At 43.7% G+C, this 72,089-nt stretch overlaps 1 protein-coding gene and 2 long non-coding RNA genes across 6 annotated transcripts; 1 reads left to right on the top strand and 2 right to left on the bottom strand.

Moving 5' to 3' along the window:
- The first annotated feature begins 38,501 nt into the window (after nucleotides 1-38,501).
- Nucleotides 38,502-64,877, top strand: ARSL (arylsulfatase L). Of its 2 annotated transcripts, XM_059909855.1 has the most exons (11): nucleotides 38,502-38,730; nucleotides 43,458-43,502; nucleotides 44,085-44,246; nucleotides 45,803-45,924; nucleotides 48,759-48,881; nucleotides 51,014-51,437; nucleotides 52,926-53,062; nucleotides 56,307-56,441; nucleotides 56,816-56,978; nucleotides 59,205-59,326; nucleotides 64,443-64,877. In XM_059909855.1, exons 2-11 carry the CDS (start codon nucleotides 43,480-43,482, stop codon nucleotides 64,796-64,798), a joined length of 1,767 nt encoding a protein of 588 aa, XP_059765838.1. In that variant the 5' UTR covers nucleotides 38,502-38,730; nucleotides 43,458-43,479; the 3' UTR covers nucleotides 64,799-64,877. The 2 variants fall into 2 exon arrangements, with proteins under 2 accessions (XP_059765838.1, XP_059765839.1); XM_059909856.1 differs by lacking the exon at nucleotides 44,085-44,246.
- On the bottom strand, nucleotides 56,695-70,666 carry LOC132356811 (uncharacterized). Its single transcript, XR_009500085.1, has 3 exons — nucleotides 70,329-70,666; nucleotides 59,009-59,446; nucleotides 56,695-57,627 (listed from the first exon to the last, which is right to left on the bottom strand). It is a non-coding gene; the product is annotated as an uncharacterized LOC132356811 (long non-coding RNA).
- LOC132356810 (uncharacterized) lies at nucleotides 66,915-70,132 on the bottom strand. Of its 3 annotated transcripts, XR_009500082.1 has the most exons (3): nucleotides 70,066-70,128; nucleotides 69,130-69,537; nucleotides 66,915-68,985 (listed from the first exon to the last, which is right to left on the bottom strand). It is a non-coding gene; the product is annotated as an uncharacterized LOC132356810 (long non-coding RNA). The 3 variants fall into 3 exon arrangements; XR_009500084.1 differs by lacking the exon at nucleotides 69,130-69,537 and having other exon boundaries at nucleotides 70,066-70,132; XR_009500081.1 differs by lacking the exon at nucleotides 70,066-70,128 and having other exon boundaries at nucleotides 69,130-69,652.
- Nucleotides 70,667-72,089: the final 1,423 nt, after the last annotated feature.

Here is a 72,089-nt window from a genome sequence, read left to right as displayed (position 1 = left end):
CTCTGATTCACCCTGGAGGCAGCAGCTGGTTGAGTTTTCTCAGCCTCCCTCCTTGATAAGACCTCCGCGGATGAAAAGAAGACATACAGACGGCCAACAGGTACCTGAAAAGATGCTCAACGTCACTCATCATCAGGGAAACGCAAATCATCTCCTGAGAGAAGAGAGAAAAATACATCCATATTTGAAAAATTCACCCACATGGGGCCATCTTTATTAGGGCTCCGTCCTCCATTGCAAGCTAAGATGAGGTCATACTGATGTTAGGTGGGCCCTAGACCCACCTAACGTGGGCTGGTGTCTTTATCAAAAGAGGAGAGGACACAGATGGAAGTAGAGGAGAAGGCCATACAAAGACAGAGGCAGAGATTGGAGTGATGCTTCTACAAGCCAAGTATAGGGAAGGGGAAAAAAAAATCTCTTTCCTCTAGTCTCTTAGGTTCTATACCAGGGGCCTGCAAATTAAACTCAGAAAAGTTAATGTGCGAATAGCTAGCTTTAATCATGTACTCACATATGCACAGGAGTTCACAAAGAAAAATATGGGTCAAGGAGGTGACCCGATAATTAGGGTTTATATAGCATCTTAGACTAAAACAAGGAAAAGGGGTTTGGGCTTCTGTGTGTGGGAGGCCAGTTGTGGGAAGGGGAGGGGAGGAAATGTATGGTAAATAATGGTTGTTCTACAGATGAGAGAATCTCTCAGATGATAAGAATTGTGTCTGGGAGTAGCTCTCTTTCCGGTACAAAGACATTTTTACAAATGGAAATTATCTTTATAAATGTCAAGTTCCTTTACAAGAGGGGAAATTTGTACTCCACTTTTAGGCAGTGAGGGGGAGGTAAAGCGCTTTTCCTACATCTGCAGGTTCTCAATCACCGTTAGTTCAAAATAATCCATATACCCCAAAAAAGGTATATTTTAGGCTGGCAGGCTCTGGTCCCCTTCCTGGGGAAAACCAAAGATTGTCAGAAGCATGGAACTTACACTACCTCAGAGCGTCCAGAATGAACCACCCCTGCCCACACCTTGATTTCAGAACTCTGCCTCCAAAACTGTGAGGGAATCAATTTCTGTTCGCTTAAGCCCCACCCCAAGCTTGCGGTCATCTGTTACGGCCGCCCCAAGAAACTCATACACATGCCAACCCGGGGTTATTCCCACTGTGGTCTCCCCGTAAGCAGTGTGATGGGCAGAGGTCTGGCTTTACCTAGAAACAACAAAACAAAACAAATGTTCTTGCCCTTTCCCCCAACCCTGCCCCGAGAGAAAAAGTGAGAATAGTATCTCTACTAATATGGAACAAATTAAAATAAGCCAGTAAACAGTAGAATCAGAATTTTATATACGGGTTGGTTTACAGTTTCAAGGGTGGTGGACGCATGAAATGCAGCAATAAAAAGCAATAAAAAGCACCGGCATTCACAAAGTCAAAGGCACGTGAAAAGCACGTCCTCCACAGGACAAATGTAAGATATTGGACATCACATTTTTGGTTCTGGATGATTTTTTCTGAAACTCTCCACAAGACGTGTGAAAGCAGCTCTTTTGCCCCTTTCCTCTTCCTTCTCCTCCCATTTCTATCCCCTCTAACCTTAGAAGAACCTAATTATAGAAATGAGATAACTAAGCAATTGAAACTGAGTCCTGGCTTGTGCTCTCCTGAAGGCACACCATGCCTTGCCTAACCCGTTGATTCTTTTCCTAGATAAAGAGAAGTAAGAATGAAGAATGAAGCAATTTATAAACACGACTAGCTCTCAACCCCCAAGAGGCCCTTAGCAATCCTGCAGGCAGATCACGTGGGCAGGAGGACGTCTGAAGGAAAAGTCAGCCAGTCTGCACGCAATGGAGGATATGATACGGAGCCCAACCTCTTGTCTTGATGATTCGCTGAGATTCTTCCCCCTTTTTTCCCTTTAAAAACGATCCTGGCTGAGCAGAAGCTTCAGAGTTGGTCTTGGGACACGAGTCCAGCTTCTCCACAGACTGCTGGCTTTTCTAAATAAAGCAACTTTCCTTTCTACCAATGCTTGCCGCCCTCCACCCGCTGATTATTGCCTTTTGAGCAGCGACCAGCCGAACCTGAGTTTGGTAACATGTGCACACTTCTGTTTCCTAATCAGCTTTCAGGAGGATCGTTGAATTCCCCTGGTCCGAAATAGGAAGAAGAACTGACTTCACATTATTCTCCCCCTTCATCCTCCTCTTGTTCCAAATTGTCGGTGATTATCTGTTTTACGTTCAATTCTCTTAGTCATACCCACTGAACTTGAAAACATTGCTGATAGTTATTTTTCTTCCTCTGCAAGGTTTAGATGGTTCTCAGCAGGACGGCACTGGGAGAAATGTTAAATTTAAAAAAATCTCAAATCAAGGTGGAAGCCACCTGATGCCACCAATGACCCTGTTTGCATGTTCTCACCTGGCCTGTTCTGTGTTTTCTATTGTATACATTCCCTTTACTTGTATTCCAGCGGCACTAACACAATCCAAGCGTTTTCATGCCCAGTGGTTTCAAGGAGGCTTGAAAACTGGTTCAGTTGAATCACTCAGGCTGATCACACCCAACATCAAGTCCCTTCCTTATGTCTCAAATCTCTATGCTCGCAAAACACTCAAAGAAATGTCGACCCTCTCCCCTAAAAAACACCCATTCTGTTTAACCTTTCACAGAAAAAAAAAAAAAAGAAATAAAATAAAAAGCTACACCCAAAAATCACAGGGTTGGACTAAGACTCAATGTTCTTCAAGTTCTGTCTTATGTCCTTCTCCAGCCCCTTTGGAAGATTTAAGGAAAATAAATCAGAAATCTGCACCACGCCCTCTGGTTTTTAGAGAAACAGCCTCTACTTTATAGCTTTGAGGCCACTATTGCTACTGGGAAGATACAAGTGAAACCAAGAGGGGGAAAAGGAGAAAAAAAGTCTCTTCCAGAATAAATATTGAATGTCTGTGTGTGTGGTGTGTCTGTGTGTGTGTGTGCGTGAGAGTGTGTCTGTGTCTGTGTGTGTTTTCACCAGGGTCTCCAGCCGCTTGGCCCTGGTGGGAGGTGTGAACAGAATCTCTCCCCGCACCCTTCTCTGTATGACAACGGCCTCAGAACTTGGATTGAGAAGACTAAGCGCCCAAGCATCTCTGCAAACAGACTCGTCTGTTATTTTTACCATAATGACAGGAATATTGCATCACACTCTGGTGTTGCAAAGCCTTCCCAGAGGTCAGAAGCAATGAATTACAGGGGTGAACCCTCAGGGAACAGTGAATGGCCAGACGGGGCAGGAAGGGGTGGAAAAGACAAGGGTCGCTAATCCCCATAAAACTACTCACATAACCCCCGGTAACTATAAAGACTTGTGATACGCCTTGATCTCGTGTCCTAGAAGCTTCTACAACTTGGGAGCACCCACCCTTCCAAAAGGAAACAGCCATTCCAACCATCACGGGGTGAAAGAGAAGTCCCCCTCCAGCTTCAAGAGGCTGATTCTCAACAAAACTAAAATCCTTAGATCAATAAATTCTCTATCCTCGGAAAGTCCCAGGAGCGCTCACACAGCTGCCACAACTACCATGTGTGTCCGAAGATGCCGACTTGCCCCGCTTGCACAAGAAGGCATCCAGTGATCCTGAGGACAAGACCACAATTGTGAGAAAGGGACCTATGGTCATTTCTTTGGGAAGAGGAAAGAGGACGCCCCCTCTGAGCCTGGTGACACGCTCCTAGAAGTCTGGGCACCCCCATCCCTGGGGACCAGGGTCCCCTCTGTTGTTTTCCTGAGAACAAGAAAAGGAGGCGTGAGGCATTGTATACAGAGGGCAGAGGGACATGGGCAGTATTTGCTTCCTGCTGGGCCCTGTTTCCCATCTTTACATCTTTCCCTATTTATTTTCTATCTATCTATCATCTATCTATCAATCTATCTATCAATCTATCTATCTATCTACAATGTCCAATGAGATTCTTCCTAGGCTGTGAAGACAAGAAATCAGCATTTCAGCCCCCTTCTTCCTCTTGAGGCAGGAGATAGATGGGCTCCAAGCGAGACATTTACAACTGGTCTCCTGTTCACACTTCCTGGGGTGAGAAGAAGACGGGCTCCAGGCCGGACATTCATTACCAGCCTCCTGTTTACATTTCCTGAAGCAAGAGACAAACGGGCTCCAGAACTACATATTTATGACCGGACTCCTGTCTATATTTCGAGATCTGCACCTCGATATAAAAACCAGCAACAGAAATAAGGTAAATAACCAGACATTGGACTTTTTTATGGCAGGGACAGAGTGGGACTAAACCCTGTTAAAAGATCAAGAGGTCATACATTTCCCATCCTGGGGGCAAGGGAGACATTGCACATGTACAGAAAGGCTCCTTGGGGGTCAAAAAAGGAGGGGGCACCACCCCATAACAGGTGATGCTAAAGCCGTCCCATAGGCCTCTGGGCTGGAATCCATCTTAGAAAAAAGTTGCGCACGTGTGTTGAGGAGGGTCCTAGGGCAGGGCAGGTGTGGAAAAATAAACCGGATAATTGGCCAAAGGTAAGCAAAGACCGGGAAAAACTGCCCTATATGAATGAACTAACCGCCTCTTTCCTGGGCTTCTCCTCGTTAGGGAGGGACGCCCACACCCTTTCTCTCCGGGTGGGCATCTCTGCCCTGCTTCTGTCTTAACTAAGCAAACCGTTTCTCTGTGTGCTCTCCCATTTGTTGTTGTGCTATGTCTCTAGTCATAAACTTTGTACCTGTTTTTACAGTTTCACCTCTGTGAGAAATGCATTTTTCACTGGGGGCAAGAGCCAGGGGGTGTGGTGGCTGGGATTCTTGGTTTTCATCCAGGCTCCCCGGGTTCAACTCCGGGGCAGGGAATCAAGATCTCGCTTCTCGCCACCGCTCCCTGCTGCCTCTCCGGGATCACTGCTGTGGTCTTTCCCCCAGGGGTGGCGCATGACGCTTGGGGTTTGGGTCAGGGGCCTTTGTCTTCCATCCCTGACAGCTGGCCTCGGTCTAACAGAGATGCTTGGGAAGCCTTGAACTCCTGGATGCCATCACTCTTGGGAAACCCTGGGATCCTTGTATAAATGCATCCACACCTTCCACTGGGCTTCCATGGGGTGGAGGGAGATTTGGCTCAGCTCCACCATGTGCACGGCCCCAAATGGGAAGTACAGTTGATTTACAATGTTGTGTTACTTTCAGGTGTACAGCAAAATGATTCAGTTATATGTATACGTATATACATATTCTGTTTCAAATTCTTTTCCCTTGTAGGTTATCATAAAATACTAAGTAGACTTCCCTGTGCTGTATATACAGTAGGTATAGCACAGGGAACTCAACTCAGTATTTTATAATGGAAAAGAATCTGAAGAAGAATATATATGTTTATCTATTTTATTTATAGTAATGTGTATCTGCTAATCCCAGACTCTCAAATTTATCCCTCCCACCTCCTTTTCCCTTTGGTAACCATAAGTTTGTTCTCATGTCTGGGAGTCTGCTTCTGTTTTGTAAATAAATTCATTTGTATCATTTGTTTAGATTCCACATATTAGTGAAATCATATGATATTTTATCTTTCTCTGTCTGACTTACTTCACTTAGTATGATCATCTCTAGGTCCATCATCTTTTTTATGGCTGAGTAATATTCCATTGTATACATGTACCACACCTTCTTCATACATTCATCTGTCGATGGACACTTAGGTTGCTTCCATGTCTTGGTTATTGTAAATAGTGCTGCTATGAACAGTGGGGTGCATGTATTTTTTCGAATTAGACTTTTTGTCTTTTCCAGATATATGCCCACGAGCAGGATTGCTGGATCATATGGTAGCTCTATTTTTAGTTTTTGGAGAAAGCTCTATACTGTTTTCCACAGTGGCTGCGGAAATTTACATTCCATACACTCTTTTATTTTAATTTTGATACTTGTACACATTCTGAGTCTACAAGGAGTCCTTTCTGAATGCCTTCCACCCTCTTCCCTCTCCTCAACAGTCTTCAGAGCGCTGGTTCTCAAGAGGGGTGGCATGAGGTCCCCCTGAGGATGATCTGGAAATCTGGGGGGGGCCTCTTGCTGTTCTCAGAATGACTTAGCACCTGACTGTCATCTGTGGGGAGTGTCCTTTAGACGAGGTACAGCGGGCTAATCACATGCTGAGGAACCTCCCACCGCTTACCACACAACAGCTAGGTGGCACATCAGATGCTTGTGTAGAAAAACCTTTCAGAATGATCGGAGGCTAGGACCCCGCTCGGGTTTTACACGTGAAGCAAATTCTCGTACAAATAGTGGAGGATTTACTGAGAACATATGTGAGGTTCATGAGTAATAAAAGAGTCAAAGAGGAAAGGTCACATTAAAAATTGTTGACAAGAGAGACAAAGGGTTGCCAATATTTAAAACTCTTGAAGTTACTTAAAGGCAATAAAATATTTTTCCCCCACGTAATCATCCGAGAAACAGATGGACCGTTAGCCAGCTTTCAAAAAGTTCTGCTGGGCATGTGAGCAACCGATGGCCTGACTCAAATGGATGGGACATGATGGCCAAGAAATCTTAGGAAAAGACTACAAATCAAAGAGTGTTCTTGTCACAGTTAGTGATGAAGTTAAGAGAGTTCTGATGAAGGAGAGATTCTCATACACCACGGAACAAGACAGCTCTCTAATTGAAATAGTTTTCAGACATTTTGTTCACTATTTGGCATGTTTGTATAAATCTTGATTCAATTAAATAGTAAAATTGAATTATTAAGAAATAAAGTAACTTCGTATGCATCTAACTGTCTAGCATCTGTTTATCTATCATCTATATATCTATTTATCTATCTATGCATCAATCATCTATCCATCTAGGCATCAATCATCTATTTATTTTCTATCTATCATCTATCTATCTATCAATCTATCTATCTATCTACAATGTCCAATGAGATCCTTCCTAAGCTGTGAAGCCAAGAAATCATTTTTGTTAAAGTTAAGGGGATTATCATAGGATTTACCGTCATGCTTACATTATGTATAAATAACCTTGCTGGTTACTTCTGTCTTTACAAGAGTTAGATGCAGATAGGCTCAAAAAAGAAAAAAAGAAAAAACCTGACAGAAGTAAATTTCTCTCTTTTGGATGTTTAAAAACATTTTGGATGTCAATCTTTATGGATGATTTAACAACATCACGTTGATTGGTTTCAAAGATCAATTAGATCCTACCACCGTACTGGGTAAGGAATCCATTTGCAGTGAATACAGAACATTAGCTGTATTTACTTTAGGATGAGCTTTAAAAATAACTTTGAAGCCAAAGCACAATCGAATCAATCTAATGAGAAAGGTTCTGAGACAAGCTGAGACTTCTTTCCCCTCTTTGGAGAGGAGCTGCCTTGTTTTTATCACTCAGCATTTGGCAGTGCGCCAGTGATGGAATCTGCGCGCTGGAAAAAACAGGGCGGACATCACAGATGCACGTTGACACCTTTATTTCCCGCAAACACCTGAGCGCTAGAGTGTGGGACTGCAAGGCAGGGGAGGCTGTTGGTTCCTGCTGATCTCGTCATCCCTGCTTCCACGATCAAGACACGGGAACCTACCTGGATTCTACACGTAGAACCATGACCACTTCCAGGGTGAAAACAGTCTCTGCTTTATTTTACATCTCTTCACCATCTGTGCTTTTTCTTGGCCGCCTATGGCCATTTCCATCTGATGTTCCTTTTGACTATCCTACACAAATATTTGTCATCTGTATTTATTTCTCCTACCCCTTGATTATATTCGTGTGTCCATCCCTCCAACTGTTTGTTTCATGTGTGCACCATCTTATATAAATGGCTTTTTCCCTTCCTATGTCTCTTAAACTCAGATATATTCAGTAGGAGCTAACCCAAGCACGTGGTTACTTTAACATAAGCTTGGTGAAATCACTCGCCCAAGCATTTACACGGACATACAAATGACAACAGAGCTCATTCACCTTTAATTCTCCTTTATTGCAGGTAGACATTGCATTTCCTTCTTTATTTGCATGCAATGAGGTTATAGGGACTTCAGTTGAAGGGCAGAAAGGGACTTGCAAGCTACTAATTATGAGAAGGGGCCCCAGAGAACTGAAGGGAAAAGGCATCTGAAGAAAGAGGAAGCTCTGGGATTCCCATACAAATTCACACACTCAGGACAGACCCAATGAGTCCCCCAGAGCCCCTCAGAAATTTCTGAATCGCTCTCCTGTTTAATTTAGGCAGGATATGACAAGACTCATAACCTTTTTGTGTTTTATTTGATTGCCCAAAACTGTAAGGTAGGGTAAAATCCACATACAATGTCCAAGAGAGAGGAAAGAATTCTTTCCAATTATGCTGCCAAATGAAAATTCAAGACTTCTCCAGTGTGTGCATAGAACCAGGCGGAACATTTTGCTTATTAAATTAGGCCCTGCCTCCTTTGATTTTTCTAATAGCTCTGTCTGCACTAGGCATTTGTCCAAAATTCTTTTGGTCTTCCCCACTTGTATGTAGGAAATGCAATCAAGCAGAAGAGCAGAGATAATAAAACATGAATTGTATACTCAAGTAGCCTTGTTCTTATTTCCTAAATAAGACCACTCACCTTAGGACATTTAACTTCTATGAAATCTCAGCTCCGAGGAGATTTTAATGTGTCTCAGAACACATGATTGGCTAGGGATAGAGTGAGTGTAAGGTCACTGACCCTAAAAGTCAACAGCAGACGCTGGGGTCTCCTTAAGCAACGATGGAGTGAATGACAAAGGGGTTGCAATTCAGGACTCTCCCTCCCTCATATCCTGCCTGAACTTGGAATCTCTGAGCTACGCTGATGTTAAGACCTAATTCACGAGGATGTTGGAATAATTAAATGAGGTAATGTCAATAAAACGTCGGACACATGGCAGCGGTTCAAGCATTGCTTTGATCAAAGAAAGAAACGTTTCCTTTCCAAGAAAAGAATTTGGTATATTACTTCAAAAATTGATTATCAGCCATGTACTGTAGGATTCCAACTCTATGACATTCTGCGAAAGGCAAAACTATGGAGACAGTAAAATTATCAGTGGTTGCCAGGGGTTAAGAAGCGAAGAGGGATGAATAGGTGGACCACAGGGGAATTTTAGGGCAGTGAAAATACTCTGATACTGTAATGTCATTACACATCTGTCCAAACCCATAGAATGTACAACACCAAGAGTGAACCTTAAGGTAAACTATGGCCTCTGGGTGATCATGACATATCCGTGTAGGTCCATCACTCATAAAGAATGTACCATCTGGTGGGGATGTTGATAGTGGGGGAGATTGTGCATGTGTGCTGGGGTGTAAGGGATGTAGGGAAAATCTCTGTACCTTCTGCTCAATTTTTTAAAAATTTCTGGTCACGCTGCACGCGGCATGTGGGATCCTAGCTCCCCGACCAGGGCTCGAACCCACACCACCCCTGCATTGGAAGGCGGAGTCTTAACCACTGGACCGCCAGGGAAGTCCCTTTTCTGCTCAATTTTTCTGTGAACTTAAAACTGCTCGAAAAAGTAAAGTCTACTAACAATAATAATCATACAGTTTATTATCTGTGGAAACTTTGACGTATATTGGAAAACGTTGTGTTGTACCCAATGCCAAGCAAGATCCGGGACCAGACAATTTTGCATATTTGTTGATTCATTTGACAAACTCGACCAAGGTGCTTACTATGGGATACGAACTCTGTGTGCAAGGCACGCAAGACAGAAAGCCCTAAGGACCTACCCTATAACACAGGGAACTCTGCTCAGTGCTATGTAACAACCTAAATGGGAAAGGAATTTGAAACAGCATAGATGCATGTATATGTATAACTGAGTCACTTTGCTGTTCCCCTGAAACTAACACAGCTTTGTAAATCAACTCTACTCCAATATAAAATAAAAAGTTAAGAAAAAGAAAGTCCTCCGTGTTTTCCTACATCTATGTGTAAAACAAACGCTAAATAAAATCACATATATTTTTTAAAACGGCTTAACTTTTTGACTGTATGACTCTTTTTTTCCCTCACCGTTAACTGGTTCAATGACGCAATTCTGCTTCACCAGAAGGGATTTCTGTGTTCGACAGGCTTAGTATATTCAAATGTGTTCACTTCAATCTGACTGACTTGTGAATGAATGATGTTACTGAATACCATGTCGGTTACTTACGGGATGTTCTATGAATTTCCTTGTGGGTCCCCGTGAAGCATAGAGAACAGGGGCCCATGTACAGCTGAGTCAGGGGGCCTGCCTGGCCGAGGGCTGAGGTCACGCAGGGCAGAGACGCAGCCAGGACAGTTGCTACGGTAGCTGAAACCCAATCCCATTGCCCTCCGTCTGCCGTAAGGCAGCTTCTGCATTTACTTTTATGGTCCCATCGTAACTGCTGGTATTCCTGGTGTAAATATGCACCTCACTGCAGAGAATGGCCAGGTGTGAGGGCTCTGGGCGTGAAAAGTCTGAGACTACCCCTTGTGCCTGAGAAAGAGGATGGTCAGCAAATGCAGGGGTATGTGGAAAGTTTAGGTTCAGTATACTTATTCTGTCCTTTATCTTGTTGGCCAGACGTTTTGTGTTATCTATTTATATCTATCTATCTATCTATCTATCTATCCATCATCTAATATCATTAAGTTATTTGTCATTTGTCATCTACCTATTATCCGTCTTCTAGCTATATATCATCCATCTATCTATCTATCTACCTATCTGTCATCTCTCTATCGCCCATCTACCTATCTACCTATCTGTCATCTCTCTATCTCCCATCTATCTATCTACCTATCTGTCATCTCTCTATCTCCCATCTATTTATCTATTCAACCATCCATCCTTCCATCCCACTTGTCCAGCCATTTATCTATCCTATCTATCTGTCTATCTATCTATCACCTATCTCTATCTATGTCTATCCCTATCTCTAACTATCCATCTCTCTATAGCCCTCTATCTATCTCTCATCTAACTATTTATCTGTAGAAATTCATCACATTTCCAAGTGACCACATGGACACAAACATGAACAATCGAATAGCCACTGCATTTCCAAGAGAATGTGCGGTGTAGGATGCTTTTGCAAAGAGTTCACATTCTTTTCCCTTCAGGAAGTGATCAGAGCCCTTCAGCATGGAAGCCAGCTAAGCTGTAATTCCATTTGGACTCCATAAACAATTCCATGTAACTCTGCAAAAACAGCAAGTGAGTCTAGATTTCATGTACAACGTCACAAGTTCTGGGATATGCGTTAACTAGGGGCAATGATTAACTTAACATTTGTCTGATATAAATAAAATTTGCCATAGATCTTTTAAAAAAATCTAGGTGTAGTTTCATCATCAAATTTTAAAATGACTCTCACCTGCTTTTGGTAAAGGTCATGGACGTCTTATGGTTTATGGTATATCCATCTGTTCAGAGTTTTTCCAACATTTTAGCAATTTCCGTTAATATTTCAACTCTACAGCTGATGATTAGAGAACTAAAGAGTTTAGATTCTGAGTTGATCCCGCTGTTTCAAAAGCACCAGTTGGGCTTATACTATTTGAAATGGATGAATTTTTTTTCATGGGAGTGGAATTTCCGCTTGGTTTTTGAAAATCTGCTCTGATCCATGATGTGAGAGATAATATACATCCTCTAGAATTGGAGTTGGGTGTATACCAAGCATTGGCAAACCCAGAAAGGCATGACGACCAAGAATGTTTATTTAATTTTACCAATAACCTGTATTGATAGACACATTTCTTTATACACAGAATCCCACATGGATGTGTAAAGCATGGGTCTCTATGGGTTTCCTGTGCTCTGATATTGCATAGATCAATCAGATTAGCATAGGATATAAGAGGAGTTTCAAAGAACCATTGCAGAGTCACCTTGAACTAAGATGGCACTTTTATACTTCCAGCCACACTTTTCCTTCCAATATCAAGCAGTTTACTCCAAACCTTAGAATTCTTTCCTTTACCAAAAAAAAAAAAAAAAAAAAAAAAAAAAATGCACTTTACTTTCCTTTATCTCTGAACCAGCAAGCTTTGTTTTTACTGAAAGGAAATCTTGAAAATTACTCTCTGTTCATTTTCCTAGCCGTGTCTACCCAGCTACGTTTTCCATTGACGTAGATGTCTACGTGGAATTCTGCTTGCTCTCCCTCTTGGAAATTATATTTCTTTTGCTGTTTCTGAAGCATGAAAGGTGTCTGGTGAGCCATCAGGAGGTAGTGAGATTTTTAATGACTTTTAAGATTTGCCTTTACTGCATCCAAGACTCAAATCAAACATGGAACAGTCTATTCCTTGCTGTTTATTGTAAAGATTCATTAAGCAAATCTAGGGAAATTTTATTGTGCTAAAATACCAAGCGGTATGTCAGGAATAACATTATTATTATTGCTGCCTTTTCAACCTTTAAAAACACACAGAAACCCACCTTAATCCACTGGCCGCCAGGCAAATACCTAATATGGAAACTGTAGTGGTTTGAATGGTGACTCCTAAAAAAATATGCCCAGGTTCTAAGCCCAGAACTTTTGAAAGTGACTTTATTTGGAAAAAAGATTTTTGCAGACGGAATAAAGTGAAGGATTTTGAAATGAGGTCATCTGGATGAGGGTGGCCCTACATCCAATGACAGGGTCCTTCTAAGACACAGAAGAGGAGAGACACAGACACAGAGGAGAAGCCACGGGAAGACAGAGGCAGAGACGGGAGGGAGGCGGCCACAAGCCCAGGGACGCCTGGAGCCCCCAGAAGCTGGAAGAGGCAGGCAGGACCCTCCCCTGGAGCCTCTGGAGGGAGCGCGGGCCTAGGACACCTTGACTTCAGACGTCTGGTCCCCAGGATGGGGGAGGATGGATGTCTGTGGTTTTAAGCCCCCAGTTTGTGGTCACTTTTGTTACAGCCACCACAGGAAACTCATACAAACACTTTCTTGGAACTCCTGCCTTTTAAGTTTTTAGCTACACCCGTCTCCTTGGTCCCTTGGTGCAGAAACCTCTCCTGGAAAAGAGGAAGGCTGTGTGGCTGTTTTGAAGTGATACTGTGTATGTCTGGGCTTTGTCAGCACTTTCAGACTCTACTGCCTCCCAAAGAAGGTGTGTGGGGACTGCCAGCTGAGTCTTGCTTTCCTGACGTAATAAAAATTGTCCCCCCTATGCTCTCCTCTCTGCTACATCTACCACTCATAGAATTGCACACAGAAAAGAATGGAGACAATACATCTGTCTACCAACTTCCAATAGTCAGAGATGCTTCCTGTAGGAAATTAACCAGACAGGGTAGAATGCATTCCCTTTAACAGAAAGTAGGAAAAGCAGATGCGCATGGGAAAACACATCAGGTTTAGAATGAATAAGTATGATGTGTTTAGTGTATGAGTTTTTCCCAACGGATTGTGGTTTTTGGAAACTTATAGATCCAAAGCGCTGTCATCCTAATAATGAGAAGGTGTGCCTTCGATCCAGGAGCAAAAGTCTGATTTTGAAATCATTGCAGTGACACTGGCGCTCTCAATATTTTTTGGATCCATCTCCTAAAGTAAAGGAAATAAAAGCAAAAGAAAACAAATGGGACCTAATCAAACGTAAACGCTTTTGCACAGCAAAGGAAACCATGGACAAAATGAAAAGACAGCCTACGGAATGGGAGAAAATATCTGCAAATGAGGTGACCAATAAGGATTTAACATCCAACATATATAAACAGTTCATACAACGCAACATCAAAAAGACAAACAACCTGATTGAAAAATGGGCAAAAGAACTGAATAGACATTCTTTCAAAGAGGAAATGCAGACGGCCAACAGGCACACGAAAAGATGCTCAACATCGCTAATCATCAGGAAAATGCAAGTGAAAACCACAATCAGGTATCATCTCGCCCCTGTCAGAATGGCCGTCATCAAAAAAAAGAACACAAATAACAAATGCTGCAGAGGGTGTGGAGAAAAGGGAACCCTCTTGCACTGTCGGTGGGAATGTAGACTGGTGCAGCCACTATGGAGAACAGTATGGAGGTTCCTTAAAAAACTAAAAATAGAGCTACCATATGACCCAGCAATTCCACTCCTGGGTGTATATCTGAAAAAACACTGGCACTCCCTCTTCTATTCTTGTGTCCCCTGGCTCTTGTGGGATAACACAAGCATTCTGCAAATTCTTCTTCAGCTTTGAGAAGGGCCCCCAAGTGGTGTCTCCTGGGCTCACGTACAAAGCAGACAAATGGATTTAAGGTACAACATGATAAATATAATGAACACTGCTGTGTGTTATATATGAAAGTTTGTTAAGACAGTAAATTCTAAGAGTTCTCACCCCAAGGAAAATATCTATTTTTTCCACTTAATTTTATATCTATGAGATGTCTGATGTTCACTAAACTTATTGTGATAATCATTTCATAACGTATGTAAATCATTACACAAAACGTATACAGTGCTGTATATCAATTATATCTCAATAGAGCTGGAAGGAAAAAAAGAAAGCGATAAGCAGTGAGATCTGTAGAAATGTTCCCACCGACCACTTTCGTGAACTTGCCTCAAGCCATAAAATCAGTGAGAGACAGCGCCAGGAGTGGAGTTCACAATCCCCCAGAGGCCAGTGAGCCATGCGTTACAGGAAACCATGGCACTTCTTGACTTAATTTTTGGAAAAGAAATATGGTCCGGATTATACTTACTACCTGTCCAAGCCAGAAGTTTTGTCCCTATCACCCTAAGGAAATGCCCTGTGAAAGGACAACCCCCAGATCTGGAAGTTATTTCTCTGCAATTTGGTGGGTGACCACAGGCTTCACCTGATCAGACTACTTTCCTACAGCAGCCCCATAAAATTCCCCCAGATACCGAGGTGGGGATTAGCTCCTTACTCAGGCTTGATGTGTCTCCATTATGGCCCTTTATTAATGGACCAAAAGCTCAAAGAAGACCCTTCATGAGAGTACAGCTTCTTTCTCAAAGATGGTGCAGAACAAGGAAGAAAGGAAAATATTGAGGTAGATTCATCCGAGGGTGTGGTTCTAATCTACTCTCTCTGTCTTGTTGCTTTAACCTAAATATCTCCCCAGACCAGCCTAAACCCTTCCAGCTCTGATGCCTGGGGCCAGATTGAAGGTTTTATCATCTCTTACTTTCCTGACTGCATTGTCTTTCTCATTGGCATCTCCTCAAGACCCACTCTTGTTTAGTCCAAAACCCACTTGACAGCCAGGAGGGTGTAACTATATATCCGTCCATCTTGCATCCTATGGAAACTCACTTCTCCCAGCATTCGTTAGGTAGGAACTGTTCAAGTCCTTAGCACACTCTCCTAAGTGTTTGTTGAATGAATATATAAAACAGGTGAAAAATCGGCTTCAAAGCTGCCTTGAATTCATGAGTTAAAATAATGACATCAAAACAGATGTGGTCATAAGTCGTGTAAATAAGAATTCTTTCATCATCTTGAGCGCTGGAATCACGCATAAGAAATGGTTCTCTGCATCTGGTTACTTTCTACTCCTCTGGAATCTCAATTCCATGCAATGAAGTTGGGTTTGGAGGTCTTTGTCTGTTTTGAATTGTATTTACTTGCCTCTTTCACGAGGGTTTTTTTCTGGTAGCACCAACAGGACCTCTTTATCATGAATATGGAGAGTTCTTTGAAGTACCTGAAAAAGAAAAAAAATGTCATATTGCCAATCGGAAAAAAAAAAAGAGGTGTGGTCATATTCTAAGAGTTGAAATGTAGAAAGAGCTTCTGATTTTTTCTCCTAAAATGCCACCAGGATCCACCACTTTACTACCCTCCTAGAAAACTATTTTATCTAAGATCACCATAAAGCTCAGTTCCATGTCACAATGCCATTTCATGATCTAGCTACAGACAGCTCTGCTAATGTAACAAAAATTGCTCTACAGAAACACTTTTATGAGATTTTGTCCATAGTGCAGTAACACTAAGGAAGGAGTCCTTTGGGCAACATATTTGGGTACCATGACTATATTTGTTTACCCCAAATATTCAATATTCTTAATTAAATTGGCAATGATTTTCCGGGGGGAAAAAAGAGAGATGGTCAGTTCCCGATTTTACCTGGTCACGCATCATTCCCTCGTAGGTAATAACTTTATCGGCACAGACGGCAAATGATGTTGAACTTACTCTGTTCTTAAAAGGAGCATCGGTTGGCATTCTTGGAGCCTCAGAGGAGAAATAAAGAGTGAACTTGTTGAATTCATGTCCTCAGAAGGCAAGAGCCAATTTGAACTAGCACAGGACATGATCAAGGACACCAACAGGTGCGGCTGGAAACAGTCTCCCCAACTGCTTCTTCGTCATCTCCAGACCAATGGGGTCCTCACATCCAGCCTTCCCTTGGTATTTCCACTTGGGTCTCTTGGTGATAGCATCTCGAACTCAGAGCTTGCCGTGTGTAGGGTTTTCCCTTGAGCACCATCTTTGCAAATGGCACCAGCATCCCTCCAGTGGCTCAAACAAGAAAACAAGAAGTCATCAGTGATAAGCATCTTGTCCATTCTTCTGCACCCCAGCCCACCATCCATGACCAGCAAGTCTGGTTACTCCTATTGCCAATATGGGTCTCAAATATATGGGAGACTGGCTCTACCCGCACCAGCTGGTTTCCTTGGTCATGGCGTTCTTTGCCATTTCTAGTGCTGTTACTCCGGGCAGGTCTACCATCCTCGCCCACCTAGCCTACTGCTGCCAGCATGTCCCCTACAGTCCCCGATTTACTTGGTATTACTTCCCACCACCCACTCTCTGCATCTCCCCACATGGCAGCTAGAATGAGTGTCAGGAAAGCCATGCTTTCCTTATAACCCACCAAGGTCTTCCTTTCCCATTTTTTTTTTTTTTTTTAGGAAGAGCCATTATTATTATTTTTTTCTTTTTTTTTTTTAATTTATTTTATTTATTTATTTATTTATTTTTGGCTGTGTTGGGTCTTCGTTGCTGCGCGCGGGCTTTCTCTAGTTGCGGCGAGCGGGGGCTACTCTTCGTTGCGGTGCACGGGCTTCTCATTGCAGTGGCTTCTCTCATTGTGGAGCATGGGCTCTAGGCGCGCGGGCTTCAGTAGTTGCGGCACACGGGCTCAGTATTTGTGGCTCACGGGCTCTAGAGCACAGGCTCAGTAGTTGTGGCGCACGGGCTTAGTTGCTCCGCGGCATGTGGGATCTTCCCGGACCAGGGATCGAACCCGTGTCCCCTGCATTGGCAGGCGGATTCTCAACCACTGCGCCACCGGGAAAGCCCTTCCCTTCCCATTTAGAACATCCTATAAGCTGCTCATCATGATCTTCGGGACCTCAGCCATCATTCTCCCATTTTACAAAGACCAGCACAGAGTTCCTGGAAGCCACACTGCTTTGGCCATAAACCCTAGTTCCACGTCTTTTCCTCCCCATCCGGCTCTTTGCAAGGCTGGCTCTGTCCCGTCTTTCAGTGCTCAGCCAAAATAAAGCTCTTACCTTAAACATGAAAAGTCTAGGAACATGTCTGTGCTTGTCCAGCCCCACGTAAAATTTCAGAGATGCTTTTGATAAGGACCGAAGCTTGTCCAAGAAGGCCACTTCAGATTCTAGGAGAGATTCAGAGGGCTGACACCCACCAGCAGGGCAGGCTTTGTGATGTGTGCCGTAAAGTGTCCTACACGGTCCCCCTCTTAGAAGGGCCTCCTTGCACTTGGCTTAATACTCTGCTATCACCATCCCAAAATTATTAAGCCTTTTTAAAGAAGGAGCCTGGCGTTTCCATTCTGCACTGGACCCTGAAAATTATACAGCCAGTCCTGACCACACATCAGGGCACACAAGGATTGAACTTGCCTGGGGCATAATCATTCAGACTGAGAACCAGCGTGGGTTTAAAGATATGAAACAATGCCCTCAAATGTGTGTGTTGCTTGTGTCTAGATTTTTGGAACATTCCTTCAACAGGGACCTAAATTTTGCTCTCCGGGTGAAAGTCAGGAAGTTTGAATCACTGATTAAAATTCTGCCAAAAAGCAGGGGTTTCTTGGCGGTTTCAAGAAAGGATACAGGCGACAGAGATGTAGGGGCAGGGGGTTGTTTTGCATTTTTTGAGTGGAAGTTTGCTTGCCTGTTGTCTAAAGGCAATGGAAAATTGAGTAGGACATTTTTGGGGCAGCAGCAAGAAGCCTTCTGAATCCGAAATCCGTATCTTCCATTCTGCCACAACCTGCTGGCCATCCTGGAAAATGCGGCTGGAAAATGTCCATTGCTCCATCCAGAGATGGTTGGACTACTGCCCCTCAGCCAAGAACCTTCACCTCAAGGATTCCAGGCAACCCACGCAGATTGTACTTTTCGGAGATGCGGGCTCTTCTGTATCTCCCCCTGTTTTCTGGAACAGTGTTAAGGAAGCTCCTCCTGGCCAGAGGCTGGACTTTCCAAAGCCATTTGCTCCGAGTTAACAGGGATCACATCATCCCAGCCCTGGGAGTCTTTACTGTCTGGAAGTCCATCCTGGAGTTAGAATTTTCTCCTGAAACCCAGAAGCGTCCAAAGTCACGTTTCATCAAGGGGGTCTAATGGTTGCATTCACTCATCAGTAACACACCTACAAATGCCTTGAGTGAGAACGTAAGCTCCACTCGTGTAGAGACCTCCTTAACCACAATAGACACAAATACTGTGTCTGTGACAGTTTGAATGGATAAAGAAATGGTTCGGGGGAATAAGGAATAAGGACCAAGTTTGGACCAGGGAAGGCAAAGCACAAGAATTAAAAAGAAGCAAGAACTCAGAATCAGAAATGAGCATGGGAATGTAAATTGTCAGGAACTCACAGAAATATTGGGGGAGATACTGGACTTCCCACAGGACATGGGATGGGAGAGAAAGTTTTTTCTTCAGGTTTCAAATGTTAGAATGACTTCATCTAACATTGAGATTTTTCTTTCTCTGCTTATATATAATTTTACAAAAACTGTGTAATGGTCATCATGCTATGCCATAACTATTGGAACATGGTCTTTTCACTTAGAAGTAAATACGGATTTACGTTTTAAAAAGTCAAGTTTCATTAAAAAAAAAATTTGGATTTTCAAATGCCATTCCAGGTAGAGGCACTGTTTCCTTAGATAATTTGTATCCAAGACCAGAAGAAGGGGTATTTATGCCAGCAAAGCATATTGGAATTACTTGTGTGCAAATCTCACCTCCAATTCTTGTTTTTTGTTTTTTTGTTTTTTTCATTCCTGGAACAAGAGGGTCTCAAGACAGAAGAAAGGATGCATCTTTGTTCTACACTTAGCTCAGTGCCCGGATTCATCTAAGTGCTCAATTAATGCTCTCCAGCGACGGGATGAATGAGTAAAATACATTGTAATCAATATATTATTACTCAGAAAAATCCAGATATTAAATCATGCACTTTGATTATTCCCTCTCTGTTTTTCTATAACTTTTGCTTTCTGCTATTCTTATCAGAACATTTTCATCATACATCCTATCCCACCAAAGTTATTACCGGTTTGAGGGGCGTCTATAAATTATATTCTTTAAGATGCACGAGGCAGGTGGGGGTGAACTTCTTGATCCAGTTGAAGGTGAAAAGTTGAAAAGTGTGTCTGTCCCTTGCAAATTCCTTTTTTAGGAATGAAGTTTAAACTGACTTGTTCATGGTCAGCTGTGTGACCCCAGCAAGCCCTTGGTAGTCCCAGAATCCATGTCAAGATCCATAAAAAGAAAAAAAAAACTTATGCTACCTTTATAGAAGTGAAAGAAATGTATACATTTAAAAAATTGTTTCAGGATTTTGAGTCAGGCAAGTTCGCAGCTATATGAGTGTGCCCCCTAGTGGTTAAATAATCTAATGATTAAAAACACCTATTGCCCAGTAAGTCGTTTGATTATTGGCTATTGGGGATGGGAGAAAATAATTTTTTTATATGTATATAAATACCTTTTCAAGAGAAGTTTTAGGCTCACAGCAATATTGAGAGGAAGATACAGAAAACAAGGAGGAAGATACAGAAAAAATTTTAAAGTAACTATATTTGCAGCCAGAATTTTATAATTTATACCTTCATTTTGGGACAATGGGGAATTAGTGATCCAGTTTAGAGTGTTTTGACAAACGGCAAAGGTTTGTATCATTTTGATATGCGATATACCTTCCATTTAAATTTTTAAAAATTTTTATTGGAGTATAGTTGATTTACAATGTTGTGTTAGTTTCAGGTGTACAGAAAAGTACAGTTATACATATACATATATCCACTCTTCTTTTAGATTCTTTTCCCATAGAGGTCATTACAGAGTATTGAGTAGAGTTCCCTGTGCTATACGGTAGGTCCTTATTAATTATTTATTTTATATACAGTACTGTGTATATGTCAATCCCAATCTCCCAATTTATCCCTCCCCGCCCTTTCCCCCTTGGTAACCATAAGTTTGTTTTCTACATCTGTGAGTCTATTTCTGTTTTAACGTATCTTCAAAGCAGCTATTTATCTAGTGCTCTGTACGAGGCTGCATGCTAAGTCTTTCCTAGGAGTCATCTCTGTGAATCTTCCCAACAATCCCCTGATGTGGGCACTGTTTTTACTGGCATTTTACGAATGCAGTTGAAGCAGAAATTTGCCCCAAGTCACTTGGCTGACAAGAAGCACGGCTGCTATTGAATCCAGCCTGTCAAACGTTTTAGACCTTTTTTTTTTTTTCACATCTCTATAGATACCACTATGCAGAAAAGAGAACGTTTCCTCATCTCTAGAAGGCTTGTTTTTCTTTTGTTGTATGATTTCATTTATTAAAGAATAAAACTAGAATTTCCTTCCAGTATATTCTGTCCAACTATGAAATTCATTTAGATTCTTTTAGAAAGAGCAATTCCAACTTAAAAAACCAAAAAACAAAAAACTGCTGGGCAGCTAACATACTTTGGTTCTCAGAGTTTTTAAAAAAAACAAGGCAAGATTATACAGTGAGAGTAGGGAAAGCAAGAGGAAGTGAAATCACTCATGACAATCTGTCATATTAGCCATTATGCATTTCAACATCTGCAACCGAAAAGTCAAGTCAAAAAATAAAAACAAAAAAGACTCCCAAGGACTGCCTGAGAACGTTGCTAGAATATTTAGCCCTCTGTTCATTTCACGGAAAAAATAAAGTATAAATAAGGAGGTGAAGGGGCTGGTGTGTAGTCAGGTGCGTTCACAGGTATGTACTCAGACCCAAATCATCAATGGCATCAAGAATCTTGCCTGAAATTATAAAAAAGGGGACACATAAAACTAAGGACATTATGAGACTTGGGCATTAATGAGTCCCAGTTGGGACTCATTGCAAAAATCTCATCTAAGATGTACCATTTTCTTTTCTTTTTTCTTTTTTACTAATAATATATGTATATGTTACATTACATAACATGATGTATTTCATAGCAAATATATGTGTATACGTTTAGGTTGATGGTGCTAGAAACCATGTAAGCATTTTCATGTTTACTATCTAATCAATAATTTTTTTTAATGCTTCAAACATTAAGAACAGAATCAGTTCAAAGCATTGGCTGTCATCATGCTTAAAGGTAAAATATTGAAACTATTTCATTAACATCGACTATAAAATAAGACTTTTTCTATCATCATTATTATCATAACCTATTTTTTCTGGATCACCTGACTAATGCAATTAACATAAAACTTAAATACATGTGTACTCAGAATAAGAGACAAACTTGACATTAGCTAGAATGGACATAATTGTCTACATTGAGACCCTAGAAAATCTAAAAGAAACTATTATTATGTATGCATAGAATGTATATATAAAATTTGCAGAATATTGTATAAAATCTATAATTATATAAAATAATATATTAAAATATGCTAATCATTATATACTCATGATAAATTAATCTTATATACTAATATTATAATATAATATATTTTATACATGACACAACATAATTATAATTATATTATAATATTATGTGTAATATATATACTAATACTTATTTTATTAGACTCTAGAGTTTTCAACGTAGACAACTATATTTTTTACAGATATCAAGTTACTTTGAGATATTTCTATTCTTAGTATCTACAGACATTAAATTTGTATTACAAATATATATATATATATTTCTAGAATCAAGTGAAATAAAGATATGTGTAAATTTATATATATTAAATATATAAATATTAAATTTATATTATACCTATGTTGTATATTACACATATATCAGTTTATCAGGGTTTAGGATCCTGGCTCACGGCTGGACACCAACCCCACACACAGATCTTGGTACCCTGCCGACCTGAAGTCAAGGTTTGCTGTTTCACCAAAGGGTATTGACATCTGAGTTGAGGTCAGGGACCATGGGAGACACAAGAATGTAGACAAAGATCCCAGTTGGGAAACAGGTAGGTGAAAAGAATGGATAAGAAATCAACGAGATTTTTGTGTATTCTTTGTCCAGTACTTTTAGATATTATTACATCATTTGGTCTAAGACCAATCCTCCCTAGTAGAAATGATTCTTCTCACTCTTCAGACGATCACCCCAAACGTCTCCTTCACAGGCTGTGGGTGACCTGAACGATCAAAGATTTCACCGACTTTGGTCCTGACACTTACCCAGCATGGCGTCCATCTCCTGCACGTTATCTCCATACAAGCCGTGCTTGCTGATGCCCATGAACTCGTCCTATGTGGAGAGAGGGGTGTGAACATGAAGAATGGACAAGAAGAGGAGGAAAGGTCCTTCACGGTGCCTGAGACGACGTCAACCACATCGCGTTTGAGTTTTCAATACCTCAGAAATTGAGCAACATTGTTCTTGGGCAAAGAACCCACAGTTCCCTTCTTACCTCTCCATGCCCTGTGAGGGCGGACGCACGTGAAAGGCAGCCCCTTTGAGAGACTGTCGTGGCTGGAGTGGATTTTAGGATCCTCCAGTGTTTGGACACACATAGTACTACTGCATTTAGAAGAAGCCCTGCCTGACTATTCACAGTAGCCAAGACATGGATGCAACCTGTGTCCATAGACAGATGAATGGATAAAGAAGATGTGGTACAAATATACAATGGAATATTAGTCAGTCATAAAAAAGAATGAAATAATGCCATTTGCAGCAACATGGATGGACCTAGAGATGATCATACTAAGTGAAGTAAATCTGACAGAGAAAGACAAATATCATATGATATCGCATATATGTGGAATCTAAAAAATAGTACAAATGAACTTATTTACAAAATAGAAACAGACTCACAGACATAGAAAACAAATTTATGGTTACCAAAGGGGAAACCGGTCAGGAAGGGATAAATTAGGAATTTGGGATTAGCAGATACACACTACTATATATAAAATAGATAAACAACAGGGACCTACTGTAGAGCACAGGGAGCTCTGCTCAAACCCTTTATGTAAAGGGTTTCTTTACATCCCTGAGTTATTACTGTAGCAGCATAAGTCTCCCACCCCGAGGTCGTCCGCCATCAAGAGGACAATGTTGGGTCTGGAGTTCCTCATCATGAACATTCCGTGAAGCCTCCCAAACAAACGGTTCACAGGGCTTTCTCATCCCCAAGGCATTTCTACAACACAGGATCCCAGTGGGTCCTCAAAATACTTTATCTGGCTTGCCTCCGAGGGTTAAGGATGGTGGTCCTGTTTTACGGGAGAGGGACTTGGGGATCACACAGTTTAAAAGACTTTCACTAGGCTGGTAAATTGAAGATCAGGGATGCCGTATGAGGTCTCTGACTCAATCGTGTGTGTGTGTGTGTTTGTGTGTGTGTGTAATTCCCACCTTCTAGTCTTTGACCTCCAGTGAGGCACTCCAATGTAACATCTCTAGAGGCTGACAACCCGGGAGTGATTGGTGAAGCCCACATCCCAGCCTTTGACCGGTGGTCCATTCTCTCTGCCCCACGACCCCAGTCAAGACTTCTGCTTTAGATTTGGTCCCCATTCTATATATACTAGTTTGCATCTGCTAACCCCAAACTCCCAATCCTTCCCCACCCCACCCTCCTCCCCCTAGGCAACCACCAGTCTGTTCTCTATGTCTGTGAGTCCATTTCTGTTTTGTAGATAAGTTTATATGTGTCATATTTTAGATTCCATATATAAGTGATATCACATGATATTTGTCTTTCTCTGTCTGACTTACTTCGCTTAGTATGATCATCTCTAGGTCCATCCATGTTGCTGCAAATTGAAAAGCCAGACTTTTTCGTCTTCCCAACCCCACCGCTTAATATATTACATGGCATTTCAGTAAATGCACACCCAAGGAATCAAGAGTTTCCCAAGAACTCGGTGAGGGAGGCAAGAACCGCTTTTTTAAAATTCACCAATCATTGCTGTTTCCACCCAAATCTCATAAGTGCCTCTGCAGTCCATATGGGTAAGAGTTACAACTGGTGGTCTTAGCCGCCAGTGGAAAGTTCTTTCTAACTGGCAAGGAATAAAAGTTATTTGTTAAATAGAAAGAAATAAAAGTTATCTTCATGATATAAGGGAGCTCCCATTGCCTCAAAATTTTGTACTTAACAATTCCAGATTTTAAGAAATATCAAGAAGACCCTTTCTACCAAGAAGCTGCTTCACCTCTGCCTGTACTCCCACCCCATCCCCCGTAGCCTCCTATTTTTTCTTCAAATTTTAACATAGAATTTTATTAAAGATAGGTAAGTTGGCAAGGCACACTTGGACTTCAGATCTATAAATGTATGAGGCTGACACATCATACACAAATACGATTTTACAAACTAGCGTTATTTTTTAGCTATCTTTAAAGAGGCGGCCAAAGTCACCTACTTCATTAAAAGCACCCCTCAAAAAACTATTAGATAAGACCGTGTTATTAATGGTTTGCATCTAAGAAAGATGAGGAAACACATTAGCCAACACAAGAGTTACATCCTCAGATGGGTGAAATGCTGGTGTACAAAATACTTGTGCAAATGTGCTTGTCCTATATTCCATCAGAGAGAGCGTGAGAGTCAAATAGAACCCAGTATTTTGGATGGTAGAGTGGACCTTCCAAACAACGGGAAAGAGATTGTAACTATGGGAGGTGGTAGATGAGTTAACAAACCTTGATATGGTCATCACGTTGCCATGGTTACAGAGAGCAAGTTATCACCCTGTACAGCTTCAACTTATACAATGTTATATGTCCATTCCGTCTCAATGAAGCTGGAAAAAAACGTTTTAAAAATATTCCAGATTTTAATGTTTTCGTCTTTAGTGGTTAACTCCCAATGACTCAGAAATTGCAAAATGTATCAGTCATGGATATCTCAGTGAGATAGAGACTCTTGGGTACTTATATGGAGGTTCCTTTGAATGGGACCTTATTTGGAAATAGGGTCTCTGCAGACGTGATGAAGTGACGGATGTGAGATGAGGTCCCCCTGGAGGAGGGTGGCCCTACATCCAATGACAGGGTCCTTCTAAGCCACAGAAGAGGAGAGACCCAGACACAGAGGAGAAGCCCCGGGAAGACAGAGGCAGAGACGAGAGGGAGGCGGCCACAAGCCCAGGGACGCCTGGAGCCCCCAGAAGCTGGAAGAGGCAGGAAGGACCCTCCCCTGGAGCCTCTGGAGGGAGCGCGGCTCTGGGACACCTTGACCTCAGATGTCTGGTCTCCAGGATGGGGAGGGTGGATTCCTATTGTTGCCAGCCCCCAAGTTATTTGTTACAGCCGCCCCAGGAAACAAATATATGTAATCAAGAAAAAAGTCTATGTGACAAGAGATAACCATCAGCAAAGCAAAAATGGCATGTTCAAAGGAGACAATATCTACAATAATTTCTATTAAAAAATTAGAAAAGGAACAAAGTACAACAGAAAAGTAAGACATAGGGTGTCAACAGGCAATTCACAGAAGACACACAAGAGATCAATAAGCACATAAATATATGCTTAGCTTCCTCAGCAACGAGAAAACAAGTCAATTTTAAGAATCATAAGGTAGTATGCCTCACTATCAAATCACCAATAGTTTTTCAAGTTTGATAAGTATGTGGTTTTCACAAGGATTCAAAGAACGTTACTTTCCCCCCCCAACCCCCCCCACCCCCCCCACCCCCCCCACCCCCCGGCGCTGATGAAAGTTTTTTTTTTTTTTTTTTTTAATTTTATTTATTTATTTATGGCTGTGTTGGGTCTTCGTTTCTGTGCGAGGGCTTTCTCTAGTTGCGGCGAGCGGGGGCCACTCTTCATCGCCGTGCGCGGGCCTCTCACTGTCGCGGCCTCTCTTGTTGCGGAGCACAGGCTCCAGACGCGCAGGCTCAGTAGTTGTGGCTCACGGGCCTAGTTGCTCCGCGGCATGTGGGATCCTCCCAGACCAGGGCTCGAACCCGTGTCCCCCGCATTAGTAGGCAGATTCTCAACCACTGCGCCACCAGGGAAGCCCGATGAAAGTTTTTATGAGTGTAAGTTGCCACTAAATACTTTTAAAAAATTTTTTAATGATAGTGAGCTGAAACTGAGCATTTGTACCTTTCACCTTGGAGAAACAGACAGTAAAAAGGCAGGAATAAGGATGTTAATTGCAACACTATTTTTGTATCGAGTCAAACTGAAACCACCTGAAATGTGCATTCTTAAGACGAATGGCTACATAAATTGGAATGTATTCATTCTTAGAGAATTCCATGTAATTTCCTTCAAAACAAGAAGGGTGTACTCCTGATCTCCTGGGTCTCTTTGATGGTAAAGCTGTGTAATTCTACAAGCATTTCCCAACGGCAGCTGAACTCAGAAGAGTAATTACTTTTACGGGACGTTTCATCCAAGGATACAGCAATGCCACCGGCATGGTCTCCCCCTAAGTTCTTCCACTTCTCCAGGAGGCGGGACAGTAATCACATCCTTGGTCCCATTTTCCACTGATGAAATGGGCTACAGGAGCAGGGTGCGACTCAGGGTCAAACTAATAAATTTAAACACAGCCCCTCCACGAATTAAAATGTTGCCTCCTAATTTATCCCTAAATCAGGAGTTTGGGATTAACATATACACATTACTATGTATCAAATAGATAACCAACAAGGTCCTACTGTATAGCACAGGGAACTCTACTCAATAATTTGTAATAACCTATAAAGGAAAAGAATCTGGAAAAGAATAGATATATAAAGAATATGTATATATCTGAATCGCTGTGCTGTACACCTGAAACTAACACGATATTGTAAATCAAATATACTTGAATTTTTAAAATTTCCCTCTATTAATACTCACGAACTAAAATATTCCAGCTGACACCCATCTCGGAAGTGCCTGTATTCTTCCAATGAAAGAGAAGCACCTTCCCTCCTTCCCTAACACAGCTGGAAAATGTGTAATTATCTACCAAACCCACAGTCGACTTGCAAAGTGGACCCCTAAAAATGGCTTGATGCCCAGTGGGATCCCCACGGTATCCTGATGGGAACAGCTGGTGAGGCTAAGACAGAATTACATGATTACGGGCACGATTCAGCCAAACTCGGCAGTTTCTACCGAAGCGGAGTAGAACAATTGACCCTGCTCTCCATTTTAGCCTCCCCATCTTCTTTTTCTGCTGTGTGCTCAGAACCAAAGCTTGGAGGTCGGGGAGAGTCAATTCGGATAAAGCAAACTCCCCGGTGATGCATAAAGAACTAAGAGTTCACGTGTGGATGTGACACGAAGGGAAGAGGCACACCTGGAGAGGCAGGTAATGCCCTAGACCATTGTTTCCCCGTCTCAGCACGACTGCCATGTGGGGCTGGAGGACTCTCGGATGTGGGGCGTCCCGGGCCCTGTGGGGTGTGGAGCAGCTTCCCTGGTCTCCACCCGCCAGGTGCCAGGAGCAGCTCCAACACTGTGACAATAAAAATGTCCCTAGGCATCGCCAAGTGTCTCTAGGGAAGTAGAATTGTCTCTGGTTGCAAGTCACTGTCATAGATAGAGAGACATAAATAGTTAGAAGATAGATAGATAGATAGATGACTAGATAGAGGGGATGGATGGATAGATAGATAGATAACTAGATAGAGGGGATGGATGGATAGATAGATAACTAGATAGAGGGGATGGATGGATGGATAGATAGATACATGACTAGATAGAGGGGATGGATGGATAGATAGATAACTAGATAGAGGGGATGGATGGATGGATAGATACATGACTAGATAGAGGGGATGGATGGATAGATAGATGACTAGATAGAGGGGATGGATGGATAGATAGATAACTAGATAGAGGGGATGGATGGATAGATAGATGACTAGATAGAGGGGATGGATGGATAGATAGATAACTAGATAGAGGGGATGGATGGATAGATAGATGACTAGATAGAGGGGATGGATGGATGGATAGATAGATGCATGACTAGATAGAGGGGATGGATGGATAGATAGATAACTAGATAGAGGGGATGGATGGATGGATAGATAGATACATGACTAGATAGAGGGGATGGATGGATAGATAGATAACTAGATAGAGGGGATGGATGGATGGATAGATACATGACTAGATAGAGGGGATGGATGGATAGATAGATAACTAGATAGAGGGGATGGATGGATAGATAGATAACTAGATAGAGGGGATGGATGGATGGATAGATAGATACATGACTAGATAGAGGGGATGGATGGATAGATAGATAACTAGATAGAGGGGATGGATGGATGGATAGATAGATACATGACTAGATAGAGGGGATGGATGGATAGATAGATAACTAGATAGAGGGGATGGATGGATGGATAGATAGATACATGACTAGATAGAGGGGATGGATGGATAGATAGATAGATACATGACTAGATAGAGGGGATGGATGGATGGATAGATAGATACATGACTAGATAGAGGGGATGGATGGATAGATAGATAGATACATGACTAGATAGAGGGGATGGATGGATAGATAGATAGATACATGACTAGATAGAGGGGATGGATGGATGGATAGATAGATACATGACTAGATAGAGGGGATGGATGGATGGATAGATACATGACTAGATAGAGGGGATGGATGGATAGATAGATAGATGACTAGATAGAGGGGATGGATGGATAGGTAGAGAGACAGAGAGATAGATAGAGGTGATGGATGGATGGATAGAGAGAGAGAGAGATACATAGATACATAGATACATAGATAGATAGGTAGATAGATAGAGGTGATGGATGGCTGGATAGATAGATAGATAGTTGATAGATAGGTAATAGCTGATAAATAAATAGATGATTATAGATTATAGATTATAGATGCATACTCAGTAGATGATAGATAATAGAAAGAAAGTGAGGAAGGGAGGAAGGAAGGAAAGAAGAAAAAAAGAAATAAAATAAAAATAGATATTAGATGGTTGATAGATAATAAATAGATGATTGATACATAGAAAGACATATAGACAGACGGGGTCTCCATGCTAGGTCAGGGTCTCTCAGCCTCAGCACTACTGACATCTGGGCCCGGAGGACTCTGGGATGTGGGACGTCCCCAGCACGACTGACATGTGGGCCCGGAGGACCGTCTGATGCGGGCCGTGCTGGGCCCTGTGGGCTGTGGGGCAGCTTCGCTGGTCTCCACCCGCCACGTGCCAGCAGCCCCCTTCCACCCCCAATGGTGACAGCCATAAATGTCCCCATTTACTAGTATCTTCTTGGGTAATATGAAGGATGCAAGATTCTGACTTTCTCATTCAAAGGGTTATTGATTCAGAATAGAAGCTCTGTGATTCTATTCTTTTTTTCTAATTTAAATACATTAATAATGAAAAGTGAGGGGGCAGTTTCCTGGTTGCTTTATTTTACTAATTCCCCACCGGAAGGAATTTAACAAATTGGATGATGACTTTATCATACGGTTCCCCAATTATACAAGAGATTTCTAAAGAGATTCACGTAAATTCCAAAGGTCCTCCAAACCGCCTGATATTTTTTTTTTTTTTTTTTTTTTTTTTTTAGTGTTTGGTACCCAAAGAACCATTTTATTAGATATTTTATACATTTTTGACTACATGATTGTAATATTTCCTCTCTAGAGAGGCCTTAGAAATGTTAAACCTAATGCTTATAATATTACTGCAAAAGGTTATTTCTAAGACTAGCCTTAGTTAAAGTAGCCTTTTTGAAATGACTTAAATGTACTACATTTAATATTCTTGTAAGTGATAGCAAATTTTCCCAAAAAGTAGTAGGACACCTTAAAGCCAAAGGCACTATCTACATATGAAATAATGAAGAAAGGAAATGCAAACCGCCTGATATTTGATGACCCTTGAATCATTACTATTATAAAGTATTAAAGAGAATACTCAACAAAATGGAAAATTTTAAACACATCTGTTACTAAAAACATTCTTTTTTCCCCTAACAATTAAGATAAATCCAGTTTTTGCATCGGCTGAGATAGACCCCATCCCTCTATATCTGCTCCTCACTAAGAAAAATTCTACTAATAAAAAACTAAATTAGAGCCATTATGAGGTAAATGTAAGCTAAGAAAATTCTTGTCTCTGGCAAATTGTTAGGTTCTGTGTCAACCAAAGATTTTTAATATTTAGAGTTCATTTATTCATTGCAATGATATGAGCTGCATATCTCCCTTCGAGAATTACAATAGATACCCTCTCAAAAAAAAAATAATAAAAGACCAATTTTGAAGTTCACAAACGTACTTGTACAAAGGCCCTCATTTTACTACCAAGCAAATGTCACCCACGTCCATAATCTTAAATTTACCTACTTGCTTGTCCTGTGTATACTCTTAAACACATAAAATCCACTACAGAAAATAGGATTTGACACCCCAGGAGCCCACCCACAGGTGAATGGATAAATCAACTCTGAGGCAGCCAGAGTTCCTTAGAAGACCTTAGTACTCAGAGATAAAAACAAAAAAGGAGCAAACCATTGATAAAGGCAACCATATTCATGGATCGAAAGCTAAATAACGCTGAGCAAAAGATGCCAGAGAAAAGAGTATATATTGCATGTTCCGTATATATATAAAATTCCAGAAAATGTAAAGAAGAGAGAAAAGAGAGAGAGAGAGAATTTCATAAAACTAATACTCAGTTCTCTCCACCCACTTGACCATTTAAAAATATAAGCGTACCCAACTGGGATTTTAGTAAATTAACCTATTTTACTCACTTGACGTAAGTTGTTTCCCAAGCTCCTACGTTTCTGAATACTGATCCTGCAAGTCTAAATTCCTGCCGTGGCCCCGAGTTCCTGTACTCATTATTGTAATTAAACACGTATTAAGTACCCAGGCTGGGCACTGCTCAAATCTGCCAACTATTTTTATATTTAAATATAACCTAATGTGACCACTTTTAACATAGCTACTGAGGGAAGGAATCAAGCATCATAGACTTTCAAGTGGTACTAAACATACACAGAGAACAAAGGGGATTTCAGGGCATGGAATTTGTCTTCTGCCAAGATAATTTTTTAAAAACCTAAGAAAGGACTTCAGCCAGAAGTCCAAAGGAGGGAAGAGAGGACAGATGTATAACAAGGTGAATTTCAGCATCTTCCGGTGGGCACGCGTCTTATGGACATAAACACATCCCTGTAAGGCTCTGCGGAGGGTGAGTGCCATGGGCTGCATTTATAGGTGGAGGTTTCACGGTATTCAGACATCCTTCCTGCAAGACGCAGTCATGCATTCCTCTTAAAACACTTCTATCCCCGCACTTGTCCTCAGGGAATTCCAGCCTTTCTTAAAGACTTAGCATGTGTGTGATAACCAGGGGGTAACGGAAAGAAGAGATGCTCGTAATGAGAATGGTCGAGAAAAAGACAACCAGGCAATCAACCAGCAAATAGACAACATAAGCCCAAAACTCTGTGATTTCTGGAGATCCAAGGAAGGTGACCTCATGAAAGAAGGTCGTAGTGCAAGAGTGTCCCAACCCTCGGATGCACCAAGCCCTTTCCCTGAAGTGCATCCTCAACAGACAGACATTTGTACCTGGGGAGCACGTTTTGCTCTTGAAGCAATGCTGCTGTCTTCGTGCGATGCCTGTGCTGTCGTTGAAAGTTGTAAAATCCAACTTCACGCCACCGTGACGTACAAAAGCAAATGCTGTGGAAGCCGGGGGGCGGGTTGGGTAGACAAACAGAGTTCAAATCAGTGCTTCTCCTGGACAAAAAAAATTTATGCAAGTGATGGAGACACACACCTACTAGTCATCTTAGAGCCCCCAAATGACTCAAAACCAAAACACACAACGATCTGTTTTCGGTGCAAAAGAAAAATATATCTCTTGGGCGGCGCTAAATCCAGAGCATATACCTTGAAAGACAGAGAGAAGTTTGTTCCCGTGATTTCTCAGCTGCAAAGAGGAACCACCAGCCCTCGGGTGTTCCCGTGTGTGTCAACCCCACCCTGTTCTAAGCACTTTATGTTTAATCCCCTCATGACCCCCCAGTGGACATACATGTACCATCCCGCCAATGAGAAATCCAGGGAACAGAGAGGTTGAGCAACCTTCTTAAAGTCACACAGCTGGAAAGTGCCTTTGCCTGACACCCGTTCCCAGTTCTGCTGTGATCACCCCGCCACACAGCCTGTGTGATCCAGGTCTCCCCTGCTTGCAGGAGTGAGACAGAGAACGATATCACCAGGAACATTCCAGCAATGATCCTGTGGCCCTGAGGCCATAATTCACAGATTCAAAATGGATGAGTGATCTGGAAAGATCCAGGCGTTTTTATCTTTTTCTGGGATTCTCACCCTGCACCCGAACAAAACTCTGATGGCCAACGTGTAGCATGTGTCCAGATGGACCCCTGGCTAACATGTCTCTCTTTTGACCTCTTCAACGAAAACAGTGGAATTTGAGAAAAGGGTTCCAGCACAAGCCAAGAAGTTTGCTCCCTCATAAGCGGTGACCTTGTGGCATCGTCAAAAGGAAGGGATTGGTTTGGCAAGAACTTGTTTACAACATTTTTGTAAATCTAATGTTGTTCTCTACCATCCCCAGTCACCTGGAGAGGGTTTTCCGTTTCTGCCCCTGGTACAGTCTCGATGCACAGAATCACCCAGTTTTTCATACAGGGTCTCTTCCTTCAGTCTTTTGTATTTTTGATTGTTAGGAAAAACTTGCTTTTATTTTAGTATTGATGTCCCTAGTTCAACTGCTGGGGAGAAAAGATGGTGTCCAGTTGGGAAGATTGGACCCATGGCATTCTGAATCCTTTTGTTACCGACCAAGGTTCTTGGCCTCCTTAATCAATAGAAATTGATCAGGGGCCAGACAAGAAATTCAGGCAAGGCTTTACTGGGGTCCCTGCTGCAGCGGGGGGGAGCGAGAACAGGTAACTGGTGCCCTTGCTTGCTTGCTCCCCAAGGGGGGGGAGCTGGTTCCTTCTATGGGGTGACGGTAGGGGTGTGTCCAGGGGTCGGGCTGGAGGGGAGGCGGCTTAGGTGGGCTGCCCACCCCTTAGGTGGTGTCGTGTGCAGGGGGCATGCGCAGTGCCCTGCTTTTGCTCGGGGGCTCTTCAGAGGTCACAGTTGGGTTTTTGGTCTCTTTGTATCTTTTGTCCAGAATTTGCCCCAACTGCGCATGCACGCAGTTATTTTTAGTCCCGTAGAGTTTCTTTGTATTTCGTTGCTCAAGGAGAGGTGTGTCTAGGGGCAAGCCCTGCCGCAAAGGGTCCCAGGTCCCAGCAAAGGGTCCCAGGACCCAGCGCGTCTCACTTTCATAGGAAAGATACCCTGACATGTTTATTAAAGGAAGGGGTCAAGTTCAACATCTTTTCTCTCAGGGGAAGTGGCAGGATAGTTCAGTGGACAAGTTCAGGTCAGCCACTGCCGTGGATCAAACAACTTACTAGAAATGGAATTTGGGGCAACTTACAAACTCTATTTTTATCTGTTCTACAACAGACATTTTTATCCCCAGGTTCTTTTTTCATTTCTTTTATTGTACTAAAATACACATAACACAAAACTTACCATTGTAACCATTGTGAACTCTACCATTCAGAGGGTTTAGCACACTCACAATGTTGTATAAGCACCACCTCTATCCAGTTCCAAAGCATTTTTTTTTCAAAGCATTTTTATCATCCCAAAAGGAGACCCCTTACCCAGTAAGAGTCCCTCCTCCCCCTCCCCCTCTCCACTCCCTGGTGACCACTCAACTTGCCCAGCCCCAAATCTCTATGGATTTATCGATTCTGGACAATTTATATAAATGAAATCATACACTATGTGTCCTTCTGTGTCTGGCTTCTTTCACTGAGCATGTTTTTGAGGTTCATCCACCTTGAAGCCTGTGTCAGTGCTTCACTCCTTTTGACGACTGCAATATTCTACTGTGTGGATAGACCCCTAAATTAACTCCAAATGGATCAAAGATCTAAAAAAAGGGGGCTTAAAAAATACAAAGCTCTTACAAGAAAATATAGGGTTAAACCTTCACGACTTCGCATTTGGCAATGATTTCTTAGCTATGACACCAAAAGTACAAGCAATCAAAGAAAGGAAAACTAGATAAATTTTACTGCATCAGAATTAAAAACCGGTGTGTGTCAAAGCGCACGGCCAAGAGAGTGAAAAGACAACCCACAGCATAGGAGATTTTATTGGCAACACCCTCATGATGGTATTTCTGAATTCGAGATGCATTTTACTGTGCAACCAGGTGGCATTCATAACCTACTTATGCAGAAACTTTCTGCCCGCACCTTCTGGAAAGATCAGGAAAGTGCTGGTGACCTAGCATCGGATGTGCATGAGTGACTCACAGTATGTTCACTGTTATCATGATTGCAGTTTTTCCAAGTTGTCTTTTTTTGTCCCAGAAAGCTGCATCCAAAGTCAACCAACCAGGCGTAAGTAATATCAATCCCTGTTCTTCCCAGTTTTCACCAGCTTTGGGGTGCGATATAGTCACAATGACAAGACGAGCTAGAATCAGGTCTTCTCCTGCCCCCAAATATCCCCTTATTCCCTGGAGGAGTCTTTTGGGGGGGTAACTGATTTGCTTGCAGATACATCTATAAATGGAACATTACTCAGCCATAAAAAGGAACGAAACTGCGCCATTTGCAGAGACGTGGATGGACCTAGAGACTGTCATACAGAGTGAAGGAAGTCAGAAAGAGAAAAACAAATATCGTATATTAACACATATATGTGGTATCTAGGAAAATGATACAGATGAACTTATTTGCAAAGCAGAAATAGAGACACAGATGTACAGAACAAACTTATGGCTACCAAGGAGGGAAGAGGAGGTGGGATGCACTGGGAGATTGGGAATGACGTATAGACACACTATTATGTATAAAATAGATAACTAATGAGAACCTACTGTATAGCACAGGGAACTCTACTCAGTGCTCTGGGGTGACCTAAATGGGAAGGAAATCCAAAAAAGAGGGGATAGATGGATACGTAGAGCTGATTCACTTTGCTGTACAGCAGGAAACTAACACAAACTTGTAACACAACTCTACTTCAATAAATTTTTTTTTAAAAAAAGAACCACAAGACCCCTTCGTCTGTCAGGTTTCTCTGTGACCACCACGCCTACATCTGCCATTCGATCGGGGCATTGCTGTCTTTGTAGGGACCCACCTCTTATGACAGGGATGCCATGAGTGGTGGAGGTGACCACATGACGCCTCTTGTTCTCCACGTGCTCTGGATTGAACTGTGTCCCGCCAAAAGTCATGTAGAAGTCCTCCCCTCCAGCACCGGTGAATGCAACCTTATTTCAACCTTATGGGATCTTGAGATCCTGGAATAGGGTGGGCCCTAAATCCCACAACTGGTGTCCTTACAAGAAGACGAGACACAGACCACACACAAGGGAAGACATTTATCTGAAGGTGGAAGCAAAATGGGGGTGAAGCATCTACAAGCCAAAAAAAGGCAAGAATTGCCAGGAGCCACCAGAAGCTGGAATATGCAAGGAAGGATTCTCCTCTGAGCCTCCAGAAGATTCCAACCCTACTGACCCCTTGATTTCAGACGTATGGCCTCCAGAATCGAAAGACAATAATTTTGTTGTTGCTGTTTTCGGTCACCGACTTTGTGGTATTTTCTTACAGCAGCTCTAGGAAACCAACACACTAGCTCATAAATGAATGTCTTTGTTTGACCAAAATGGTACAGTTATGGCTTGAATTGCGTCCCCTTCCAAAAGACGCTGAAGTCCTAACTAACACAACATTGTAAAGCAACTATACTCCAATAAAAATTAATAAAAATAAATACATAGCCAAGAAATTAAAAATAAATCTATGGCCCAAATATCCTGTCTTTGAGAATCTTGAAAATGACCCTCCATGGTCTTCTAACAAAGTTTTACTTTTGGAAAATCTGAAACAATTTTGACTTTCTTTCCTTCATGACTGCCCAAGTACCCAAAGGATTTTCTTTCCATTTTTTCTTTAAAGTCCAGTAGATCTACAAGAATATATCTTCCAGTTAGTCACTTTGTGTGGATTTTCCCAGGTACATGGTGTTTCTTTTCAATATGTAGTTTCATGTTTTGCTTTTATTTCAATGAAATTTTCTTGAAAGATTAAAAAAAAAAAAAAAAAAGACATTGAAGTCCTAATCCCCAGTACCTGTGAATGTGACTTTATTTGCAAATAGAGTCTTTGCAGACGATCAAGTTAAGATGAGGTCATTAGAATGGACCCTAATCCAACATAATGGGGGTCCTCATGAAAAGGGGAAATTTGGAAGCAGATGCATGCACACAGGAAGAGCACCATGTGAAGATGAAGGCAGGGATGGGTCTGATGTGTCTTCAAGCCGAGGAACACCAAAGATTACCAGCAGCCCCCCCGAGGCTGGGGGAGATGCATGGAGCAGATTGCTCCTCAGAGCCTTTAGAAGGAAGCAACTCTGCTGAAACCTTGATTTGTGATATCTACCTCCAGAACAGCGAGAGGATGCCTTCTCTTGTTTTAAGCCCCCGTCTTGTGGCACTTAGCTACAGCAGCCCCGGGAACCAAAAGCACTTTTATCCAGGCGATGCTTTTGCACACCCTGCAGGCATCCACTGGGTACCACGTCAGCCTCCGCAGCAGAATCAGGATGCAGGAGATCAGCTGCTCCATCCTCTCGTACCGGCACCTCCACCGCTTCTCCCTCTGTCACCCGCCGTGTGATGTAGAGCTGAGCAGGACCGGGGCACGGTCGGGCGCACACCAAGCTCTCGTTCACAGTCAAAGTCTGATGGAGGGACACCAAAGCCACGGCGGCCGAGTTACAAGGCCTCGTAGAGCTTTGTGAAGACCATGTGTGGTTTGTTTTGACTTCTGGGCAGTGGTCCCCAGTTATAGCACTGGAGAGTTCAACCTTGACTCAAAATCAGTCTTCCCGCCGATCCCAAAGTCCTATTGCCTGGTCCAGCTCGTCCTTCTGGCTCTGTCCCTTGCCAGATGTATTTCTCCAGGGAGTACTATGCCCCCAGACAACATTCAGCAATGCCTATGGTTGTCACAGTGTGGGATCGGGTGAGTCCTACCAGTAATATCTGGTGGGTGGAGATTAGGAATGCTACTCAACCCCTCACAATGCTCAGGACACCCCCTCTATACACAGGAAAGAATTACCTGGCCCCAAACATCGGTAGGGCTGTCCTAGAGAATTCCGTCTCATCATTGAGCAGAGAAGAGTGGGTCGAATTTCACGCGACCTGGGAGTTTTGACTTGGATCCCAGAAATGTGTCTCCTTTTGGTTGAAGTTTCAGAAAAAATAACTGCAAACATTTTGACAATCTTCCCTCCTGAGCAGACCTGACCCAGAGCGGTAGGTATTCCTAAGTAAAAGGCAAGTACGCTTTATTCTTTTGATCTGATCAATTCATAAAGAAGTTTTGCGGCTGTGTAGCTCCAAGACAGGTATTTGGCAAGCATGAATCTCACATCACAATGCGTCAAAGTTCAGGCCACAGAGAGTGGAAATGCAAAATGGCTTTACGGATGGGTGTCTTTACACAATTCAGCACCTAGAAGTGGGCAGAAAGTTCCTGTTATTGAAAAAGCCTTTGAGAAGAATCATTCTTACATAAGATGTCAACTGAAACATATGTTCTGAGAACATATAGAAAAATGTTTACATTAGCGACTAGAAAAGAAAAAAAATTGGCATGCAGCCAAAAAGGAGTTTACACACAGAGTCATGTTATCAGGTAATTACACATCATTTGCATCTAGAGGTAGTTACAGCTTAGTCAGAGCTATTTTCTGTCTTCTTTTTATTTTGGAGGCGGATGCCAGAGGGGGCAGAAACACGACATTTCAGGACTGTTCCACAGGGATTTTCAAGGCAACTGCTTTCCTGCTTTGAGACACAGCCAGCAAATGCCCCGTCTGAGCAGGCGGGTTTCAACCTACTTGTGAATGAAAGACTCCCTGTTTCCAGCAAGAGTTGTCAGAGATCCCTCTGCAAGCGTTACAGTTTGTAAATGAGAACAGAAGGTCTTCTGTAGAAACCCGAAAGGCACGGACAGCAGATGCCAGGGACTTCCCGGCCCCTTTTCTGGACAACCTAACTTGGTTTCGGTACGATCCTTGTTGCTTTGAAGAGTGAAACAGCCGGCACATGCGTGGACCGGAGAGAAGTCCTTGACTCAGAGCTGAGATCGTGTCTCCTGGCAAGAGGACCCAGAAGACTGGTCCCCCGGAGAAGCAGCCGTTCGCTGACCTGCAGCTGGCCTGGCCCAGAGACAGCCCTTCAGGTAACCGGCTTTTCTTGAGATGCCAGCGCGGCCGCTCCAGCCCGGCCAGCGACCCTTTGGCAGCCCCCCTAAGTACACGCGGCTGCCAGCATCTGGCCGTATTTTAGAGGCAACTTTCTTAAAAATGGAAAGCAAAGATATCCATGTCAGATTTTTGCCTTGGGTGATCTCTACAAGGAATGCAGAAGTAAGTTCAGAAAGAGAGCAAATGTAACTACACGAGATGCTAGGAGATTCTGGAGCGTGTGTACTGGACGTTGAAGCGACGCTAAGATTAAAAACTGAACCGGGTTTGGGAACAGGGCCCAAGTGTAGTGGAGAAATGAGACATGCTGCCTGGGGTCTGGAGGACAGCGGGGAACCAGGGGTCGTAATTCTTTCTCCCCTGGAAGAGCATCAAAGGCTACAGTATGGGTAATACTTCATTGAAGGGCTTTCTTTCTCTTTTTCTGTATCATTTTTTTTTTTAAATGGTCAAAGTATTTGACTTTTTTTTTTTGGTAAGTATTCTTTTTTTTTTTTTTCAAATCTTTATCGGAGTATAATTGCTTTACACTGTTGTGTTAGTTGCTGCTGTATAACACAGTGAATCAGCTATACGTATGCATATATCCCCATACCTCCTCCCTCTTGCATCTCCCTCCCACCTTCCCTACCCCACCCCTCTAGGTCGTCACAAAGCATGCAGTTGATCTCCTTGTGCTTATTGAGATATAATTAGCAGATAACATTGTGAGAGTTTGCGGCGTACAAAGGGTCAGTTTGATACATTTCTATGTTGCAATATGATTGCGACAATAACATTAGCTAACACTGCTATCACCTCCCGTAGTTGCCATTGCTTTTTTGTGTTGAGAACAATTGAGATCTAGTCTCTTAGCAACTTTGACACTTAACATTACAGCAGTGTTGACTGTAATCGCTGTGGGGCGGGTTAGCTCTCCAGAATGTATTCACCTACATGTTGCAAGTTTCCATCCTTAAACATCCTCCCATTTCTCCCACCCTCCCACCCCCTGCGGACCACCACCCTACCCTCTGCTCTTTCTTTGTCTCTTTCTTATGGAAAGTTTTCTCTGGTAGCAGGGATCCAACATGAAGAAAAGCATGCAGTGTTCTAAGGGATAAGATGCTGTGTTCATTGGAACAGAAGAATATGCTCCTTCTGTGTAGCTAAATATAGAAAGCCTATCACTTAAGAGGTAAACCAAAGATTTGATAAAACTAAACCTCGTATGACATTTCCACCATGCTCAAGCGGCGTATATACGCTCAACTCTAACCCACCAGTAGAACAAGTATAACCAGTCACATTCTCCAGAAAAAGTCAGAAGAAGCCAATAATATGCTTTTTCTGGGGGGAAAAAAAAAGATTAAAATAGTTGTAAAGAAAACAATCATATCTACTTTATACTATATTATATATTTTCGTATTTTTATATATGATTATTGTGTATTATATATTTTATGAATACATGTATCTATACATACATAAATGTATATTATTTCATATATAAATACATATAAATAAAAATGTTCATATAGACCTCCTGAGAGGTAAAGATTTGTAGCCAAAAATTGCAAAATGGAACGAACGAAAGGGTAGGGCGAAAGCCGATGGTATGAAAAGAAAGCATTTCCAGCTTCCCTCCTCGGCTCAGTTTGAGATATGCCATCCGAACTGTCCACATGTTAAAACAGGTCTAGTAGGCAAAGTCCCCAGTGCTCTCTCCTTGCATCAGAGAGTGGAGTAGTTTCATCCACGACATACATATTGTATGAGTCCAACTCCATGACATTATGGAAAAGGTAAAATTATGGAGGCGGTAAAAGGATCAGTGGTTGCCAGGGCTTAAGATGGGAAGAGGGGTGAATAGGCAAAGCACAGAAGATTTTTAGGGCAGTGAAACCACTCTATATGATACTCTAATGGGTGGGGGGGGTGGGTACATGGCATTGTACCTTGTCCACGCATGGGATGTACAACACCAAGAACGAACCCTAAAGCTAACTCTGGGCTTTGGATGATACAGAAAGCAAACAGACACAATCACTGTGCAACAGGTCACCCACCTGTACACCAGCTACCAGAAGCAAAAAAGAGGCACCGTGCCAGGTAGCTCACACCTCACTAAAATCCTTCCTCGAAATGTATAAGGCAAATAAACAGCCTGTGCCTTGGTTCTAGACCTTGCACAGCCACGGTAGGTCTCACCAGGTGTGATGGGAACCCTCAGGCTTTATCCCAACTGAAAACTTCCCCGCTACAGAGGCAGTGACCACAGAGAGCCATCCAAAGAAACCTGTCTGTGGGGTTTCTTGCTGCCCAAGCCCTGTCCCAGTTGCATGCAATGGTCATCCGGCTGACCACAGGTGCACTGCCCTGTCCTTGCGCTGAGGAGGACGCAGCCTGGGGAGGTGTGAGAAAGCACCTGAGTTGCAAGGGAGCTTGGAAGGAACCACCGCTGTCTTGTGGGCAAGGGCTAATGTCCAGAGAACATGAAGAACCGGGAAACATCAGGCTAGCTCAGAAGGAGAAGGGTGGAAGCACACTGGGGCATTTCTCCTTGGAGAAGGCCCTCCATGCGGTGGTCCACACCACTGCACACACAGCCAGCCAGCAGCTAGTCTGCACCTTCCCAGGGGACAGCTTAGATGGAGAGGGTGAAACTCCGAAAGGCTGGATGTCCCCAGCTCGGAAGCTCACCCACCACGCGAGCCAACTTCTCTTCAAACAACTCATGAGCAGAGCTTCTGGGTCACTGCAAAAGCCATGCCAGGTCAAGGGCCACTGACCCCCAGGAGCCCCAAGCTGGCTTCCCTCATGTCTTCACGGTTCCTCATGGCCACAAACAGGCTGCCAGGGACCAGCATTTTTACGACACATAATGTTGCCCAGTCACCCATAGACATTCTACCTTTATTGGGTTTCCAGGGAAACAGAGCTAGAAAGTTAGCGCAAGGTCTGATTCTCATGCATCAAGGGACAGGATTGCCAGTTATCTGCAGAAAGCAGCTGTTGTCACCAGATGGCTTTGTAGACAAGCAAATATACGTGTTCTTCCCCTTTCCTATTATTGTTTTGTACAGACAGCAGCATACCACATACTCTCTCTTGACTCTTTTTCAATTTTATTTTTTTCATTTAAAATATATTGGATAAACAGAGAATGTGGTCCATCCACACAGTGGAATATTATTTAGCCATGTCAGGGAATTCTGACACAGGCTACAACATGGGTGATCCTTGAGGACATTCACTAAGTGAAATAAGCCAGACACAAAAGGACAAATACTGTGTGATTCCACTTATATGAGCTCTCTAGATTCATCAGATTCATAGAGACAGAAAGTAGGATGATGGTCTCCAGGGGCTGGGGAGTGGGATGGGGAGAGAGTGTTTAATGTGGACAGAGTTTCCGTTTGGGAAGATGAACAAGTTCTAAAGATAGATGGTGGGGATGGCTGTATAATGATGTGAATGTGCTTCATGCCAATGACCTGTACACTTAAAAATGCTTAAGATGGGAAATTTTGTTATGTGTGTTTACCACAATTTAAAAATTTTTAAAATATGAATTGGAAGTCATTTCATACCAATATTTTATCACTTAATTTTGCATTTTCCTTTATACTCCTGCCTTCTATATCGGGCATCAGGAATCTCTGGTCTGTTTGGCAAACTCTGCCCGTTTCTGGAAATCAAGTTTAATTGGAGGACAACAAGGGCCAGTCATCTGTATTGTCCGTGGCCATTTCCATGCTATGACGGCAGAGTGAAGTAGTAGCGACAAGACCATCTGGGCAGAAAAGCCCAAAATATTTACCGTCAGCTCTTGATAAACACATGTTCTACATTCTTTTTTTTTTTTTGGCCGCGCCTTGAGGCTTGCAGGATCTTAGTTCCCCGACCAGGGATTGAACCCCGGCCCCGGCAGTGAAAGTGTGGAGTCCAAACCACTGGACCACCAGGGAATTCCCTACCTTCTTTTTTTTTTTTTTTTAAAGTCACATCAGGACTCAAACACAAAGGCAGACACCCCAAACCAGCTGGTTTTTCCTCGTCAGGCTGGAGCAGAATTCCAACCAGGACAGAGCCGCTCCAGCTCTGCCCACAGCCTACCTCCTAAATTCTGCTGCCAGATACATCGTTTGCACACTGGCTCCGTTTCACCCAAGGGCCTCTCTCGAGGGTGTTCATGGCTTCCTCAAGCTGAAACACGTTCCACTGGAGTGGACCATCCACTTTGTCCAGAGCTTGTGCAAGGAAGAGCCGTGAGCCACGACCTTGTTGAGGCCCCAGAATTCCAGAACCTTCAGCGGAAACGTGGCTTTGCTTACTTGCTCCATGTATGGGATTCAAGATCCATCTGGACCAAACATGGATTCTGGCAGCCACGCCTGGATCTGGAACACCTCGGGAACTTTCACCTACAGGGAGATACCTTTCTGTTCTGACAGAATGCCTCCAAACCAATCACACTCTGACCTAAGCTAGAGCTAACAAAGTCCATGTTCTACATTCTAAAGACAGCGTTCAGCATTTGTAAAGCTTTTTCAGTAGGGAAGAACACTCATTCCTTTATGAGTTTTTAGTAGTTAAGATGTTATTGATAGCCTCAGAGAGAATCAAAGTTTCCCTTCTCGTTACAGACTTACTATTTTACTTACTGCATTAGTTCATTTTCTGCTGCCTGTGTGAATATAAACCTCTTTATTTCTTACAGGAAATACAAGGAAAGAGAGGACATGTTACACCTGGAACACTCTTGGTAAGTTAGGATTATGGGCAATCGTTCATCTTCTATGTCTGCCTCTGTGTTACTTCATGTCGCTTTCTCAGAATGCATTGATAGTTAATGGATCTTTCTCGATTAGTAATTGATCACTGCCCTCCTGAGGGTTCACGATTAATAAACATGTTCCACGCACCCTTTCCTGGGAGGTACTCCTCGGCAGCTACGGAAGGAATTCCATCTCGCTCTTCCCAATCCAGCCGTGCATCAAGCCTTGGCATGGGGCAGGTGTCTGGTTTTCCGGGAAGCCCACGACGCAAATTCCACCAGATTCAGATTTCCATCTTTATTTCATGCTGCTGTTGGGGATTGGAACCCCATTGTCCTGCTGTTTATTTGCGTGCCCAGGGTGGCATCCATAAAAGAATGAGTCATTTTTAACTTTAAAAAAAAAAATGAAAGAGAGAGAGAGAAAAAAATCAAATGCCTAAGAGGTGTATTCAAACTCTTCTGAAATGGGATGATAATATCAAAGTCCCCTAAAATAGCGACCCCAACTTCCCACTTACAGAAGTAGTGTAAATAAGATGGAAAGCAGCACGAAGCCTTGTTGGGCAGCTTGTTTTTCAGGAGCTGGCTGGCTCTGACAGTCGGTGTGCTTCTGGATTTGAAGCTCTCAGCTTGCAGCAGTCTATCTGGTTCCCGTCCAAATATCCTTCTTCTGATGGCAGACGATCTCGGCATCGGAGATGTCGGCTGCTATGGCAACAACACCATAAGGCAAGGACCAGAGAATTGCTCATCTGACACCACGGTGCAGAGGCCACTGATATTGCATCTGACCCTTGGTCTGTGCAGTTCCAACTATAACAGAATTGTACACACACGGTTTCTTTGAACGCCCTTGATCCTGCTTTCTTCCCACACCTGCACTAACCCCAGCTCAAATGCATCCTGTGTATGAATAATCGCTTCACTGTTAAGTATGATCTCCATCAGCACAGTCTCTGGTAGACAATGGTTTTTAAATCCTTGCTCTTGCCTGTAAGCCAAAGACCAATATCAGGTTTACCTCACTCTCCAACCTCCATCCATCAAACCAAATCCACCCACTCACACATGATTTCAATGCTCCTGGATCAAAATCTCTGCTTCAGGTGAGTCCCTGTCTTCCTCACCCCGAGATAAGACATGCACATCTCCCATTGCTAGTTCACCTATTGTAAGATAAACCCACCCCATCAGCCTGGTCCCTTTCTCCTTGTCCTTGAGTACCAGCGCAGGCCCTACCCTGAAGCTGCATCTGAATCCCACCCTCACGTACCACCGACGGTGTGTTGTCGTGCAGTCAAATCGTCCAGCTAGGATTAGCGTGTCCACACAGCTGTGCTTAAAATGCGTAACCAACAAGGACCTACCGTAGACCACAGGGGGCTCCGCTCAATACTCTGTAATGACCTAAATGGGAAAAGAAACAGCATAGATACATGTCTGTGGAGAGCTGAGTCACTGTGCTGTACCCCTGAAACTAACGCAACATGGCTCATCAACTCCACGCTAATATAAAATAAAAAGTGAAAAAAAAAAAAAGACTGTGAGTCCTAAGTGAGAAGTCACTCTGGAGTCTCAATTCTGGGTCTTCTATCGTATCTGTCTCAGCACCAGTAGTATATTGTGGAAACTTGGTAAATAATAATGCAGTGGATATTTCTTTGACGTTTCAGAAGACGTTTGAAGTTTTTCCACTGCCTTTTTTAAAATTATTAATTATTATTGGACTATAGTTGCTTTACAATGTTGTGTTAGTTTCTGCTGTATAACAAAGTGAATCAGTTATAGGTATACCTACAGCCACTCTTTTTCAGGTTTCCTTCCCATTTAGGTCACCACAGAACATTGAGTAGAGTTCCCTGTGCGATACAGTAGTTCTCATTAGTTACCTATTTTATATATAGTAGTGTGTCTATGTCCATCCCATTCTCCCAATTCATCCCACCCCCCCTTCCCCCCGCCCAGTATCCATACGTTCGTTCTCAACGTCTGTGTCTCTATTTCTGCTTTGCAAAGAAGTTCATCTGTACCATTTTTCTAGATTCCACATAGAAAAGATATTATACGGTATTTGTTTTTCTCTGTCTGACTTCACTCTGTATTACAGTCTCTAGGTCCATCCACGGCTCTGCAAAGCCGTTGTCTTTTGGTCATTCCTAAGAACGCGTGCATGTGTTCGTTGGTGACCGGCAGGTTTTCTATTAAGTAGGATGTCACTATGCTTATGGAGAAAGCCTGTGTGTTTGTTTGCTGAGGAATAAAGCAGTTAATGTTTCCGTCTGTAGGACTCCGAACATTGACGGCCTTGCCGCGGATGGCCTGATGCTCACGCAGCACATTGCTGCTGCTTCTGTGTGCACACCAAGCAGAGCTGCTTTCCTAACAGGCAGATACCCTCTCCGATCAGGTTTGTCCTTCCTCCTGTCTAACCACACAGTGGACAGGACCATGCTTTTTTTGACTAATCATGTGTGCATTCTCCAGCACAGTGGGAAGAGAATGCTCTAAGTCCCCCATATTTTTGACCACCAGATTGGAGTCAGTAAGAGCTATAGATAATGAGGTGACACCGGTAGAACCTGGTGCATTTGATTGTCTCCTGGGATGTGGATGACCGTATAAGGCAGGCGTTGGTGAACATTTTCTCTAAAGGGCAAGATATTAAATACTTTCATCTTTGTGGGCCACATAGCCTGTGATACAACTACACAACTCTTCTGTTGTAGCTTGAAAGCATCTACAGACCTTACATACATAAATGAGCATGGCTGTGTTCTGATAAAACTTTATTTATGAGCACTGAAATTTAAGTCGCATATAGTTTCATATGTTATGAAACATACTACTTATTTTTTCCCCAACCATTAAATAAAACGTACAAAACCATTCTCCACCTACAGGGGTTAGGCAAACAGGTGGTAGGCAGCATTTGCCCCAGGGGACATAGCTTTTCAACCCCTAGTATAACATACATAATAATCTACCCCGAGGGATATTAAGGGACCTAACAGGCAATATCATGACTCTGGTTGTGCAAAAGTTTAAGTAACCAAATATGTTTAATCTGAAGAAGAAGGGATAGGGGTCTTCGAAGATTGTTTTCAAATCTCTGCTGGCCCCGTGGAAAAGGAATTTCTTTTGCTCTCTGTGGCCCCAAGAAAAAGATCTGAGACCTCGGAATGATTTTAAAGAGGGAAATATGTCGACAGAATATTTCTCCCATTCCACCACAGGGGCTCCAAAATCATCCTCTTTTGCATTAAAAGTCATGCAGATCTTTTGTTATAAAGTTCTGGGGTTTTTGTTTGGTTGGTTTTTTGTTTGGGTTTTGGTTTCAGTTTTGTTTTTTGGGGGGTTTTTGGTTTGTTTTCTTTTGTTTCTTTGTTTTTGTTTTTTTGGCTTTTTTGTTTTTGTTTGTTTGTTTTTGGGGGGTTTGGGGTTTTTTGGTTTTTTGGTTTTGGGGTTTGGGGGTTTTTTAATTTGTTTTTCAGAGGGGTTTTGAGGGTTTTTTTGGTTTTTTGTTTGTCTGTTTTGGCTTTGTTCTGTTTTTTCCTCCCAATCTTCTATCTCCCTGGGGATTTGGGTAGAAAGTAGACTAAAAGTTTGAAAGTCTGTATGATGTCCTTCTGCCCTTTGACCCTGAGGCTGACTCCTGGGAGTAGGGACAGACTTCAGACCCTGTATCAGTCAGAGTTCTCCAGAGAAATAGAACCAACAGGACCTGTCTATCTATCTATCTATCTACCTATCTATGTATCTATCTATCATCTATCTATCATCTATCTGTCGATCATCTATCTATCATCTATCTATCTATCCATCTATCATCTATCCATCCATCTATCATCTATCATCTGTCTATCTATGTATCCATCTATCATCTATCTATCATCTATCTATCATCTATCTACCTATCTATCTATCCATCTATCATCTATCTATCATTGATCTATCAATCTATCAGCTATTTATTTAGGATCTACCATCTCTGTCTCTTACTCTGTAAAGAGATTTATTTTAAAGAACTGGCTAGTGTGACTGTGTGGTTGGCAAGTCCAGAATCCTCAGGGCAGGACATTAGGCTGGAGACGCAGGCGGGATCTGGTGTTGCAGTCTTGAAGCAGAATCCCTTCTGTGTCTGGAAACCTCAGCTTTTGTCCTGGAGACCTCCAACGGATTGGATGAGGCCACCCACCTGCACGGGGGTCACCTCCTTTAGTTGAAGCCGATTGATTGCAGATGTTAACCAAATCTACAAAAGACTTTCACAGCAACACCTAGACCCATGGCCTAGTGTTTGCATGACCGGGGACCATAGCCTGGTCAAGTTGACCCATCAAAGTGACCCACAGAGACCCTCCTATATATAGTTCCCTGGAACCTGCTCAGGGAAGAATAAATCCTGGACAACATAAGCTGAAACACCCCAACTTTCTTTGTCCTGACCAAGAACTATTTGGTTTTCACTAGCCTTCATTGAACCAGACGCATTCTTGAGGTTTTGGAAAATCTCAGAATTCTCTACATTCCCATAGCATGATCACTGAGAACTTCATTCGCTCTTTGAACCAAGTGGATCCTCTCTGATCAGACTGAGCTGCAGTCATCAAAAAGGTCTAGGAGGCAAACAGCATCTTCTGAATCTTTGGTTCTCAACTGTACACTGCAGAGCTTTATAAAAATATTGAACCTACATTTTTAAATGATTGGGTAGAGGTCCTGAATCTATCAGGGTCAGGATGAATTATATCCGTGGTTCCCTACCGTTTCAGCACATTAGAATCATTTGTGGGGGGACATTTTAACCATTCCAAATTCCACCCCAGACCAACTAATATCACAATCTCTGTGGTGATATGATAACCAGGTGTCAGGATATTTTAGAAACCCCTCCCATGATTCCAATGTGCAGACCAGTTTGAGAAGCACTGGATTCCATCAAGAGTTTAGTGAAATCATAAAATCATTTTTAATTCTGTTTTCCTTTTCATTTAATTCTCTTTCGGTTTATAACCTTCACATAGCAGGACCGTAAGTCTTCTCACTAACATTTTCAATTAATGAATCATTTCCTTTGCTGAAAAAAATAAAACCCATGAGGCCAACCCAGGTTGGAAGTAAATTTTCAACTGAATTTTGAATAATGGAGATTTCCACCAAATGTTCTAAGTTAAAGTGATAATAATGAGGATACAAATCAATGTCTGATTGTAACATTTCTTTGAAAATGATTGATCAAAGGTATGGTGTCCAGTAATGGTTATCGTGTTCTTCAGTGGACGGGCGTATCTGGAGGACTTCCGCCAAATGAAACAACTTTTGCAAAAATATTGAAAGATAAAGGCTATGCCACTGGACTCATAGGTATGGACATTTTCTAAGTATTAAGCACATTACTTTTTTTTTAACATCTTTATTAGAGTATAATTGCTTTACAAGGGTGTGTTAGTTTCTGCTGTATAACAAAGTGAATCAGCTATACGTATACATATATCCCCATATGTCCTCCCTCTTGTGTCTCCCTCCCACCCTCCCTATCCCACCCCTCTAGGTGGTCACAAAGCACTGAGCTGATCTCCCTGGAGCACATTACTTTTATAGGGAGTTTATAGTCAAGTAAGAAGTTTGGAAATGAAATAGTTTGGACACAGTGGGATTTCTCACTGGACAGAAAGCCCACGCATGCTGGAATCATGTTACTACCCACATTGCTTCGTGCAAAGCAGATGCTCAAGAAATATCAGCTTAATGACATATTTGGCATTTCATACAATTTTCTGAGGCACCATGATTTAAAAAATTAGAAGTTTTGGGGTGGAGGGATAGATTGGGAGGTTGGGATTGACCTATACACACTGCTGTATTTAAAATAGACAACCAACAAGGACCTACTGTAGAGCACAGGGAACTCTGCTCAATGTTATGTAACAACCTAAATGGGAGAAGAATTTGAAAAAGAAGAGATACATGTACATGTATAACGGAGTCACTTTGCTGTACACCTGAAACTAACACCACATAGTTAATCAACTGTACTCCAATATAAAGTAAAAATTAAAAATAAAAATACAACTGCAAATCATCTACAAGACAGCTTTGGTGGCATCACAGGTGTGACAGTAACAAGTTCTCCACAGAATGCAAAATCCAGTTCCAAGCTCCCCACTGCAACCCACATGGAATTCTAAACTAGGTGACAAACAATAAGAATCAGGCAACTCACAGATATTTTAAACGATAATCAGGTGTACAAAGATTTTAACTATATGTCAGTTCTGACTTTTTACTCAGTACAATGAAGAGTTTTATGAGCAATCCTTTCCTGAGGTATCTGATCATACCAAGTCATGATAAAAGCAAAAATAAATCCATTAATGATCTTTCAAAACATTAGCATTTTTTTTCTAATTTTACCAGATTACCAAAAATTTTCATAATGCTGTTTTTCCCCATTTCCTGCCTAGAAATGTGACTACACAGCTTAGAACCTTCCTCTCAGCTTCCATAAGGAGCAGGCTTATCTTTCTATACGTCAACAAACCACTTACGTCATGTGTAGAATGAATTAAAATTAGGGACGGCAGTTTCTTGAAAGGGGCCCAAGGAGTCATGATCATTATCGTGTTACAGTAATAAATTTTGCTAACAGTCTCCTTTGTTGATCAGAAAGAGCAAAGCTAACTCTTTAGCTCTTTGAATATAGAATCCAATAGATTCGTGGATATTCCTTGGGAAATCACATGAGGTTTTCTGGGTGACGGACCCCATTGGGCTGCTGAGAAGGTACACAGAGCGTATCAACACTGCAGCAGTGACAGCACGGAAGTTAATCATCTTCCACTGATTGAACACGACAGGTGGGGTCTGCAAAACCTGTCACCCACCACCACCCTGACTATGATTATAACGAATTAGCAAAGGGACGGAGAATTCTAAAGTCAGGAAACCTTTTGCTCCCGCTGGTCACATCAGATGGAGTTTTCCAGAGCAGTGTGACCACTGTGTGCCTTGATTATTGCTCTCCTGTAGACAGTCGCAAAGTCAGGTGGAGTCGACTGAATAAGGGTCACCAAAGATAGCAGGTCCTAAATGCTGGAACCTGCAAATATAACCTTACATAGGAAAAAAGGGTCTTTGCAGATGTGATTAAGTGAAGGATCTTGAGATGAGGAGATGATCCTAGATTATCCAGGTTTCCTTATATACAAGGACAAGGGTCCTTTCAAGAGGGAGACAGACACATATCTGACTACAAAGAGGAGATAGTGAGACCATTGAGGCAGAGACGGGAGGGATGCGGCCACAAGGTCCTCATCCCCTTGAAGTGACCTGGCCGGGCTGTGGTACAAACAACAGCAAACACTACCCCCACGTCCTCTACATCCCCACCTCATCCCACCACCCAGCAGAGAGCCTAGAACTTGGCAAGCACACCATACCTACTCCCCCAGGGATGATCGGACCGTTGTCACGTGAGCACACTTCTTGCCTTTCAGGAAAATGGCATCTGGGTCTCAACTGTGAATCCTCCGATGATTACTGCCACCACCCGCTCAGTCATGGCTTTGACCATTTCTACGGAATGCCGTTTTCCATGATGGGAGACTGTGAGCCCTGGGAAATGTCTGAAAAGCGCGCAGGCTTGGAGCGTAAACTCAACGTCTGCTCGCATGTCATGGCGTTGGCCGCCTTTACGCTCGCCGTTGGGAAACTCACCCGCCTGGTAGCGGGCTCCTGGACGCTGGTCATCTGCTCAGCCATCGTGGCCCTCCTGTTCTTCACGACCTCCTATTTCGTGGGTGCCCTGATCGTTCACGCGGACTGCTTTCTGATGCGAAACCACTGCATCACCGAGCAACCCATGTGCCTTCAAAGGACGATGGCTCTTATGCTCAAGGAGGTCTCATCCTTTGTCCAAAGGTGAGTGTCAAAGGTGGCTTCAGGAGGAAAATGAATTCGGAATCTGCTTCTTCTGTAATGGGTACTGGCGTGGTGAAATGGTCCCAGCTCAGAAAGACATTTTTTGGTAAAATGGGGCATAAATGATGTTCCCTGGAATTCAACTGGATCCATTGAAACAACTGACCAGTCAGCTGAAATTTGTTGCTGTTCCCTCTTATTTTAGAGCCAGACCAGGGAATTCCCTGGGGGTCCAGTGGTTAGGACTCTGAGCTCCCACTGCAGGGGGCACGGGTTCTATCCCTGGTCCGCAAGCCACGTGGCATGGCTAAAAAAAAAAAAAAAAAAAAAGAGCCAGTCCAATTCTTTGAGCACCCCTGGTTACCACAGGGGTGGTATCTAATGAACATATGAAACTGAATCATCTGTAGGTTTTGCAATAAATTCTAAGTATTTTTAAAGCTCTGTCATCAGGACCAAGTGGTCCTGTGGCTAACTTCAGCCTGGATGTAAATGTGAGTGACAGTGACAAAGAGACTTACCAGGCCAGACCAGGAGGGACCCAATGAAAAGCTACACCAAACAGAGACCACTTCGTGCTCCCCAAAGGGGTTCCAGTAAAGTGGGTGACTCCATGGAACCCCAGCTTACTTGGGTGGTGATCATGTTCTGGAACATTCTTAGAGAGTTCTTGATGGAATTGCCAAATATGGGTCAGGCCTGAAGGGAATACTTTGCTTTCAAATTAAAACAAGCTAATTAAGTCTAAGAGCTTCACCTTTGCTTCTGTCCTTTAAGGGTATAGATTAGACCATAAAGATCAGGTGAAGACAGGAGAAGATAAGGAATTGTCTAGATTGGGGAGAATCAACTTGAGATTAATAACCCCATATACATCATTTTGAAAGTGTGTTTTTTCATGACTATTCCACATCCTAAACTTCATTGCATAAGAGCAGTTGTAAAGAAAACTGAATGTGCAAATCACTTATTCTTTCAGCTAAGTTTGAAATAGAAAAATATACTGAAATAACAATAAAATAAAAGTCAGACCAGGTGGCATCCCGGTATTCTATTTTACTTTCAGTCATCCGAAGTCCATAGAGTTGGAAAACGATAATCAGGAAGAAAAAGACGTATAAAATCGGTGTGGAGGGAATTCCCTGGGGGTCCAGTGGTTAGGACTCTGAGCTCCCACTGCAGGGGGCACAGGTTCGATCCCTGGTCGGGAAGCTGAGATCCCACATGCCGCGGCATGGCCAAAAAATAAAACATTAGTGTGGACTTTTCAATAGACTTTAGAAGGAAGAAAGTCATCACACTGAAGATTCTCAGACACAGGAACATGGTGCCGTGGAACAGATCTACGCATTTGCTTCTGGTGGGTAGAGCAGCAAAGTCACGTATCTGAGTAAGGACGTGACAATGGAGATTTGTATTTAGCATTTGTAGGAGCTCAATCTCAGGTTGATGGAAAAATAACTCCCATCACATTGTATGTACTTTCAGAAACAAGCAAGGACCTTTCCTCCTCTTCGTGTCCTTTCTGCACGTGCACACCCCCCTTATCACTACCGAGAACTTCCGAGGGAGGAGTCCCCATGGGCTGTATGGGGACAACATAGAAGAGATGGATTGGATGGTGGGTAGGTACCTGTTCCAGGTGAGGAAGTGATGGTTCCTCGTCCAGAAACTGCAGGAGGGAAGGATGTAAAGAATGAGAAGACCAGACTGCTTACGGTTACTGATAGGAGAGGCATCCTTTGAATGTCGAGGGTCCTCCTCACTCTTGTGTTTTATTTCTCTTTCTTGGATGGGTTGATTTTCTCTTCTCCCCCCAGGAGAATGTACAATGCCTGTGGGTTGGGACTGTCTTGCCTTCTTCTCCCACTGCATCCCCTGGGTTTAGAACAGTGCCAGGTGCGAAAAAGTGAACATTTCCTGACTGAGTCAGCGCTTGAATGCCTGTGTGGGCGTGGGTGCAGCCACTTGGCTGATTCTCCGACAAGGGCTCGGTACCCCTGGGTTTCCATAGTGATGAGCTGCAGAGTAATCACCCTCAGAGATTTTAGAGAAAATGTACCTTAAAGAATCTTTTCACAACATCATCTTGGATGATGTATGATGCATCATACTGTAAAAAGAATCTTTTCACAACATCATCTTGGAGTAAAAAGTATGATTTCGGTCAACTGTTGGGGAAAATGAGAAAAATTGGAAGACAGTTGTGCAATTACTCATGTCAAATCTCTTCCCCGGAGGGCCCGGCCCCATTCCCTTCGAGACAAATTCACTCATCTTTGGGTAGAAAAGATTAAGAATGACTAGAAAATATAGGCTGTTTTAGGTGATGTCAAACATTGAGTGTTTAAAATGGAATTTCCAACACCACAATTTGGGAAAAAATATTTTAAACGAATAAATGTACAGATGTATGTAATCGAATAAGTATTGAATGATAAAGACTGAAAATTTACAGTACAGAGTTAAGAACCCGTAAGTTCATCAAGATAAGGAACTCCTCATGAGATACATTTAGAGAATCTTTTCTTTTTTTAAAAATTTTTATTGGAATGTAGTTGATTCACAATGTTGTGTTAGTTTCTGCTATACAGCACAGTGAATCAGTTATACATCTACATATATCCCCTCTTTTTTAGATTCTTTTCCCATGTAGGCCATTACAGAGTATTGAGTAGGGTTCCCTGTGCTACACAGTAGGTCCTTATTAGTTATCTATTTTATATATAGTAGTGTGTATATGTCAATCCCAATCTCCCAGTTTATCCCTCCCCCTGCCTTCCCTCCCCCCGCCTTGGTAACCATAAGTCTGTTTTCTACATCTGTGACTCTTTTTCTGTTTTGTAAATAGGTTCATTTGTATCATTTTCTTTTTAGATTCCACATATATGATATTTGTCTTTCTTCTTACTCACTTCACTTACTATGATAATCTCTAGGTCCATCCATGTTGCTGCAAATGGCATTATTTCATTCTTTTTTATGGCTGAGTAATATTCCATTGTATATATGTACCACATCTTCTTTATCCATTCCTCTCTTGATGGACACTTAGGTTGCTTCCATGTCCTGGCTATTGTGAATAGTGCTGCTGTGAACATTGGGGTGCATGTATCTTTTTTGAATTATAGCTCTGTCTGGGTATATGCCCAGGAGTGGGATTGCTGGGTCATATGGTAACTCTATTTTTAGTTTTTTGAGGACCCTCCATACTGTTCTCCATAGTGGCTGAACCAGTTTACATTCCCACCAACAGTGCAGGAGGGTTCCCTTTTCTCCACACCCTCTCCAGCATTTATTGTTTGTAGATTTTTTTGATGATGGCCATTCTGACTGGTGTGAGATGATACCTCATTGTAGTTTTGATTTGCATTTCTCTAGTAATTAGTGATGTTGAGCATCTTTTCATGTGCCTATTGTCCACGAAGAATCTTTTCAGTGTCTCCCCTTTCTCTCTGTCCCAATTTAAATCTCAGTCAAGCAACTGAATGATACATTTTTTTAACAAAAGTCATTTAGAATGTAGGTCGGTGGAGCTCAGATTATTAGGGCAGGGAAACTCTTCTGTCTGACATTATAATGCTGGACACAAGACATTGCACGTTTATCAAAACCCACAGAATGCACAACACAAAGAGTGAACCCTAATGTAAACTATAGACTTTAGTTAATAACAGTGTATCAATATTGACTTATCAATTATAACATTGTTCAGCTAATCTATAAACCTAAAACTGTTGTAAAAGCCAAAATCTATTAATGAAGGGGGAGGAAAATCAATAGGGATACAAATTTTAAAATCCTTGTCCAAAAGAAAGCAACTAAAGAGGAAGAAATGGCCAAAGTACAGACGGAACAGAGAGAAAAAAAAATTAAAAGCAAAACACAAACAAACAAAAAGAAGCAATATGGTTGATTTAAAACTAACCGTATAGAGATTCCCTGGCGGTCCACTGATTAGGACTCCACGCTTCCACTTCAGGGGGCCCAGGTTCAATCCCTGGTCGGAGAGCTAAGATCCCACAAGCCGCAGCATGGCCAAAAAAAAAAAAATGCAGACCTGGTCAGACTGTATAAAAAAGCAACACCCAAACACCAAAGAAACACACTCTTTTTTTTAAATCTGTAACTTTTAACCAACCACCTTCACCCATTTTTTCCCACCCCTCACCCTCACCTGCAGTAGCCACCAATCTGTTTTCTCTTTCTGTAGGTGTGGCTTTTTGGATCCCACATATAAGTGAGATCACACAGTATTTGTCTTTCTCTGTCTGACATATTGCACTGAGCATAATGCCCTCAGGGTCCACGCATGTTGCTGCAAATGGCAGGATTTCCTTCTTTCTCAAGGCTGGATAATAGTCCGTTGAATGTCTACACCACATTTTCTTCATTCATTCATCCATCGATGGACACTTGGGTTGCTTCCATGTCTTGGCTATTGTAAATACTGCTGCTATGAACATGGGGGTGCAGATATTTTTTATGTGACTCTAAGAAACTTAGAACTGCCACTGAAAACTATTCTTCATCCATGTACAAATGCCTTTATCAGTGGCCTTCCTAGCCTATCCTGCTCCCTATCCTTTTTTCTCTGTAATCTTCTTTTGCCTCACTTTTAAGGGCTCACGACGTTGTCCTATGCAGCATGTACACTTGTAGCTTTCCTGAAACTTTTTGGAAACAGGATTGGGCACACACAAAGACATTTATCAATCTTAGATCAAGGATGCTTAGAATAACACAATTATATTACTGCTTACTCCCATTATGCTTTAATACTAAAGACTCATTTTAATGAAGCGTTCCAAAATTTGGTTTAAGAGTTTCTTCTATTTTGACTGGCACAAACGCATCTATTCTTTGCAGGGCAGATCCTTGATACTTTGGACACGGAAGGTTTGACCAACAGTACCCTCATTTATTTTACGTCGGATCACGGGGGATCCTTAGAGGCTCAGTTTGGAAACAATCAATATGGTGGCTGGAATGGGATATATAAAGGTAAGGGTGAGACATTCCCAGATCCATGTGTACTGTCTTTATCTCTTCCCAATAATTCCCAACCCTTTCTCTGGAATGGGAGTTTACAAAGCAAAGTCACAAAAACCAAAGGAACCCAAATGATTGTTGTGGTCAACAGAATAATGTCCCCAAAGATATCCATGTCCTGACCCCCGTGTGGTGGAAAACCAACACCCAGATTAATAAATAAAACAAAATCTATGCTCTGCCAGGGAGGAATGAAATGTCATCATGTAATTAAAGAGGGAGGGAGAGAAAGAGAGATTTAAAACAAATGGAAAGGTTAAACCACCCGGGTAAGCAACCACTTTGGATTTTCAATCACATTCTTTCCTGTTCATGTTTGAACACAGGTGGCAAAGGCATGGGCGGCTGGGAAGGTGGGATCCGGGTCCCGGGGATACTCCGGTGGCCCGGGGTGCTGCCCGCTGGCCGCGTGATCCACGAGCCCACCAGCCTGATGGATGTCTTCCCCACTGTGGTCCAGCTGGGGGGTGGCCAGGTGCCCCATGACAGGTACAGAGCAGCCCAAAGAAGGCAGTTGCGTTTTGTGTAGAGCCAACACGTATGTCAAACATCACTGTCACTTTTGTTTGGCACAAAACATCCGTGAGATCAGTATCTGGAAAAACGGTCATCATTCTCTGCTGGGATCCAATGTCTGCTTCATTTTATGCACAAAATGTCCTTCTCTTCTCCTCAGTCTTAAGTGGAACCATTTGATTTTAAGGATGATTGTCACTGAAATGCATCAATGAATTTACTAACGATTCATCACAAGTGATTCCTTTTGATGTAGCGTGGTAGGAACTTTTCATGATCCCAGTTTTTCTTATTTATTTATTATTTTATTTATTTCTTTTTGGCTGTGTTGGGTCTTCGTTGCTGCACGCGGGCTTTCTCTAGTTGTGGCGAGCGGGGGCTACTCTTCTTTATGGTGCGTGGGCTTCGCATTGCGGTGGCTTCTCTTGTTGCGGAGCACGGGCCCTGGGCACGCGGGCTCAGCAGTTGTGGCTCGCGGGCTCAGTAGTCGTGGCTTGTGGGCTTAGTTGCTCCGCGGCATGTGGGATCTTCCCGGACCAGGGTTCGAACCCGTGTCCCCTGCATTGGCAGGCAGATTCTTAACCACTGCACCACCAGGGAAGCCCGATTCCAGTTTTTCTTCCTTTAAAAATTATAGAAAATTTGGGAGGAATAGAAAGAAAATAAAATTATTTCATAAACTTGACAACGTAGAGATGAATACGTAATTAAGTTATATGATACCTATATACTATATATATTTAGATATATTTTATATATATATTTTTATATATTTGTATAAAATATGTCAATATATATCTATAGATATATATGTACATATCTATATATATTTAGACACTTTATGCATGGACAAAAATTTTAATGGCTTTACAGTATTCTTTCAACTAACCTCTTACAGGTGGACATTAGCCCTGTTCTTTTTTGAAAAAAAAATCTGGCTTTGTCATTTTACTGCCTGTCATAATTACCTTCTTAGTAAAAATCCCTGGAAGTTGAATTCCTGGGTCAAAGTCTATGGGCATTTACTAAATCTCTTGATACATTTTGTCAAATTGTTCCCTAGGAATTGCTACTGGCCGTATGTGAGAGTATCTATTTTTAAAATAATAGAACTAAAATCAATTTAATTTATACATGTAATTTATTTATTATATATATAAACGACACATACAGTATGTGTGTATGCACATATACATATATATGTGTGTTTTCATTTCCATTGCTTTATCAGCAGAGATGTTGAATATTACAGACCTATAGTTTACATTCTCCTGTTCTCTCTTTTCTTACATTGAATATCATGTCTCTGGTTGATTTTCTTTTCTCCTAATTGGCTGCTGATTTTTAATATTAATTATAATATCTCATTTGTTTTAAAAATAAATATTTGTCCATCATGTATATCACAAATGTGTTTTGCTAGAAGATAAAATTCAGCTATATATTGTTGCTTGGTTTTATTTATATATACATTTATATATATTTATACACACACATATGTAAACATATGTGTGTATGTGTATATGAATACACATGTTTGGAAATGATATATATTGTGTATATACATAGTGTCTATATATATGTGCTATATATATGGTGTGTCTATGCGGTATGCATATATTTTATGTATATATGGTGGGTATATATATCACATATCTATGGTATATGTATATGGTATGTGTATATGTATATATATTGTATATACAGTATATATAATATATAGTGTATATATTGAATATATAATACATCTATTGTGTATATATTATATATTGCATATATATTGTATATATGTATATTTGTGTATAATGATATATGTTGTGTATATAATGTATATATTTTTTAATATAATAATGTATATATGTACACTATATATGCATATATATTTCTTTTATTATATATATTTATGAAATGATTCCAGGTCCTGTTGAAGAATACCGCATATTCTATAACGACTTAAAGCTCAAATCAATATGAAACCAAGCAGGTGTTTCCATTTTGTTCACCTATTTGTGCCTTCAGAATAAGGCTGGGTGGACCATTACTTCAGCCGAGCGAGCTGGACCCTCCAAGATCTTTTAGCCAAAGGCGCTGTGTGCAGGCGGACGGTATGCTGACGGCCCCAGGGCTGCCCTGGGCTTGTTCAGGCTCACTCCCCCCTTCCAGCAGCCCCGCCCTGAGTCCCTGTGCTCCTGCCTGTAGGGTGATTGACGGCCAGGACCTGCTGCCCTTGCTACTGGGGACAGCCCAGCACTCGGGCCACGAGTTCCTGATGCATTACTGCGAGAGCTTCCTGCACGCAGCCCGGTGGCACCAACGGGACGGTGAGTAGCCTGCATGAAGAAGTCACGTCTTGACCTCCGTTCTCATTTTCTGCTTCTTTATTTCCTTCTTGGCGGTATTTTTCTTCTGACGCCGGCAACGTCCTGTAGCCGTCGATCATCCTGTGGTGATCGGAAGGGAATTCTATGGTTTAGGCTCTGGCTCTGGCTTTCCTGTCCCCCAGCCCCATGAGGTGAGGTGCAACTTTTATCATCACACACACACACTTGTACACACACAAGTGTTCCAACCTGATTCTAACCTTTCCAGTCTGTCCTCTTAATCTACATTTGCTTTCCATGTGTCTTAACTTCATGACACCATTTCATATCTGTTATATTAATGATAACTTTGTAAAACAAGCAGTAATATGTTTAGTGAATAATTTTGCATCTCAAACTTTTCTGGGCTTTTTTGGCCCAATGGTCCTTTCAAAAGAATTGTAAAATCATTTGCAAGTATTTTTTTTTAATCCCACAGGAATATCAATGGCCATTGTCTTCAACGTATAAATGATTTTGGGGGGGAAAGTAATATCTTTACAATATCAAGTTTTCCCAAACTGAGGCATGTTATGTCTCTGCACTTCTTATTTAAAAACTATTTGTTTTACCAAGCACTTTATTCCCTTACCAAGTCATTTCATTGTATTTTAATTGCTTCCATATTTATAGCTAGATTCTCCATCATGGTCTGACTGGAGTTGCTTGAGGTTTTCTGTTTCTATGAACCTGTTTCTATGAATCTTTTTAAATCCAGCTCTTGGATTTACTAAACAACTGTATTTTAAAATTTTCTAACTGCTTGAGTTCTGCCTCTACCTTGGTCTGTGATAACAGACTTTCAGCTATTTGAGTTTCTTCTCTTTTCTTCATTTCTGTTTCCCTTTCTATTATTCTGCCTTGCCCTGACATTTTCTCTCTTTTTTGTGGATTTGCCTTAAGGACTTGGTTTTCTTCCAGGGTTTGGGAAGGCCGATAGACCTCTTGCAATTCAACTCACACTTTTTTCTTTATGCCTCTAAACCATTCTCTGGACATGTCCAGTTGTCTGAAACAAGAATAAAAGAATACCTTTTGGAATCCCCCTTATTTGAGGAAGTTACCAATAGATTTTTAAAAAATCTACCTCCTTTTCCTGTCCATCCTTTTCAGTAGTATCATCATCTGGGATGATTTTTATTGCTACATTTTTGGGTTTTTAAGAATTACATATCATAGATTTCCTCTTTGAAGATTTTTTAAAAAAACTTTCATTCAGGGACTTCCCTGGAAGTCCAGGGGTTAAGACTCCGTGCTTCCACTGCAGAGGGGGACGAGTTCAATCCCTGATTGGAGAACTCAGATCCTGCATACCATGGGGCGTGGCAAAAAAAAAAAAACTTTCATACAATTACCTAGCACAATCTACAACTATTTATGCTTACGGATAATTTTTATTGCTACATTTTTGCTTTTTTAAACTTACATACTATAGATTTCCCCTTTTACAATTTTTTAAAAAACTTTCATTCAATTGCACAGTTCAGTCTATCAGCATTTATGCTTAGGGATGATTTCTATTGCTACGCTTTTGATTTTTTTAAGTCGCATACTATAGATTTCCCTTTTTAAGGGTTTTTGTAAACTTTCCTTCAGTTCCACAGCGCAACCTTCAAGCACTGCGGTGAGTGGCACCGATACCTGGGATCAACGTCCGTCCTCTTTTCCTTTACCCAGTGGCTGCCCCATTACTGAACCTCTCTTCTCTCAGTTATTGGGCAAATATCTCAATTTTTTTTCTAGGTAGATAGAGAGTGTGTTCCTACTTTCTTTTTTTTTTTTAACTTTTTGTTTTTCGGCCGTGCCACGTGCCATGTGGGATCTTAGTTCCCCAACCAGGGATCGAACCTGCGCCCCCTGAATTGGGAGCGTGGAGCCCTAACCACTGGACCGCCAGGGAAGTCCCCTGTTCCTACTTGCCGTGTCTCTTCGACGGCCCCCTCACCGGCCTCCCCAGGTCCACTCTTCATCCCACTCCCATTGTCCACTTAGCCCTCCATGAAAACCTTTCCAGGACCACCCACCATACCGATTCCTCCCTGTGACGTGAGCCAGCCCCTCCCCTTCTCTGGAACAAGAGCTCTGACCCTAGGAGCCCCCAGTCACCAAGCTCCAGCAGAACCATGCCCTGTGATTCTAGAACCTGCAGTTACTGCCTCAGGGCCTTTGCACGACCCGTCCCTGCCATCGAGAACATGCTCAGAAGGCTGACCATCCTCCGTTCTTGACCTTCACGTCCCGCCTCCACTATTACCCCACCCTGCACCTTGCACACACACAAACCTCCGCGTCCATCTTCCATCACCTGGACCGCTTGTATTTTCTTCCAGGCATTCGGCATTCTTGGCAATTTCTCATTTCTGGTGTTTATTTACCACTCTCTGGCCTGAGTCCCCTCCCTAGGCCTCTGTCTGTCTTCTCTCTGCACTCATTTGCTGAACAATGAAAACAATCACGGACATTGAATGAGTGTCCGCCCGACGCCAGTGAACTCATTTTACCCTGAAAACCCCAGCAGATGACAATTCCTGTCCCCAGTTCACAGGTGACAGAACTGACACTTGTTAAGACAACAGGTCGCAGGGCTTCCCTGGGGGTCCTCTGGTTAAGGCTCCACGCTCCCAATGCAGGGGGCCCGGAGTTCCATCCGTGGTCAGGGAACTAGATCCCACATGCCACAGCTAAGACCCAGCGCAGCCAAATAAATAAATGAATTAATTTTAAAAAAAAAAGACAACAGGTCACCATAAATGCTTAGAAGGGAACAGAAGCCAGAGATTTTAATCGTGGTCCCATAAAAACACCAAACCACAGTGGTGCCAGCCTGGGAACCAGGGCTCGGGCAGGGAAATCTGGTGGCTGTTGGGACAAAGGGAATGGGATGCCCGTCTGAGCACAGGTCTGGGTTGCCCACACTTGCTGGCTGCATGAGGATCCCTGGCCTCATCCTCCTCTCCTGCCCAGGTCCCAGGGGCAGCCCCAGCCCTGCCCCGCCTCCCTCCCTGGTCCCTGGTCCTGCTCCAGGATCCAAGGGAGCCCTCCCGCCTGGTCCTGGAAGAGGCACGGCCACCAGAGTCCCGCTCACTGCCCTCTGGTTGCACGTGTGGCTTCCCCAGACTCGCTGCCCTGCGAGGATGCCGGGGGTGCCAGAGGGAGAGCGGGGGGCCTCCTTCCCCAAGCAGCAGGAAGCCGCAGGGCTCAGGCTGTGCGGTTCTGGGTCTGACCCGCGGCCGGGGGGCAATGCTGGTGTGAGGACAGCCTCAGCCTCTCCTTCCATTTGGTCAAAATCGCTTCCTGAGGCTGAGCTAGGTCTGGTGCCAGCTGACCTCTAGTTAGTAAGTCTTCTCAGACGCTGGAGGATGTCTGTTACAGATGCGTGCTGCTCTCTCCCTCCCTTCTTTTCCTCCTTCCTTCCTTCCCTCCTTCCTTCCCTTCCTTCCTTCCCTTCTTCCTTCCTTTCCTTCCCTCCTTCCTTCCTTCCTTCCTTCCCTTCCTTCCTTCCTTTCTTCCCTCCCTCCTTCCTTCCCTCCTTCCTTCCCTCCCTTCCTTCCCTCCTTCCTTCCTTCCTTCCCTCCTTCCTTCCCTTCCTTCCTTCCCTCCTTCCTTCCCTCCTTCCTTCCTCCCCTCCTTCCTTCCCTCCTTCCTTCCTTCCCTCCTTCCTTCCTTCCTTCCTCCCCTCCTTCCTTCTCTTCCTTCCCTCCTTCCTTCCTTCCCTCCTTCCTTCCTTCCCTCCTTCCTTCCTTCCTCCCCTCCTTCCTTCCCTTCCCTCCTTCCTTCCTCCCCTCCTTCCTTCCCTCCTTCCCTCCTTCCTTCCTCCCCTCCTTCCTTCCTTCCCTCCTTCCCTCCTTCCTTCCTCCCCTCCTTCCTTCTCTTCCTTCCCTCCTTCCTTCCTTCCTCCCCTCCTTCCTTCCCTTCCCTCCTTCCTTCCTCCCCTCCTTCCTTCCCTCCTTCCCTCCTTCCTTCCTCCCCTCCTTCCTTCCTTCCTTCCCTCCTTCCTTCTCTCCTTCCCTCCTTGCATCCTTCTCTCCTTTTCTTGGTGGAACCTTCACAGCTAGAGAGAAGCTCGGGAAAAACATCACTGAGAACAGCTACTGCCCTCTTAAACCTCAGAGAATTCACTTAGGAAACCACTGACCAGACAAGTAATTCATTCTTTTTTGTAAACAGCTCTGTGGCGCTGTCATTCACCATCTTAGCTCGGGCTGCCAGAACAAAATACCACAGACCAGGGAGCTTAAAATAACGCACACTTATTTCTCACAGTTCTAGAGGCTGGAAGTATGAGATCAAGGTGCCAGCACGGTCTGGTTCTAGGGAGGACTCTCTTCTGGGTCAGATTCGGCCACCTTCTCCCTGTGTCCTCATGTTGGGAGAGAGAGCTCTGGCTTCTTCCTCTTCTTATAAGGACACGAATCCCATCCTGGGGGCCCCACCTTCACAACCTCGTCTAACCCTAATCACCTCCCAAGGCTCTATCTCTTAATCCCATCACGTTGGAGCTCAAGGCTTCCACAATGAATCTGGGGTTGAAGGGGAGGAGGACACACAAACATTCAGTCCATCACATTCACATAACCATAAAATTCACCCTTTTCGAATGTAAAAATTGAGTGACATTTAGCACATTCACAGTGGGTGCAGACCTCACCGTCATCTAGCTCTATAACATTTTCATCACCTCCAAAACGAAACTCCAAACCCATTAAATAATCACTCCCCATCCCCCTCCCCTAGCCCCTGGTAACCATGAACCCACTTTCTGTGTCTGTGGATTTGCCTGTCCTGGACGTTTCCCATAAACGGAATCACACACTGTGTGTCCTTCTGTGTCTGGCTTCTCTCACTGAGCATCGTGTGTTGAAGGTCCATCCATGTGGTAGCCTGTGTCAGAGCTTCACTCCTTTTCATGGCTGCATAATATTCCACTGTGTGGACGGACCCCATGCTGTGTGTCCATCCATCACTTGAGGGACACTTGGGCTGCTTCCAGCCCCTGGCACTTGGGAATCACCCAGCTCTCCAGCAATGTGTCCTGTCTCTCCATGCCAACCCTCCCCAATTCTTGTCCTTCCTCCAGGAGGGGCAGTGTGGAAAGTCCACTACATGACCCCGATGTTCCACCCAGACGGAGCCAGTGCCTGCTACGGGAGAGGGGTCTGCCCATGCTCTGGGGACAAAGTAGCCCATCATGACCCACCGTTGCTGTTTGACCTCTCGAGAGACCCTTCTGAGGCTCACGCCCTCACGCCAGACACGGAGTCCTCATTCCATCAGGTGGTGGAGAGGATCACAAAGGCCGTGGAGGACCATCGCCGGACGCTCAGCCCGGTTCCACTGCAGCTGGACATGCCGAACAACATCTGGAAGCCGTGGCTCCAGCCCTGCTGTGGTCGGTTCCCCCTCTGCTGGTGCGATCGGGAAGCTGACCCATAATAGCCGCCCGCCCGCAAAAACTAGGTCCCTGCTCCCTGGAGATCGTTGTTGGGGTCAAAATAAAATGGCCTGACGTCAAGCTGTCTGCTTGTGTGGGGCTGAATCGTTTCACCAGCTCTAAGGAGAAAGTGTTACTGAACTCAGGTTCAGCTTCTCGCCGCTCAGGAATACAGTACTAAATTGGTACGAATGAACTTATGTACGAAACAGAAATAGAGTCACAGACACAGAAAACAATCTTATGGTTACCAGGGGGGAAAGGGGGTGGAGGGATAAATTGGGAGATTGGGATCAACATATACACACGACTATATATAAAATAGATAACTAATAAAGACCTGCTGTATAGCACAGGGAACTCTACTCAATACTCTGTAATAACCTATATGGGAAAAGAATCTTAAAAAGGGTGGATATATGTATATGTATAACTGACTCACTTTGCTGTACACCTGAAACTAACACAACATTGTAAATTAACTATACTCCAATTTAAAAAATTAAATTTTAAAAAAAAGAATCAATACTGAGAGACAAGTGTTGGGTGAAAAGAAAGATAGCTTTATTGAGGAAGCCATCAATCCGGGAGAGAAGGTGGATTCATGTCCCAAAGAACCAACTCCCAACCCCCCAAGTTTTGCTCGGAGATTATACAGGGGAAAGAAGAAAAGTGTTACGTGCTGAGGAGAGGGATTGTGGGTGTATGATCAGCTCGTGGGCATTCTTCTGATTGGCTGCTGGTGAGGTAATCGGGAGCCCACATCCTCAACCATCTGATTCCAGCCGATTTGGGGTCTACATGCTTGTGGGCAGCATGCAGTTAACTTCTTCCACCTGGTGGGGATTTCAGTGTCTGCAAAACAGCTCAAAGGATATGGCTCAGAATACGATCTACAGCCCTTGAGGAGGAACTAAATGTCGTTGACTCTGTTTAATGGCTCAACTATTATTATTTTCTCTTGTTTAACTATTTTCCTTTGTTTCTGTATTTTTCTCATTTCCCTGATTAAATTTTTTCTTTGGCTAAACTTTTTCTCCAGCCAAGAGGAAGGTGGAGGCCATGGGGGGAGGGGCAGTGATCTGTCCTGGAAAGGCCCCATGGGGTCCTGCTCGGTTACAAAAGGGACGGGAAGAAGTAGTAACATAGAATCGCCAGGAAATAAAATGCACCATTTAGGGGCTGCCGAGACCACACTACAGGCAGGTCAAGAGTGGAGTTCTTCCTGCCACCTGGGGGAGGCTGCCCTGTCCCCAGAAAGAGCTCAGATCCCAACAGAAGATGTTTCTATGTCACACAGATTTCCAGATAATTGTCAGGTGGGGACCAAACGTAATAACTGTCCCTGGTTAAGATGTGGCTGGGACCAATGCACAGAATGTAGGTGTATCATTTTCAACATGGACAAGGTCGTACCGTGTTTCAAACTGGGACTATTTTCAAGCAATGATCCTTGGTGAACAAATGCCCCAGTGACCCGGGGGAACCCAGAATTTGGGAGGCGTGCTGGGTATGCAATGTCCTACCCTCTCTATTTTGAGAGATCACTATGAGATTGGGCTTCCTTGCCCGCTGGCTTTGCACTGGACCAGCCCAGGACGAGACAGCAGCAGGAGGGAGGAGAATGAGGTGGGAATTTTATTCCAGGCACCCCCTACCCAATCTCCTCTCTGTCCATGCACACAAACACACACACACACACACACACACACACACCCCTAGTACCAGCTAGGGCTGCCATAACGAAGTTCCACAAACGGGGGTCTTAAACATCAGACATTTATCCTCATCCCGGAGGCTGGAAGGGCAGTGGTTCCTCCTGAGGCCTCTCTCCTTGGGTGTGTTTAGCCGACACTGAGCCAGAGCTTTTGGCCAGCTGTGCCTGCATCCCTGGCCCACTGAGACACCTCTGGGCCACTTAACAGGAGCTGTGCTCTGTCACCTCCCTCCCAGACCCGTCCACACCCTTGTCCCTGACACTTTGAAGCCACTACAGTCTTTGCATTCCTTAAAGTGAATTCAGACCCATAAGATCAAGGCCAGACCCCAGGACTGTTACCCGAAAACTGGGGTCGCCTCTTGGTGGGTGTGCAGCCAAAAGACACAACCAAGCCAAAATCAGGAGAAGGATTTATCATTTGCAGCAAGTAGGGAGAACACAGGGGACCTTTCCCAAAGCAGTGTTTCCCGGGGAAGCTTTAATCTCAGGGTACATGCATATTCATGAGGGGGCTTGATTGAAGTCACAGGGTCAGAAAAGGTCTATATCATCCTCCTCCTTTAGGTCCCAGTGGATCTGGTAGTTGAGGCTTCAGACTAATCTTCACCACTGAAACAGAACTGGGAGACTTTACCACTGGTTTGTTATCTTTGCTATTGTTCCTTCTCTTGCCTGATAACAGTTTGCTCCTTGGTTCCCTTAAGATCATTAATGACCATTAGAGAAATGCAAATCAAAACTACAATGAGGTTATAACCTCATGGTCAGAATGGGCATCAGCAAAAAATCTACAAACAATAAATCCTGGAGAAGGTGTGGAGAAAAAGGAACCCTCCTACACTGTTGGTGGGAATGTTAAGTTGGTGCAGTTACTATGGAGAACAGGATGGAGGTTCCTCGAGAAACTAAAAATAGAACTACCATATGATCCAGCAATCCCACTCCTGGGCATATAGCCAGAGAAAACCATAATTCAAAAAGAGACATGTACCCCCCCCCCCCAATGTTCACTGCAGCACCATTTACAATAGCCAAGACATGGAAGCAACCCAAATGTCTATCAACAGAAGAACGGACAAAGAAGATGTGGTACATATATACAATGGAATATTACTCAGCCATAAAAAAGAACGAAATTGTGCTATTTGCAGAGACATGGATGGACCTAGAGACTGTAATACAAAGTGAAGCAAGTCCAAAAGAGAAAAACAAATGTGGAATCTAGAAAAAAGATACAGATGAACTTATTTACAAAGCAGAAAGAGAGACACAGATGTAGAGAACAAACATATGGATACCAAGGGGGAAGGGGGGTGTGGGATGAATTGGGAGATTGGGATGGACATATATACACTATTGATACTATGTATAAAATAGATAACTAATGAGAACCTACTGTAGAGCACAGGGAACTCAGTGCTCTCTGGTGACCTAAATGGGAAGGAAATCCAGAAAAGAGTGGATATATGTATACGTAAAACTGATTCACTTTGCTGTACAGCAGAAACTAACACAACACTGTAAAGCAGCTATACTCCAATAAAAATTAATTAAAAAAAAAATCATTCATTACCAAGACCTGTTCAAGGGCAAGCATGGTGGCCAGGCTTAGATCCCAAAATGGCTCAGGCCAAAAATGGCTTCTCTTATGTCAACAAAGCCATGCCTGGTTCTTTCTTACCTGCTTATGCAACCTCCCCCAAATACTACGTCTCGGGGCAGCAGCTCCCTGGCCCCCATCCCTCTTTGCCATTCCAAAACCCTCAGGACAGCCTGTATTTTGTTTGGGTACTTGGCCCAAGTGTCCCCAGGGCTCCTGTTCTGCACATTTTTGGGGAATCTTGACTGCCTCCAATGTAGAATTTCTTCAACGGATCAGATCTGGTCTCCACCCTTGCCAAACTCCATGCAAAGCTACTCCTGGGCTCCTGGCTTCCTGCCCCTCCCTCCAAGCCTCAATCTGTGTGGTATTTCCCCAGAAGTCTTCCACTGATAAAAGCGCCTCTAGAATCATCAGTCACCTAGGACAAAGAGTGAAGCAATAAACAACGCCCAAGAATGAATCCAGCTAAAGCCATCACCCCGTCAAAAACAAGCCAACTAAATCTACCCATGAAAAGGCAAAAGTCTCTGCCCCAAACAGAATCTCCAGCCCCATTTCTGGAAATTCCAACACCCCGTTACGCCCCAGGCTTTTGGTTAACACGGACTTCCAATCACCATCTGGTAAACATGCAGAAATGAGTTGGAAAGGTAAAAAGAAAAGAACTGGCGGGCAGCTCATGGGGAGGGGGATCTGGAATTGACCACCAGGCAAACTCCCACCGGCCCGCAAACAGACGCACACACAGAAAGTCGGCTGAGGGTCCAACGAGGCCAACACATTTAAACGCTTCTCCCCTTGGCCATAGAGTAGAAGTCTGGCATCCTGGACCCTCGTGAGTCTGGATTCACATCCTGGTGGCCAGCCTGCAGGAGGAAGACCGGGGGGGAGGGGTGTTCACAGGTGGCGCTCACCGTGCCCAGGCCCGGCCAGGATTAATCAGCTCCCTCCTGGCCCCAGTCTCCCGGGAGTGCCCGCCCCGAGAAAGCCACCCAGGAAAACCTGTTTACCAGATCAGTTCCCCGGAGGCGCCAGGGCTTTCAGCGGATTAGGGAGGGAGGGGACGCCACACCCCGGATCACGTGGGCGGGCCCGGGACACGGAGCGCTCGCGGCCAAGTCCTGCGCTCCGGGCCGAGCTCGGCCATGGGACCCACGGCGCACACGGGACGCGCCGCGCCCGCCGCCAGGTGCGCGGGTCCCTGCGCCCCGGTGCCTACTCGATCCCGGGGCTGGGGGCACGGAACCGGGAAGAAGGGAGTCGGGAAGGGGGGGGGCGGGGGCCCAGGAAGGCCCGGCTGAGCATGCGCGCCTCGGAGTCACCAAAAAGCAGCTGGAGGCCGGCTCTCTGGCCTGGACACCCGCGGGACGGAAGCGCTGGGCGGCGGGCGGGCAGTGCTCGCCCCACGAAACGGGGGGCTGGGGGTGGCGAGGATACCGGAAGGGAAAGGAACAAAAAAGGGAGGGTCGCGAAGAGCAAGGGGACCTGGCGAGCCGCACCCCGGCAGAGAGCGGCCCAGCCCCTCCCCCCTCCCTCCCCCTCCCCCTCCCCCTCCCCCTCCCCCTCCCCCTCCCCCTCTCTCCATACACTTCCGGTCCAACCCCCAGGTCCCCGCCCCCTCCCCTCCTCCCTCCCCTGCTCTCCATACACTTCCGGTCTAACCCCAGGTCCCCCTCCCCCGCTCTCCTTACACTTCCGGTCCAACCCCCAGGTCCCCGCCCCCCTCTCCTACACTTCCGGTCCAACCCCCAGGTCCCCGCCCCCTCCCCTCCCCCCTCTCCATACATTTCCGGTCCAACACCCCGGTCACCGACCCCCGGGCGCGGCCGCGTCCCCTCCCGCACTCGCTAGGGCGCCACCCCCTAGGCTCCCTCCTCCAGGCAGCCCCCCAGCGCGACCACATCCTCCTTCCTGTATTCTTTCGCCACGCGCCCCCCCCCCCGTACCTCCATCCCGAGCGCCGGCGTGTCCCCTCCACCCCATAACGAAGTTGCACCCGTTCTGCACTGGGACACCCCCCCCCCGCCTCCCCCGGAAGCGTGGCTGTGTTCCCCAAAACCTCCAGGATACGCGCCGTCCGCCCCTGCGCCTCCCCCTGCCCCCTCCAGCTGTCCGGCCGCGAGCCGTCCCCCCCCAGCTCAGATCCCCGTCCCCGGAGCGCAGCGGAGACGCGGGGAGGCGCGCCCGCCCTGCAGGAGAACTTACTTACCCAGCGGCGGGAAGGTGGAGGTCTGCATGCGTTCAGGGAGAGAAGCCGCATCTGGGCCGACCACGACTTTCTAAACCAAAAGCCAGCGCGTTCAACTTTCCTGCGGCGCCCGGGATTAGGCAAGTCTTTGGGGCCAAAGGATTCAAAAGCTGGACGCCGTCCTTTGTTAAATCCTAATACAGTAGGAAAATACACACACCTTCCCAGCAACCTGGTTTGAAAGGCCGACTTTTCATTCCAAGGGAGAGACGTTTATTTCTGCGTTTTTTGTTTTTTGGGTTTTTTTCTGTCCAGGGATTCTTTGGCGGTTCTTCTCACTGTGTGTTTGCTTCTGAGGACTTGAGAATTAAAAGCAGCGAATGCGTTTAAACCGAATATTCTACTGACAATGGCAGACGATCTTGGCATTGGGGATCTTGGTTGCTATGGGAACGACACACTGAGGAATCCATTCCTGTGCTGATGGATAATTTGGATTCTTTCCACTTTTTAACTCTGAGCAATAACGCTGCTATGAACCTTCCTATACAGTCAGGTATAAACCTTCCTATACAGTCAGGTATAAAGGTATAAACCTTCCTTTGAGTCAATCTTGATGGGAAGTTGTGATTTCCGATGGGTTCTGGGGGACTGGGGGTGCTGAATAGTGGCCCCTGAAGGTCCTAATGCCCCAGAATCCATGAATGTTGTTTTATCTGGCAAAGGGGATCTTGAGGATGTGATGAAGGCAAGGATCTTGAGACGGGGTGACGATGATCCTGGATTATCCAGGTGGGCCCACGGTCATCACAAAGATCCTTGTAAGAAGGAAGGAGGAAGGTCAGAGTCAGAGAAGGAGGTAAGAGGTGGGTGCAGTTTACTTAGAAGACGAAGGAAAAGCCAAGGAAGGCAGGCGTCCTCTAAAGGGAATTCGGCCCTGCCAGCACCTTGAGGTGAGGCTTCTGAAGGTAAGTCCATATTGTTTTATGGCACCAAATTTATATCCCTCACCCTACCTCTAACCCTCTGAAAGGAATACAGCCCTGCAGGAGTCCTCTAAAGGGAATTCAGCCCTGCCGACACCTTTATGTGGGACTTCTGATCTTTAGAAGTATGAGAAACTAAATCTGTTGTTTTATGGCACCACATTTATGATCACTGGTTACAGCAGCAATCGGAAAATGAGTACAGGGAACCACTTCAAAACTTGTGGTGTGAGATGTTCCACATGGTTCAAAGTACATACAATGGGAGTGACGGGGAACAGTGAGGAACCATCCAAACTACAATCAAAAACCGCAGAGTTGGGCTTCCCTGGTGGCGCAGTGGTTGAGAGTCTGCCTGCCAATGCAGGGGACACGGGTTCGAGCCCTGGTCTGGGAAGATCCCACATGCCACAGAGCAACTGGGCCCGTGAGCCACAATTACTGAGCCTGCACGTCTGGAGCCTGTGCTCCGTAACAAGAGAGGCCGCGATAGTGAGAGGCCCGCGCACCGCGATGAAGAGTGGCCCCCGCTCACCGCAACTGGAGAATGCCCTCGCGCAGAAACGAAGACTCAACACAGTCATAAATAAATAAATAAATAAATAAATAAAAGAACGTGAATTTCTTTTAAAAAAAAAAAGCAAAACTGGGCTATTCATTCAAAAAAAAAAAAAAAAACCACAGAGTTATACCAACACAGACTCAACGGAGTGGCTGGATTAAAAAAGATGGTCAGTATCAAGTGTTGACAAGGAAGCAGAATGTTAGGAAGCCCTTGAACACTGGGTGCAGGTAT

Source organism: Balaenoptera ricei, chromosome X, assembly GCF_028023285.1.
Source record: "Balaenoptera ricei isolate mBalRic1 chromosome X, mBalRic1.hap2, whole genome shotgun sequence".
Lineage (NCBI taxonomy): Eukaryota > Metazoa > Chordata > Mammalia > Artiodactyla > Balaenopteridae > Balaenoptera > Balaenoptera ricei.
Note: the sequence above shows the minus strand (reverse complement) of the source record. Positions and strands in the feature narration are given on the sequence as shown.

Coding starts and splice junctions, on each gene's coding strand:
- ARSL (XM_059909855.1), top strand. CDS start 43,480: ATGTTACACCTGGAACACTCTTG. Junction 56,442..56,815: donor CTGGAATGGGATATATAAAG/GTAAGGGTGAGA, acceptor GTTTGAACACAG/GTGGCAAAGGCATGGGCGGC. Junction 59,327..64,442: donor CCGGTGGCACCAACGGGACG/GTGAGTAGCCTG, acceptor TCCTTCCTCCAG/GAGGGGCAGTGTGGAAAGTC.